Genomic DNA, 72089 nt, shown 5'->3' with positions numbered 1-72089 from the left:
CAGAGTCAGGAAGAGCAAAGGCAGCACCCCAGTTTAATGAGACGCCCCTTGATGTACTGCTGGGTGCAGTGAGGGCAAGGAAGGAGGTCGTATTCCCCAGTAATGGCAAGAAGAAACCTGGCAGGAGTGATGTACCACTGGCCCAGGAGAAGGATGATGGCAAAAGGGGACATGGAAGTGGGAACTCCATGCAAAGCATTTCCATGTCTCACCCGTTAATCCCCCCCCCCCATCCCCAACCAGCAGCTGACATGCTGCCTCCTCTCCCAATGGCTGAGTCTGCCACTGTACAGGTGCAGGTGGAGCAGTCTTTGGCGGGCTCTCAAGGCCTCCAACACCCAGAGATCTTCAGCTTTAAGCATGTCAGAAGTCAGAGCAGGGATCTAAGCAGCCTGTCTCCACCTCTGCTGAAGCCACGGGGGAGCGGGAGAGAAAAGAAAAAAAATGTTTGTAGTTCACCAAAGGTATGCACATGGGTGTTTATGTAAATGTTGTGTTGGTAAAATTCATTTATTTATTCACATAAAATTTATTAATTATCACCACTTTTACATGTTGCCCATTCTTGCCTGGTAAATGCCACTCGGGTTCTCAGTTGCTTGGTGATAAATGTGAAGACATGAATTGAGAGAGACCAATTGGTGCATGTGCATATCTCACAATTACATCATGCACCAATTGGTCTCTGTCACATGCACGTGGATGGTTGGTTACAGGACTTCAGTAAGGCTTTTGACAAAGTCCCACATGGGAGACTGGTCAAGAAGGTAAGAGCCCATGGGATCCAGGGCAATTTGGCACATTGGATCCAAAATTGGCTTAGTGACAGGAGGCAGAGGGTGATGGTCGAAGGTTGTTTTTGTGACTGGAAGCCTGTGTCCAGTGGTGTACCGCAGGGATCGGTGCTGGGTCCTTTGCTGTTTGTAGTGTACATTAATGATTTAGATATGAATGTAGGAGGTATGATCAGTAAGTTCGCAGATGACACGAAAATTGGTGGCGTGGTAAATAGCGAGGAGGGAAGCCTTAGGCTACAGGACGATATAGACGGGTTGGTTAGATGGACAGAACAGTGGCAAATGGAAATTAACCCTGGAAAATGTGAGGTGATGCATTTTGGGAGGACAAACAAGGCAAGGGAATACACAATGAATGGTCGGACCATGGGAAGGACAGAGGATCAGAGGGACTTTGGTGTGCATGTACATAGATCCCTGAAGGCAGCAGGACAGGTAGATAAGGTGGTTAAAAAGGCAAATGGGATACTTGCCTTTATTAGCCGAGGCATAGAATATAAGAGCTGGGAGGTTATGATGGAGTTGTACAAAACGCTAGTTAGGTCACAGCTGGAGTACTGTGTGCAGTTCTAGTTGCCACACTATAGGAAGGATGTGATTGCATTGGAGAGGGTGCAGAGGAGATTCACCAGGATGTTACCTGGGTTGGAGCGCTTCAGCTATGAAGAGAGACTGGACAGGCTGGGGTTGTTTTCCTTAGAGCAGAGAAGGATGAGGGGGTCCTGATTGAGGTGTACAAAATTATGAGGGGCATAGATAGGGTAGATAGAAAGGAACTATTCCCCTTAGTAGAGGGGTCAATAACAAGGGGGCATAGTTTCAAGGTAAGGGGCAGGAGGTTTAGAGGGATTTAAGGAAAAACATTTTCACCCAGAGGGTGGTTGGAATCTGGAACTCACTGCCTGAAAGGGTGGTAGAGGCAGGAACCCTCACAACATTCAAGAAGCATTTAGATGAGCACTTGAAATGCCAAAGCATACAAGGCTACGGACCAAGTGCTGGGAAATGGGATTAGAATAGACAGGGCTTGATGGCCGGCGCAGACACGGTGGGCCGAAGGGCCTCTTTCTGTGCTGTATAACTCTATAAGGCTGCTTTGTGTCAGTGTGGGGAGATGGCGGGGGATGTGATCGTTACTTTGGTCCAATGTGAGTGACTACCTGAACCTTCACGGTATTGGGACAACCCGAGCAACAATGTGATCAGCAGGTCTGGCATTGGGGGTCCCATCTTCATCTTCCTCCTCCTCTCCATTGGAATCCTCATCAGATGAAGAGTGCTGAGTGGCCTATTCCTCCTGCATCTCTAGTCCTCCCTGCTGCGTTGTGTTATGCAGAGCACAGCACACTATGATTATCCTGGAGACTCTCGCTGGCGAGTGCTGATGGGCGCCTCCAGACCTGTCCCGGCACCTGAAGCAGATCTTGCAGATGGGGTTCCTCAGAGGTGTTAACAGCCACATTTGAATGGGGGTATCCTTTGTCGCCGAGCAGCCACCCCTTACGACTGGTTCCAGGTACGAACAGGTCAGGATGTTGGGACTGCCATAGTATGAAAGCATCATGGCAGCTCCCAAGGAATCTGCCACAGATCTGCATGATCTATTTCTTGTGGTTGCAAACCAGCTGAACATTGATGGAATAAAATCCCTTGAATTGCCACATGTGTGCAGTCAATGGCCCCTAGAAGCCAGCCAGAGATGCACATCTGACTGCCCACTCATTATGGAATCACAGGGCAAGTTTACATAACTCCCAGCCCTAACAAACAATCCACCTGTCACCTGACATGCATTTATTTGCAGCTGACTGAGAGCCCCTTGCTATGTCTCCAGTAGCGCTCTGGAAGGAACCAGAGGCAAAAGAATTGAGGGCGGTGGTGACTTTCACAGCCACTGGTAATGCGTGGCCACCAGGCTGCAGATGTCTGTGACCTCCTGACATGGTAATCTCAGCCTTCGGATGCTCTGCTCTTCCAAGAGGTCAAGGAAGCTGAGCCTCTCTCTGTAGACCCTGTTAAGTGGGTGGTGCCTCCTGTGAACTCAACCCCTCTGTTGCTTCCCTCTCTATTGTCCACCTGTAGCCCCCTCCACAGCACTCCCTTGCTGATGAATGCTGATGCCAATTGTCTTCCTCATCTGAAGTCCAATCAAAAGCAGCCATGATGCCACCCATCATTATGTTCTGTGTGAACACCTCCAAACTGTACAAATAAGTCTCTCACAAGTATTCTCATCAAACCGTTTCCCAGAGGGAACTGAGAAAGCAGCTGTGAGCACTAAGTCTTTATTAATCGCGGGACTATTGACCTTGACCATCCCCCTGAAGTGCCGCTCAATCTCACCTCTGTTTCACTGACGAGTATTCAAATCACTGGCAAAACCTCGGGAGGGAAACCTCATTTAAATATTATAATGACGAACCCACCTCTCCAGAGCGGGTTACTCGGAAGCCCCGATATTCACTGCGGTTACACCGAAAATAGGTGTGTTCGTGGCACATTGGGGTCAGGATTTGGGAACTTGCCAGTTTAACCGCCACCCGACCCTTTCCCGCCCGTTGTGGGGGAGGCTAAAATTCTTCCCTTTATCTCTGTCAATGGCAGATCAAAACCAAACCCTGTGTTGTTCACTGCCATAGACATCATAGCATGCCACGTTCAGCAATTCATCCCACATTGTTGCATGTTGCTCCCTGGAGAATACATGCCCAACACATTTTTCTGCCACTTCTAAAAGATGGAAAGTAACATGCCATCAGACTAAAACTATTTGACCAAATTTACTTACAAGTGAAATAATATAAGAAACAAAAAATACACAGCAAGATAGGAAAAGTACAATAATCAAACATACATAATGTATAAACTGCTTTCAAACAAAGCAACTTGCATTTCTATAGCGCCTTTAACGTAGTAAAACATCCAAAGGTGCTTCACAGGAGCGTTATCAGGCAAAATCTAACACCGAGCCAAATCAAGCGATGTTAGGACAGCTTGGTCAGAGGTAGGTTTTAAAGAGTGTCTTGAAGGAGGAGAGAGAGGCGGAGAGGTTTAGGGAGGAAATTCCAGAGCTTAGAGCCTAGGCAGCTGAAGGCATGGCCACCAGTGGTGGAGCAAAGTCAATTGTGGATGTGTAAGAGGCCAGATTTGAAGGAACGCAGAGATATCGGAGGGGTTGTAGGACTGGGGGAGGTTACAGAGATAGGGAAGGGCGAGGCCATGGAGGGATTTGAAAACAAGGATGAGAATTAAAAGTTTGAGGCATTGCCGAACCGGAAGCCAATGTAAGTCAGCAAGCACAGTGGTGATGGGATTTGGTGTGAGTTAGGATACGGGCAGCAGAGTTTTGGATGAGCTCAAGTTTACAGAAGGTGTAAAGTGAAAGTCCAATCAGAAGAGCATTGGAAATGTCAAGTCTAGAGGTAACAAAGGCAAGGATGAGAGTTTCAACAGGAGCTGAGACGGGTGGTGCTGCAGAAGTGGAAGTAGACGGTCTTGGCGATGGAGAGGATATGGGTTCAGAAGCTCAGCTCAGTGTCAAAATAGGACGCAATGGTTGCGAATAGTCTGATTCAGCCTCAGGCAATGGCCAGGGAGAGGAAGGGAGTTGGTGGCTAGGAAACAGAGTTTGTGACAATGGCTTCAGTCTTCCTAATATTTAATTGGAGGAAATTTCTGCTCATTGGACAAGCAACGTGACATATCAGAGACAGTGGAGCAATGTTCCCTGTAATTCTTTTGGGTGCATGGTCGCTTTAAAGGACTGCGCAGCCCATTCAATTCTGCGCATGCGCAAAATTTAACATTGAAAAAGTCATCCCAGGCTGCGCAGGACCAGCAGAGAGCCTCACCGCCACGCAGCTTAGAGGGACCGTTGCAGTGGAGACGTCGAGAGAGGTGGTGGTGAGGCAGAGCTGGGTGTTGTCAGCGTACATGTGGAACCTGACATTTTGTTTTCAGATGCTGTCGCTGAGGGGGGCCAAGGATAGATAGAAACATAGAAGATAGGAGCAGTAGGCCATTCAGCCCCTTGAGCCTTCTCCACCATTCAATGCAATCATGGCTGATCATCCAAATTCAGTACCCTGTCCCTGCTTTCTCCCCATATCCCTTGATCCCCTTAGCCTTAAGAAATATATCCAATTCCTTCTTGAATATATTTAATGAATTGGCCTCAACTGTCTTCTGTGGCAGAGAATTCCACAGGTTCACCAATCTCTGGGTGAAGAAATTCCTCATCTATGTCCTAAATGGCTTACCCCTTTAGACTGTGACCCCTGGTTCTGGACTCCCCTGCCATCAGGAACATCCTTCCTGCATCTAGTCTGTCTAGTCCTGTTAGAATTTTATAAGTTTCAATGAGATCCCCTCATTCTTCTAAACTCTAGCGAATATAAGCCTAATCAACCCAATCTCTCTTCATACGTCATTCCTGCCATCCCAGGTATCAATCTGGTGAATCTTCGCTGCACTCCCTCCATAGCAAGAACATCCTTCCTCAGATAAGGTGACCAAAACTGCACACAATACTCAAGGTGTGGCCTCACCAAGGCCCTGTACAACTGCAGCAAGACATCCTTGTTCCTGTACTCGAACCCTCTCGCTACGAAGGCCAACATACCATTTGACTTCTTAACCGCCTGCTGCACCTGTATGCTTACCTTCAGCGACTGGTGCACAAGGACACCCAGGTCTCGTTGCAAGTCCCCTTCTCCCAATCTATTGCCGTTCAGATAATAATCTGCCTTCCTGTTTTTGCCACCAAAGTGGATAACCTCGCATTTATCCACATTATACTGCATCTGCCCAATCTGCTCAAATCATACTGGAATTTCTCGGCATCCTCCTCACAGCACACATGCCCACCCAGCTTTGTGTCGTCTGCAAACTTGGAAATCCTTGGGGGTCTCCAGAGGTAATGGTGCGGGAGCGGGTAGAAGAAAGAGAAGCCATTGCAAGTGATTCTCATGCTACTAATGGATAGATAGGGATGGAACCATGTGAGGGCAGTCCCACCCTGCTGGACAATGGAAGAGAGGCATTAAAGGAAGATGGTGTAGTCAACCATGTCAAAGGCTGTAGACAAATCGAGAAGGATGAGGAGGGATAGTTTACCACGGTCACAGTCACAAAAGATGTCATTTGTGACTTTCATAAGGGCTGCTTCAGTGCAGTGGCAGAAACCTGATTGGATGTGTTTAAACATGGAGTTGTGGGAAAGACGGGCATGGGTTTGAGAGGTGACAACACATTCAAGGACTTTGGAGAGGAAAGGGAGGTTGGAGATGGAGTAGTTTCCAAGGATAGAGGAAGCAAGTGTGGGTGAGGCAAGTGTGGATTTTTTGAGAAGGGGGTGATGAAGGGGAGGGGATCAGTACTAGAGAAGGCATGAGGGGAGATAGGAGAGAAACTCGAGAAAGATGAGAGTTCAGAGTTTGGGCTGGGGCAAACCTTAGGAGAAGTTTGGCTTGGTGGGCTGGGGAAGGGAGGGAAGCAACAGAGGCAGCTGAACGGATGGTCTCAACCTATTCTTTTTGAACTGATGGGTCTTGTTCCTGTTGGTTTCATGGACACTGGAGCATGGTGGCCACTCTCAAACCTTAGTCTAACTCTGTCTGAAGAAAATGACTAAAAGGCATGGAATTGGCAGAATTCATACCAGCTGAATTCTTGTTGAAACCAGGACCAACATAAATGTGGCGTCCAACAACCAAAAACATTAGGATAGAGCTTGCAATCAGCAAAGTTCACACAATAAAGATAATGCATATAGAAATGCAGTATAAGTGTATTACGTGTTCATACATGAACTTTTTGCGACCTGAAGTTTAATCCTACTGGATCCAGCCATACAGTAAATATGGCACATTCCTACTTACTGCACTTGTGTACGCTGTCAAATTTATTTACATCATGGGCCTCATTAGAAATAAACAAAGACAATGGGGAAACAGCAGGGGAGTGGGACTGATTGGACAGCTCTTTCAAAGAGCTGGCACAGGCACACTGGGCTGAATGGCCTCCTTCTATGCTGAAGATTCTGTGGCCTAGAAATTCTAGAGCGCCGAAAACCTGCCAGTGCCACCGTAGGCCTTAGTGAACGGCTGCCGGAATTAATAGCACTGGTAGCACCGGTATATTGGTGCTGCTTGCTAATTAAAATGAGCGCAGTGCTAAACTTGCTGTGTAAGGCTGGTTTTCGGGCGCTACTCTCAGCAGGAGGCCCAATGTAACGCGGCCGTGGTGTCCCTGGAGCAAGAACAGCGTTCTATTAAAGCTAGCCTGTCATTTTAAAAAACAGCGTCAGTCCCTTAAAGGGGCACTGCCTTCTAAAATGAAAAAAATAAACATCATTTAAAAATATGCAGTTTTTAGCCGAGAGCTCAACTGCCTTCTGAAAAAATAAACATTAAAAAGAATTCCCAAATAGCAGTCTTCAGCTCTTAAAAGCTGAATTGCCTTCCGCACCTAAAACAAAAGGGAAAAGTGCTTCAGCACTAACACAAATGGCTCAGCAAACCAGGGAAGGGGCACCCAGGGTCTCACACGCAGCACTCCAGCCTTGTGCAGGGGGTCAACAGTACAAGAGAGGTCCTCTACCACAGGGGGCCAGGAGGCCCTCCAGAAAGAAGGATGTGGGATCAGATCACTGAGGCTGTCACTGCCAGCAGTGTCGCCCCCACCACCTGGCTCCAGTGCCCAAAGAAGCTTCATGACCTCAGACCACTGGTCATGGTCAGTGAATCCATCTTCAAAAGCACCACCAGCCTCACATACATCCCATTGCACGACTCCCTCAATCACTCACCTACCAACAATCTGTACCAAACGCGGAGCACACCTCCCATTCCAAGCTTCACCTCACCCCCTTGGAGGAGACGGTGCTGGTCGTTCTTGGCAGGAACATGGCTGAGCCCTTAGCTAGCGGTGGGGCTGAAAGGATACAACTCCACCCTTGTGCTTTCCTCATTTCACACACCCAAGAAATGCAGCCTGCCCAGCCAGTGGGTGACCAAGAAGCAGGAGAGGAGTGAAAAGAAAAAATACCATCACTTGATTTGACACTCCCAGCCACCAGCTCAAGGTTGACCAGCAAGGCCATTTGCAGTGTACCCCACTGAAAGTCAGCATCCTTCCACCAGCCATGCTGCAACCACTGGAGTAGCACTGTGTGACATCAGTTAGATAGGCAAAGGCACACACAAGACAGTCACTAAGGGAATGCATAAGTGTGATGAGTTGATTTCTTGATGTCATATTGGATGGCTAGATGTGTAAAGTTGGATTGGAAAGTTTGCTTTGGGTGGCTTTTATTTCAGCATCGTGGCCAAGAGATGGTCGGTAACAGATGGAAGGTAAGGTGTGGGACAAATGTTGAAAGGGGAATTGGGGTTGTGGTCACTGGGACCGCAGGTGGATGATTCCATCCCAGATATCGTGGCCAGAAGGGGGCTGTCTGTGTAGTATCCTTCCTTCAGCTTTCTCCTCTTCTGCATCTTCCTTTTCCTTCTGCGAGCGGATGCTGGAATTCTGAAATAAAAGCAGAAAATGCTGGAAATACTCAGGTCAGGCAGCATCTCGACCTGAGGTGTGAACTGTTTCTCTCTCTATGGCTGCTGCCTGACCTGCTGAGTATTTCCAGCATTTTCTGTTATCTCAGAGGCCTGCCTTTACCATCCAAGGCCTTGCAAGCATCCAGCAGCACACCCAGCACACTTTAAAAACTTATAACATCTATTGCACCAAGTCACTACTTCAATAAAATATAAAACAATTCAGTCCAAAAGCTTAAATGCAAACTTACCTGAAAGATGTGTGTGTCCCTATAAGTAGCGCTGTCAGCATCTTTGTAAGTCTGTAGAGCGTTGCACGACAACTGACATCGGACTCTGCAGATTTGCATGTCTAGGGTCAGTGCTGCTAATGGCTGCCAACAGCAGTGCTATGGCCCTCACCAAAATGGCGGCTGCTGAGTCCTGTGCCAGAGGTGGGCGGAAGTGAGGTGCCCGCCATTTTGTTTCATGAAACAGGCCTTACTGGGTGGTGGTAAGCACCCGAATTTCTAATCTTATGTTCTATATATTCATATACACATACATAGGGCAGGAGTAAAGGGGAATTGGTAGCTGGACTCAGTATCATGGTTGCAGACTTCACAGGCACCTTCTCCAACAAGAATATAAAGAATCAGATACCCGAAAGTCGATCCCCATCCCACGATCAGCACCATTTAATCTACTGTACGAATGGAAACCAAGTCTGGTGAAATTGCCCTTGTGCAGTTTGTGGAAGCACATAACATGACTGAAATAGGTTGTCTGTCACAGCATTTGGATCCAGTTCGAACACAGTGGCAACTCAGCCTCACACCCGATGACTATTATGGGGTAGATTTTGACTTTGAACGACAGTGTAAAACAGGTGATAGCGAAGCGGCACCGTTTTAATACGGGCTGGCGATTCGCTAGCACCTGTTTTACACTATCACACAAAGTCAAGATCTACCCCGGGATACTGTGTCAGGCAATGTAGAGTAGAATGGCAATGACTGTGGTCCAGCAGAATCTCATATCAGAGCCCCCAAGAGAAAATACAAAGCAAGAACTTGTTTTTTTATAGTGTCTTATCACATCTCTCGGGAACATCCCAAAGTGCTTCGTGCACAATTGATGCTTCAAAGTGCAATCACACTTTTGCAAGTATTTTGCATGCAGCAAACCCCCATAACCAGCACTGAGATGAAAAAAAAAGTTTCTCTATTTTTGGTGGAGTTGATCGAGCAAAGAATAATGCCCAGGACCTCGGGAGAACTCCTTGCTCATCTTTGAACAGTGCTACGGGATGTTTTAATGTCCTTCGGAACCATTGGAGCAGGCAGACAGGGTTTGCCTCAAGGTCTCATCTGAAGGACAGCATCACTGAATGGAACACTTTCCATTTTTACTGCATTGAAGTATCAGCCTGGAATTAAATTTCAATCCACCTTTTGCCTCAGTGGCAGAACGTGACACTCAACTGAGCTAAGCTGACAACAGTCCAGGTCAATAGAGATCATAGACTTTACAGCACAGAAAGAGGCCATTCAGCCCAACTGGTCTATGCCAGTGTTTATGCTCCACACGAGCCTCATCTCACCCTACCTCATTTAACCCCATCAGTATATCCTTCTACTCCTTTGCCCCTCCTGTGGTTATGTAGCTTCCCTTTAAATGCATCTATGCTATTCGCCTCAACTACTCTCTGTGGTAGAGAGTTCCACATTCTCACCACTCTCTGGGTAAAGAAGTTTCTCCTGAGTTTCTTATTGGATTTATTAGAGACTATCTTATATTTGTGACCCCAAGTTTTGGACTCCCCCACAAGTATGACACCAAAAGAACAAAAGGGAAGGTCTGTGATAGGGTGGAAGGCAGGAGTAATTAAATGACAAAAGGTATGATTGTCGGGAATGGCATTATAGTGGTTATGTTACTGGACTAGTAATCCAGAGGCCTGGACTAATGATCCAGAGACATGAATTCAAATCCCACCACAGCAGCTGGGGAATTTAAATTCAGTTAATTAAATAAATCTGGAAAAAAAGCCATCATCAGGAATGGTGGCCATGATACTATCGGATTGTCGTAAAAACCCATCTGGTTCACTAATGACCTTTAGGGAAGGAAATCTGCCGTCCTTACCCGGTCTGGCCTACATGTGACTCCAGACCCACAGCAATGTGGTTGACTCTAAACTGCCCTCTGAAATGGCCTAGCAAGACACTCAGTTGTAAAAAACAGCTGTGAAAAACAATAAAACCGGACGGACCACCCGGCATCGACCTCGGCACCAGCTACGGACACAACAACGGCACACCCAGCCCAGTCGACCCTGCAAAGTCCTCCTCACCAACATCTGGGAACATGTGCCAAAATTGGGAGAGCTGTCTCACAGACTAGTCAAGCAACAGCCTGACATAGTCATACTCACAGAATCATACCTTTCAGCCAATGTCTCAGACTCCTCCATCACCATCCCTGGGTATGTCCTGTCCCACCAGTAGGACAGACCCAGCAGGGGTGGCGGCACAGTGGTATACAGTCAGGAAGGAGCGGCCCTGGGAGTCCTCAACATTGATTCCGGACCCTATGAAGTCTCATGGTTTCAGGTCAAGCAGGGGCAAGGAAACCTTCTGCTGATTACCACCTACCGCCCTCCCATAGCTGATGAATCAATACTCCTCCATGTTGAACTTGGAAGATGCACTGAGAGTAGCACCACTACTGACTGAGCTGGCCGAGTCCTGAAGGACATAGCTGCCAGTCTGGGCCTGTGACAGGTGGTGAGAGAACCATCACGAGGGGAAAAACCTACTTGACCTTGTCCTCGCCAATCTGTCACAGATGCATCTGACCATGACAGCATTGGTAGTAGTGACCTCCGTACAGTCATTGTGGAGACGAAGTCCCGTCTTCACACTGAGGACACCCTCCATCATGTTGTGTGGCACTACCACTGTGCTAAATGGGATAGATTCAGAACAGATCTAGCAGCTCAAAACTGGGCATCCATGAGGCACTGTGGGCCATCAGCAGCAGCAGAATTGTATTCCAACACAATTTGTAACCTCATGGCCTGGCATATCCCTCATTCTACCACTACCATCAAGCCAGGAGACCAACCCTGGTTCAATAAGGAGTGTAGAAGAGCATGCCAGGAGCAGCACCAGGCGTACCAAAAAAGCGGTGCCAACCTGGTGAAGCTGCAACACAGGACTAAATGCATGTTAAAAAGCGGAAGCAGCATGCTATAGACAGTGCTAAGCGATCCCACAATCAATGGATCAAATCAAAGCTCTGCAGTCCTGCCACATCCAATCGTGAATGGTGGTGGACCATTAAACAACTAATGGGAGGAGGAGGCTCCATGAATATCCCCATCCTCAATGATGGTGGAGCCCAGCACGTGAGTGCAAGACAAGGCTGAAGAGTTTGCAACCATCTTCAGCCAGAAGTGCGCCGAGTGGATGATCCATATCGGCTTCCTCCGAAGGTCCCCACCACCACAGAAGCCAGTCTTCAGCCAATTTGATTCACTCCACGTGATATCAAGAAACGGCAGAGCGCACTGGATATAGCAACGGCTGTGGGCCGACAACATTCTGGCTGTCGTGCTGAAGACTTGTGCTCCAGAACTGGCCACGCCTCTAGCCCAGCTGTTCCAGTACAGCTACAACACTGGCATCTATCCAACAATGTGGAAAACTGCCCAGGTATGACCTGTCCACAAAAAGCAGGACAAATCCAATCAGGCCAATTACCACCCCATCAGTCTACTCTCAATCATCAGCAAAGTGATGGAAGGTGTCATCGACAGTGCTGACAAGCAGCACTTACTCACCAATAACCTGCTCACTGATGCCCAGTTTGGGTTCCACCAGGACCACTCAGCTCCAGACCTCATTACAGCCTTGGTCCAAACATGAACAAAAGAGCTGAATTCCAGAGGTGAGGGGAGAGTGACTGCCCTTGAAATCAAGGCAGCATTTGACCGAGTGTGGCATCAAGGAGCCCTAGTAAAACTGAAGTCAATGGGAATTGGGGGGGAAACTCTCCACTGGCTGGAGTCATACCTAGCACAAAGGAAGATGGTTGTGGTGGTTGCAAGTCAATCGTCACAGCCCCAGGACATCACTGCAGGAGTTCCTCAGGCCAGTGTCCAAGGCCCAACCATCTTCAGCTGCTTCATCAATGATTTTAACTCTATGAAGTGGGGATGTTCGCTGATGACTGCAGTGTTCAGTGCCATTCGAAACTCCTCAGATAATGAAGCAGCCCACATGCAGCAAGACCTGGACAACATTCAGGCTTGGGCTGATAAGTGCCAGGCAATGACTATCTCCAACAAGCGAGCATCTAACCACCGCCCCTGGACATTCAACAGCATTACCATCGCTGAATCCCCCACCATCAATATCCTGGGGGTCACCATTGACCAGAAACTTAACTGGACCAGCCACGTAAATACTGTGGCAACAAGAACAGGTCAGAGCCTGAGTATTCTGCAGCAAGTGTTTCACCTCCTGACTCCCCAAAGCCTTTCCACCATCTACAAGTCAGGATTGTGATGGAATACTCTCCACTTGCCTGGATGAGTGCAGCTCCAACACTCAAGAAGCTCAACACCATCCAAGATAAAGCAGCCCGCTTGATTGGCAACCCATCCACCACCTTAAACATTCACTCCCTCCACCACTGGCGTACCGTGGCTACAGTGTGTACCATCTACAAGATGCACTGCTGCAACTCCCCAAGGCTTCTTCAGCGGCACCTCCCAAACCCGCGACCTCTACCACCTAGAAGGACAAGGGCAGCAGGCGCATGGGAACACCCCCACCTCCAAGTCACACACCTTCCTGACTTGGAAGTATATCGCCGTTCCTTCCATCGTCGCTGGGTCAAAATCCTGGAACTCCCTCCCTAACAGCACTGTGGGAGTGTGGTAAACCACTGTTAACCCTGTACATGTCTGTGTGGTAAACCACTGTTAACTCTGTACAAGTCCGGGCATGTCTCCACCCCTGAGCCCGGGTATAAAGGTGACTCACCACCCTTCCCCCGGGAGCTCTTAGGATGGATTCACTAGCAGAGGCATGCTCCAGTTCTTAGTCAATAAAAGCCTACTTCATATAAGTCCATCTCGTAGTCTTTGGTGTTGTTGATAGCGCATCAGGGAGTACCTTCACCACACGGACTGCAGCAGTTCAAGAAGGCAGCTCACCACCACCTTCTCAAGGGCAAGTAGGGATGGGCAAGAAATGCTGGCCTTGCCAGCGATGCCCACATCCCATGAACAAATAAAAATAAAGCAAAAGTAGATGGTAATGGGACAAGAAACAAAAGATGGGTCTAGAAGAGGTGCAAATGGGGATGGCACAATCATCAACAGCTGCCATCTGCAAAAAATTGGGGCAGAGGTTATGGTCTGAAATTGTTGAACTCGATGTTGAGTCCAGAAGGCTGTAAAGTGCCTAATCGAAAGATGAGGTGCTGTTCCTCGAGCTTACGTTGAGCTTCATTGGAACAGTGTAAGAGGCCGAGGACAAAGAGGTCAGAGTGAGAGTGGAGTGGAGAATTAAAGTGACAGGTGACCAGAAGCTCGGGGTCACCCTTACGGAGTGAACGGAGGTGTGCCATAAAGCGGTCACCCAATCTGTGTTTGGTCTCCCCAATGTAGAGGAGACCGCATCATGAGCAGCGAATACAGTATACTAAATTGTAAGAAATACAAGTAAATCGCTGTTTCAGCTGGAAGGGGTGTTTGGGGCCCTGGACAGTGGGAAGGGAGGAGGTAAAAGGGCAGGTGTTGCATCTCCTGCACTTGCACGGGAAGGTGCTGTGGGGGTGATAGAGGAGTGGACCAGAGTGTCGCAGAGGGAGCGGTCCCTTTGGAATGATGAAAGGGGAGGTGAGGGGAAGATGTGTTTGGTGGTGGGATCACGCTGGAGGTGGCAGAAGTGGCAGAGGATGATTCATTGAATTTGGAGGCTGTTGGGGTGAAAGGTGAGGACAAAGGGAACCCTATCGTGGTTCTGGGAGGGGAAGGGGTGAGAGCCTAAGTCGAGGGCCATGTCAGCCACGGTAGAGGAGAATCCTCGGTTGAAGAAAAAGGAAGACATATCGGAAGCACTAGTATGGAAGGTGGCATCGTCAGAACAGATGCGACAGAGATGGAGAAACTGGGAGAATGGAATGGAGTTCTTACAGGAAGTGGGGTGGGAGGAAGTGTAGTCCAGGTAGCTGTGGGTGTCAGTGGGCTTATAGTGGGTGTTTGTCAATAGCCTATTCCCAGCAATGGAGACAGAGAAGTCGAGGAAGTGAAGAGTCGGAGATGGATCATGTGAAGGTGAGGCAAGGATGGAAATTGGAAGCAAAGTAAATGAAGTTTTCCAGTTCAGGGCGAGAGCAGGAAACGGCACCGATAGTCATCAAAATACTGGAAAAAGTGAGGGAGGGGACCCAAGTAGGACTGGAACAAAGAATATTCCACAGATCTCACAAAAAGACAGACATAGCTAGGGCCCATGCGGGTACCCATAGCAACACCTTTTATTCAGAGGAAGTGAGAGGAGACAAAGGTGAAGTTGTTCAATGTGAGAACAAGTTTAGCCAGGCGGAGGAGGGTGGTGGTGGATGGGGACTGGTTGGTCCTCTGTTCAAGGAAGAAGCGGAGCATCCTCAGGCCGTCCTGGTGGGGGATGGAGGTGTAGAGGGATTGGGTGTCCATAGTGAAAAGGAGACAGTTGGGGCCAGGAAACTGAAAACTGTTAAAGTGGCGGAGGGTGTCGGAAGAGTCGCGGATGTAGGTGGGAAGAGACTGGACAAGGGGAGAAAAATAGTCGAGATATGAAGAGATAAGTTCTGTGGGGCAAGAACAGGCTGAAACGATGGGTCTACCAGGGCAGTCCTGTTTGTGGATCTTGGGAAGGAGGTAGAAGCGGGCTGTGCAGGGTTGGGGAACTATGAGGTTGGCGGCTGTGGAGGGATGATCTATAGAGGAGATGAGGTCAGTGACAATCTTGGAAACAGTGGCTTGATGTTCGGTAGTGGGGTCATGGTCAAGGCGGAGGTAGGAGGAGGAGTCAGAGAGTTGGCGTTCAGCCTCTGCAAGGTAGAGGTCGGTTCGTCAAACAACAACAGCGCCGCCCTTGTCAGCAGGTTTAATGACAATGTTAGGGTTGGATCTGAGAGAACGGAGTGCTGCAAGTTCAGAGGGAGGTAGGTTGGAGTGAGTGAGGGGAGCAGAGAAATGGAGACGGCCGATGTCACACCGGCAGTTAGCAATGAAAAGATCTAGAGTGGGTAAGAGGCCAGAGGGAGGGGTCCATGTAGAACGAGAATTCTGAAAGTGGGAGAAAGGGTCAGCTGTGCGGGGGAAGACTCCTGGCCAAAGAAGTGGGCACGGAGACAAAGACGATGGAAAAAGAGCTCAGCGTCGTGCCAAGCTCGAAATTCATTGAGGTGGAGACGTAAGGGGATGAAGCTCAGGCCTTTGCTGAGGACTGATCGTTCGGGGTCAGAAAGGGAAAGGTCAGAGGGGATAGTGAAAATACAGCAGGGATGAGATTGGAAGAAGGGAATGGGGTCAGAGGAAAGTGAAGGGGAAGCAGGTTCCAGAGAGGCGTTGCTGTCCACAAATTAGCAAGGCCATAAAAAAAGCAAAGGGTTTATTGCTAGAGGGATAGAACAGAAAAGTAGGGAAGTTATGCTAAACCTGTATCGAACCTTGGTTAGACCACACTTGGAGTATTGCGTACAGTTCTGGTCGCAATATTACAAAAAGGATATAGAGGCACTGGGGTGGGTGCAGAGAAGATTTACAAGGATGATACCAGAAATGCGAGGGTATACATATCAGGAAAGGGTGAATAGACTGGGTCTCTTTTCTCTTAAAAAAGGTTGAGGGGTGACCTAATAGAGGTCTTTAAAATTATGAAAGGTTTTGATAGAGTGGATAGAGAGAGAATGTTTCCACTTGTGGGGAAGAGCATAACTAGAGGCCATCAATATAAGATAGTCACCAAGAAATCCAATAGGGAATTCAGAAGAAACTACTTTACCCAGAGTGTGCTGAGAATGTGGAACTCGCTACCACAGGGAGTGGTTGAAGCGAATAGTATAGATACATTTAAGGGGAGGCTGGACAAGCATACGAGGGAGAAGGGAATAGAGGGTTATGCTGATAGATTTAGATGAGGAAAGATGGGAGGAGGCTCGAGTGGAGCATAAATGCCGGCATGGACTGGTTGGGCTGAATGGCCTGTGTCTGTGCCGTATATCTTGTGTAATCCTATGAGTTGTTGAAGCTCGTGATCCTCGACACCTGAAAGGAAGAAAAAAAGTTTTTTGTTAAAGCGCCGGATGAGTCAAAGGATGAAATGGAACTGCGGACCAGGACAGCTTTGAGATAGAGTGAGTCGGTGCTGTTGAAGAGAGGGGTCGAGTTTCCTGCAGCATACAGGTGCGGTCGGTGTTGAGTGCAAGCGAGAGTTTGGTAAGTGAGAGAAAAGTTATTTAAGTTTATTTAGAGAATTTAAGTGAAGGGAAAATTTAATTTTTTGAAGTTTAATTTATTAAAGTAAATTAAATTGTTGGGGAGTTTAAACCGGAAGTAGAATCCGGGTTTAAAAAGGGGCAGGTCGAGTGCGGCAGCGCGAGTGCGGTCGGCGTTGAGTGCAAGTGAGAGTTTGGTAAGTGAGAGTGTTCGGGCAAGTGGGAGGTGAGGGGGTGTTTTTGCCCTGTTTTTGTTCCCACTCTCAGGCTTAGCCAGCACTGCGGAAGCGGAGCAGCGAGACGAATCAACCTAACAGGCCCCACAGACAGCATTCAAAAGGGAGGTAGGTGATCAGCTGGTTGGTAGGTCCTCTTCCTTCTCTTTTATACCTTTATAAGTTGGTAAGTCCTATTAAATAGTGGTGTGATATTCATCATCTATGTCGGGGCAGAGGGTCTTCATAACTAGTAATAAGAAATTTAATTAATATAGAATGGGTGAGCAGGTGATGTGTTACTGCTGCGAAATGTGGGAGCTGGTGGACACCATTGATGCTCACGGTGATTACATTTGCAGTAAGTGTTTGATGCTAGAGGAACTTTGGCTCCGTGTTGATGTGCTTGTGACTGAGCTTCAGACACTGCGACACATCAGGGAGGGGGAGAAGTACCTGGACTCTATGTTTCAGGAGGTAGTCACACCTATGAAATTAATTAATTCAGATGTAGTCCGTGGTCAGGGACAGGACGGTGTGACTATGAGTGAGGCAGGTACGGGGATCCAGGAGGTAGTGTTGGAGGAGCCGCAGCCCTTGCTCTTGTCCAACAGGTTCGAGGCTCTTACTCCCTGTGGGGGCGGGAGCAGGGACTGCAGGGAGGATGAGCAACCTGGCCACAGCACCGTGGAACGGGGGGCCATTCAAGAGGGGGGAGTAAATAGAAATGTTGTAGTGGTAGGGGATAGTATCATTAGGGGGATAGATAGGGTTCTCTGCAGTCGAGAGTGGGAGTCCCGAAGGCTGTGTTGCCTGCCCGGTGCCAGGGTTAAGGACATCTCTTCTGGGCTGGAGAGAAACTTGGAGTGGGAGGGGGAGGATCCAGTTGTCGTGGTCCATGTTGGTACCAACGATGTAGATAGGACAAGGAAGAAGGTTCTGTTAAAGGAGTATGAGTAGCTAGGGGTCAAATTAAAAAACAGAACCTCAAGGGTAATAATCTCTGGATTATTACCTGAGCCACACGCGAATTTGGCTAGGGTAAATAAAATTAGAGAGTTAAATGCGTGGCTCAAAGACTGGTGTGGGAGAAATGGATTTTGCTTCTTGGGACACTGGCACCAGTACTGGGACAGGAGAGAGCTGTTCCGTTGGGACGGGCTTCACTTGGTCAGTGCTGGGACTAGAATCCTGGCGAATCATATAACTAGGGCTGTAGAGAGGGCTTTAAACTAATTAGTGGGGGGGGAGGTTTCTAGAGAGCAAATAATAAAAATGACAACGGAGAAGGTCATAGACCTAGGTAGCAGTGGGGGAATTAAAAACCAGAGCGTGTCAGGAAGGGACAGAATGTATGGAGTAAAAGGTAAAGTAGTAAAAGGGGAAAAAGCAGGAATTAAGTGTCACAAAACATATTTGAAAGTTCTTTATCTGATTGCACGTAGCATTCGTAACAAAATGGACGAGTTGACGGCACAAATAACTACATATGGGTATGATCTTGTGGCCATTACAGAAACATGGCTGCAGGGTGACCATGATTGTTAAATACCCTCGTATGTTTAATTCCCAATCAGGACGGACAGGCAGGAAGGAAGGGGAGGTGGGGTGGCTATGTTAATAAAGGAAGGAATCACTGCAATACAGAGAAATGATATTGGGTCAAAGGATCAGGATAGTGAAACAGTTTGGGTGGAGATAAGGAATAATAAGGGGAAAAAAACACTGGTGGGCGTAGTCTATAGGCCTCCTAACAGTTGCAACTCTGTTGGACGGAGTATTAATCAGGAAATAGTTGGGGCTTGTAATAAGGGAACAGCTATAATTATGGGGGATTTTAACTTTCATATTAACTGGACAAATCAAATTGGGCAGGGTAGCCTTGAGGAAGAGTTCATTGAGTGTATTAGGGATGGGTTTCTTGAGCAGTATGTAACTGAACCGACCAGGGGGCAAGCAACCTTAGATCTGGTCCTGTGTAATGAGACAGGATTAATTAAAAATGTCCTAGTAAAGGATCCCCTTGGAATGAGTGACCATAACATGGTTGAATTCCATATTCAATTAGAGGGTGAGAAGGTTGGATCTCAAACAAACGTACTGAGCTTGAATAAAGGAGACTATGAAGGTATGAGAGCGGAATTGATTAGAGTGGACTGGGAAAATAGATTAAAGGGTAAGACGGTACATGATCAGTGGTGTACATTCAAGGAGTTATTTTACAACTTTCAAGAAAAATATATTCCACTGAGGAAAAAAGGGTGTAAAAGAAAAGACAGCCATCCGTGGCTAAGTAAAGTAATAAAGGATAGTATCCGACTAAAAACAAGGGCATATAAGGTAGCCAAATCTAGTGGGAGGATAGAAGATTGGGAAGTCTTTAAAAGACAGCAAAAAATAACTAAAGGATTGATTAAGAAAGGGAAGATAGATTATGAAAGTAAATTAGCAAAAAATATAAAAACAGATAGCAAGAGTTTCTATAGTTATATAAAAAGAAAAAGGGTGGCTAAAGTAAATGTTGGTCCCTTAGAGGATGAGACCGGGAAATTAATGGTGGGAAACATGGAGATGGCAAAAACGCTGAACAAATATTTTGTATCAGTCTTTACAGTAGAGGACACTAAGAATATCCCAACACTGGACAAACAGGGGTCTCGGGGGGGGGGGGGGAGGAGCTAAATACGATTAAAATCACTAAGGAAGTGGTACTCGGTAAAATAATGGGACTTAAGGCGGATAAATCCCCTGGACCTGATGGCTTACATCCTAGGATCTTGAGGGAAGTGGCGGTAGGGATTGTGGATGCATTGGTAATAATTTTCCAAAACTCCCTGGACTCAGCAAAGGTCCCGGCAGATTGGAAAACTGCTAATGTAACACCCTTATTTAAAAAGGGTAGTAGACAGAAGGCTGGAAACTATAGACCAGTTAGCCTAACATCTGTGGTTGGTAAAATTTTAGAGTCCATTATTAAGGAGACAGTAACGGGACATTTGGATAAAAATAATTTAATAGGACAAAGTCAGCTAAGTGGGCAGAGATTTGGCAGATGGAATACAATACTGGAAAGTGAGAGGTTATGCATTTTGGCAGGAAAAATCATAGAGCAAGTTATTATCTTAATGGCAAGAAACTGGAAAGTACTGTAGTACAAAGGGATCTGGGGGTCCTGGTGCACGAAACACAAAAAGTTAGTATGCAGGTGCAGCAGGTGATCAAGAAGGCCAATGGAATGTTGGCTTTTATTGCTAGGGGGATGGAATATAAAAACAGGGAGGTATTGCTGCAGTTGTACAAGGTATTGGTGAGACTGCACCTGGAATACTGCATACAGTTTTGGTGTCCATACTTAAGAAAAGACATACTTGCTCTCGAGGCAGTACAAAGAAGGTTCACTCGGTTAATCCCGGGGATGAGGGGGTTGACATATGAGAGGTTGAGTAGATTGGGACTCTACTCATTGGAGTTCAGAAGAATGAGAGGCGATCTTATTGAAACATATAAGATTGTGAAGGGGCTTGATCGGGTGGATGCGGTGAGGATGTTCCCAATGATGGGTGAAACTAGAACTAGGGGGCATAATCTTAGAATAAGGGGCTGCTCTTTCAAAACTGAGATGAGGAGAAACTTCTTCACTCAGAGGGTGGTAGATCTGTGGAATTTGCTGCCCCAGAGAGCCGTGGCAGCTACATCATTAAATAAATTTAAAACAGAAATAGACAGTTTCCTAGAAGTAAAGGGAATTAGGGGTTACGGGGAGCGGGCAGGAAATCGGACATGAGTCTAGGTTCGGATCAGTCATGGCCCTGTGGGTGGCGGAGCGGGCCCAGGGGCTGTGTAGCCTGGTCCTGCTCCTACTTCTTGTGTTCTAATTCGGTGTTAGATTTCAGGAGATGGTTCTATTCACAGGGATTAGTGGAGACCTCGGGAACAGGCTGCCAGCTAGGAGTCCTTCAAGAGTAAATTGGGCCTGTTCCTGGCTGGGGTGGAGATCACCTCTTACAGTAGGTAAGTGTAGTGTCCGTGTGTAGATAAAGACACTGAAGACAGGAGTTGGTTCATAGGTATTTACTAAGCAAGTCTGGGGGGGGGGGGGGGGGGGGTTTCTAAAGGATATACACAATACACAGGCTTATATAGCCCAAGTGGCAATTACCGGCATTACGCACACCTGGGGCTCTTAAAGGCACATACACCACAATTCCTCCCCTTCTAGCTAACTAGTACATCATATTTTAAGTAATTATTAATTACATGTTATATGCAAAATAATCTACATTGCTGTATTAATTAATTATAAGTTAGTCTCTCAGGAGGCTTCCTGACTCAGTCCGGATAACGCCTCGGGGGTGTAGTAGTTTCTGGTGGTGTAGTAGGTTCTTCTGGCAAGGCTGATTCGGCTTGAAGGCCAGTGTCGGGTTCATCGGGCTCTAGTATCACCGGATCGGAGGTAGATATGGGTATCTCTACTTCATCGTTAGATGTATAGAGTGGTGGTGTAGGTTGTCCCTTTTCGGATGACTTGATGATTTGGTCAGCATGGCGCCTTATTATGCTGTCTCCGATGTCCACGGTATACATCAGTGGTCCTAATCGTGTGCAGATAGTTCCAGGCTGCCATTTCTCGGTACGGCAGTCCCGGGCCAAAACCGGTTGGCCTATCTGGAAGGCCCTAGTTGGCCTTTCATTCATGCCCTGAAACTGCCGGTTCTCCACGTCCCTTCGGATGTTGGGCTTGACCAAATCCAGCCGGCATCTTAGGTTTCTATTGTAGAACATCATGGCGGGAGTTTGGTTAGTAACCATATGCGTTGCATTCCTATATGCAAATAAGAAGTTATCCACCTTGTGCTGAAGTTTTATGTCTTCATTACCCATGGCCTTGATGGCCTTCTTGAAGGTCTGGACAAACCTTTCAGCCAATCCATTGGTGGCGGGATGGTATGGGGCGGACGTGTAGTGCTTTACCCCATTGTTCTTTAAGAACTTTCTGAATTCTTCGGACACAAATTGCGGTCCATTATCAGAACATATCTGCTCCGGCAGCCCATTCCTGGCAAATATGGTCCTTAATACTGTGATGGTTTTTTCCGTGGTGGTGGAGGACATCTTTATTACCTCCGGCCACTTGGAGTGTGCATCAACTGCGATTAAGAACATTGAGTCCATAAATGGACCAGCAAAGTCGATGTGCACCCTTTGCCAGGGAGATGAGGGCCACTCCCATGGATGTAGAGGGGCCTGTGGCGGAGCATTTTGGACCTTCTGGCATCCTAGGCAGCTCTTGGTCATGTCTTCGATGTCTCCATCGATACCTGGCCACCATACAAACGCCCTAGCTAGGTTCTTCATTTTCACTCCACCCAGATGCCCCTCGTGAAGCTCCTTTAGCACTTTATCCTGGAGTTTGGGTGGAATCACCACTCTGGATCCACACATCAAGGTTCCTCGGCACACTGACAGCTGTTCTCTTCTTTGCGAGAATGCTGGCAACAGTGGTTCGCCATGTGCTGGCCATCCCTTCACTGTTAAATCGTAGACCCGAGAGAGTAGGGTCATTTCTTGTCTCCCTTTCAATGGCAGAATTTGTCACTGGTAGACATTCCACTATGGTAGAGTGGAATATCTCTACTGGGTCTACTGTAGGTGCCTCTTCTATCGTTGGCAACGGTAGGCGTGATAAACTGTCAGCATTCCCATGCTGTTTTGACCCTTTGTATTCAATGTTGTATTGGTGTGCCCCTAGAAAAAGGGACCACCTCTGTAGTCTTTGTGCCGTCATAATGGGGACACCTTTTTTAGGGTTGAATATGGAGATGAGGGGTTGATGGTCAGTCAGCAAGGTAAATTTTTGTCCGTGTAGGTAATGGTTGAATTTCTTCACTCCCCATACCAGGCTGAGTGCTTCCCTGTCTATCTGGGCATAGTTACGCTCAGCTGAGTTCAATGAGCGTGACGCAAAAGCTATCGGCCGTTCCGAGCCATCAGGGAATCTATGGGACAATACCGCTCCTATGCCGTAAGGGGATGCATCGCACGCCAGTCTGATTGGTAGTGATGGGTTGTAATGAGCCAAAATTTTCTCGGATGTGATTAAGTCTTTACATTTATGGAAGGCACGTTTACAGTCTTCGTTCCATTTCCAAATCACTCCTGTCTGTAGAAGATCATTAAGAGGGTGTAGAATAGTTGCTAAGTTCGGTAAAAATTTATGATAGTAATTTATTAATCCCAGGAATGACCTTAATTATGAAACATTTTCAGGTGCTGGGGCTTTTATAACTGCTTCAATTTTTTCAGGTGACTTATGCAACCCTTCCTTATTAATTATGTGGCCACAATATGATATCTGATTTTGGAAAAATTCGCACTTGGGGCGATTTGCTCGTAGGCCCCGTTCTTTCAGCCTAGTGAGCACCTGCTCCAAATTGGCAAGGTGCTCGTTGTCGTTTTCTCCTGTTATAAGGATGTCGTCTAGGTAGCATTGAGTCCCCGGAATCCCTTGCAGGACTTGCTCCATAGCTCTTTGTCAGATAGCTGGAGCTGATGCTATTCCAAAAACCAGTCGATTGTACTGGTACAGGCCTTTGTGTGTGTTTATTGTGAGATACTTTTTAGAGGTCTCCTCAACCTCCATCTGTAGATATGCCTGTGCCAAGTCAATTTTTGTGAAACGTTTCCCTCCGGATAGTGAGGCGAAAATATCTTCTATCCTCGGAAGAGGATACTGTACCGTGTGAAGGACCGGGTTTACAGTCACCTTGAAGTCCCCACAGATGCGAATTTTTTTCTGTTCATCAGAGTTATTTTTCAATGTTTTTTTCATGACTGGAACGATGGGTGTTGCCCATTCGCTCCAATCTATTTTGGATAATACGCCTGCCTTTTCCAAATTCTTCAGCTCTGCCTCGACTGCCGGACGTATTGCGCATGGCACCGGTCTTGCCTTAAAAATTTTTGGAATTGCTGTATTTTCCACTTTTATTGAGGCGGTGATGCCTTTCAAGGTTCCTAGTTTCTCTTGAAACACTTCTTTGGCGTTGGCCAAGATGTCTTTTAATCGTTCAGGTATGATGTCATCATTGTTTTTTTCCTTACTGGTCACCGTCAGTGCCTGAATGGAGTGCCAGTCTAAACGTATCTTCCTTATCCATTCACGTCCCAACAACGGTGGACCACCATCTTGTAGAATGTATAAATACAACTTTTGTATTTCTTTGCCATTGTATACCACAGGCACCCTTATTTTTCCTTTGGGGTAGACTTTCTGCCCCGTATATGTTTTTAAGATAATGGATGTGTCTTTTAGAGGTATATGCGAAAATAGCCTCTCGTAATCTCGTCGATTTATTACGGTTAGAGCTGATCCTGTATCTAGCTCCATTTTAACTGGGGACCCTGCTATTGTGAGGGTAACCCAAATGGTTTGGTAATCCTCTTTGGCAAGTACATTATGTAATTTGAGACAGCTTAGTCTCTTGTTTCCGGAGTCGCTATCGCTATTCTGGTCTTCGGAGCTATTGTCCGTCATCATTTGTACCTTCCTGTACTTTTCTTTATTGATTTTTTGTTTTCTGTCAGTGGATTTATTTTGTCCAGATTGGCATACCCGTGCAATGTGTCCAATCTTACCACATTGCCTGCATGCTTTGCCCTTGAACCAGCAGTCCCTCTGGTTATGGGTGGATCTGCCGCAGCGATAACATCTTCCGAACTCCTGTGTCATTTTATGGGTGCCGAAGTCCTGTGTCTCTTGTTGTATCTCTGCAGCTCCTTTTGCTGCTGCTTCGTATGATACAGCCATACTGAAAGCTTTGTCCAATGTTAAATCTTTTTCAGAAAGCAGTTTTTTTTGTGTTCCTTCACTTAAGAGACCGCAAACAAATTTGTCTCGAAGATAATCCGATAGTCCTGCTCCGAATTGGCAGTACTTTGATAGCTTTCTTAATTCGGTTAGGTAATCAGCATTACTTTCATTCTTGTGTTGATTTCTCTTGAAGAACTTGAATCGTTCCGCTATCAGCAGCGGTGTTGGGTTTAAATGCTCCTGCAGGGTATCAACAATTTCTTTAAAAGTCTTGTCCTTTGGTTTGGCTGGAGTGATTAAATTTCGTAACAGCCCGTATGTCTTCGCGCCCATTAAGTTCAGAAGTACTGAAGCTTTTTTTTCATCTGTTATTCCATTTGCAGTGCAATAAACCTCTACTCTTTCCACGTATGTGGTCCAATCTTCTATTTCGCCCTCAAAAGCCTCAATATTACCAGATTTAGGCATTTCAGAAAAGATATGGCGCTTCCCGCGCTTTTTTTTTTCTCTCTGTAGCAACGATATGGCGCTTTCCGCGCTTTCCCGCCGCTGCTACCGATAACAACGCTGTTTTACTGTGGTTTCCGTTTATTCACTGTTGGAGACTCGTTCCCGACGGAGGTCTAAACGCTGACCTGCTTGCCGCGCCGGCCGTCTCTCGAGTGCACCCTCCCAGTCCGTTATTGCTTGCCTCCGATTTCGCTGCCTGTCTCAGCTGTAGAGCCCGCTGCTGGAGCTCCAGCCTGACGCCCAGGAAGGATTAGCGCAGTACCTGTCACCAGCTTGGCCAGCTGGTGAAACCACAGTTTCTCTTACTTCCTTGAGTCTTCTGGACGCTGGAGGAATCGATGTCCTTGAGGTGCTGCCGAATTGCAGGTAAGTCCGTTTCCACTTCGTCGCCACTGTAGTGTCCGTGTGTAGATAAAGACACTGAAGACAGGAGTTGGTTCATAGGTATTTACTAAGCAAGTCTGGGGGGGGGGGTTTCTAAAGGATATACACAATACACAGGCTTATATAGCCCAAGTGGCAATTACCGGCATTACGCACACCTGGGGCTCTTAAAGGCACATACACCATAATTGCTCTTAAAGGCACATACACCACAGTAAGTACTGCAGGAAAAACAGGGACAGAGTGATCTCCTGGACGAGTTTCGATCGCCTAGATGGGTCGGAGAGGAATTTCCCAGATTTTTTCTCCCAAATTGGCCATTGGGTTTTTTATCTGGTTTTTCGCCTCTCCCGGGAGATTATATGGGTTCGGGTGGGATGGAGAGTGAAAGTAGATTTGAGGTTAGGGTCAGATCAGCCATGATCTTATTGAATGGCGGAGCAGGTTCGAGGGACCGATTGGCCTACTCCTGCTCCTAGTTCTTATGTGAAGGAAAAATAGTCGCCAGAGTTTAAGGCCTCGATATTAACCCCTAACCCCTCACGACAGGCAGGAGGTGTTCGGGTGGGGTGGGTGAAGTTTTAAAATGGGGAGTGTGTCCCCAACCTGCCACGTATGCGCCTGCTGCCATTTTTATGGCGGTGGGTAGCATGGTGTGCAAGTTTCCCGCTGGCAGGATACTTCATTAACATATTTAAATCAGGCTCCCACAGTGCTCCCTCCCTCCGCGACCACCAAGCCCCAATCTCTCTTTTCCTCCTTCCCAATCGCCAGGGATCGTCCCCAGGGTTCCCCAGCTACAGCCTCCTGCCGCTGGTTTTCACGTTCGGTGGTCTGGCAAACGGTCAATTTGTCCGGTTGCCGGGTGGAAAACGGAAGAAAAAAATATCCGTTAAATTCAGCAGGACCTCCACCTCCTCAGCCTTGCCAGGTTTTCCCCATGCTACCGCGCACTCCCACACCCTCCCCGCAAATATTGGGGCCTTAAATATTTTCATGTTCTATTATGTTTTGAAAAGGCAATCTAAGCAATTGCTCAAATTATTACTGATGGTTGCTAATTAATGATCAGAATCAGTAAGTAGAACAACAGATGCACAAAGCCACAGAATAAATCTCTCGTCTGTCTTATTCTAAATGGGGGCAGGGCGGGGTTGGGAGCATGGAGAGAAAACAAACAAGCTTGCTCACATTTCGATGCATCAGCTTGGGGGCTTGGCAGACCAGGTCAATCCAAACAGGATACTGGCAGTGTTAAGATGCTGCGATGTGAACAGTGAGGTGCAATGATGTTGAAAAAGGATGATGCAATTAGAAAGGCACCATTGAAGTTTGGGGAAAGCTTAAGGTTATGAGAACGGTTATGTTTTCCTGGGTAGTTTACCCTCTCTCTTCTACTGGCAGAGTCCACCAACACACTAATTTTCGAAGTATAATTTAGGTATTTTAAAATTCTTTCTTTGAATGTAGGCAGTGCTGGCAAGACCGGCATTTATGCCCATCCCTAGCTGCCCTGAGAAGGTGGTGGGCCTTCTTCCACAACCACTGGTAGTGATTTTATACAACTGAGTGCCTTACTCGGCCACTTCAGAGGGCAGTTAAAAGTCAACCACACTGGTGTGGGACTGGAGTCACAGATAGGCCAGACTGGGTAAGGATGGCAGGTTTCCTTCCCTAAAGGACATTAGTTGGATTTTTACAATAATCCAACAGCTTCGTGGTCACTTTTCCTGATATCAGCTTTTAATTTCCAGAAATTTTAGTCAGGTTTTTAAAGAGAAAGTTGTGAAGCAGTGAGGCCTAGCAAAAGACTCAGAGAAGAACTCAATGCAGGAGTAGTTAGAAATTAAGTTTACTTAAGTTAAAGGTGACCCACTGATATGGGGAAGCATAGCATATTTATGCATTTATATCATTACACAAAGACAAGTGGTAGCAGTTGAACTAAGTGAATTTGATCATAACTATTGCTCTGTACATTCACTCGCTGTGAAATAAAGCAGCTTCATGGTTCGGGTCAAACCTCCTCTCACTGAATGTTTGTTGGGTCCACCTTTGGAGAAGTACATGTGAAAGAAATGAATGTCTAGTTCAAATCAGTAGGAGATATTATTACTGCATCCCTGGGTTACACCATCAAGCAACTCAACTCCTAAGATGCTTAATTTGCTTACAGGGGTGATTGTGATGATGTAGGTTCAGATCCAGGTCAACTTTCTGTAGCAGATTCGGTAATCAGATACCTGAATCATGCAGGTTCACAATACTCTGGGATAGGATACTGATAATGATGGTGACAAGCCAGCCTTATTCACTAATGGAACCTGGAGGGGGCCACTCACTGGGGACCAGGATTCTGCCTGCTTGGCTCTAGATAAACCCAGAAGCCAATATTCTTAAAAGGTAGCTAGACTAGCAGTGTGAAGCTGAAAAACTGCAGTTTTAGCTGGTTAAAGTCCTGCACACATTTGGGGTGGTGGGAGCGGGGCTGTCACTAAGACTTGGTTCTTCCAAACTGCACTTAAGCTCTCTGAACTTTGGCAAGCGTGGCCTGTCCCTCTGAAGAGAGTGTGTGCACTCTGCATCAAGGGAAACAGAAGTTCAGCATGTGTTGATTTCTCAGTAACTTAGTTTGGAGACTTGATAGGTTTCTGTAGATGTCAGGTACCCAGCTAACCATAAAAAAAGTCATTTGCACTTATTGGCTAGACTTATGCTATCCAATATACAAAAAATCAGGAGGTTTCACATGATGCTGCAAGCCACTGAACATGATACATGTCACAAGATCATCAATATCAGTTGTTTTATAGGCAAGGGCTTTTTGTGCAGATATAAAAACATATTTTAATATCATTATTACCCCTCAGTCCTAGCATTCTGTTGAACTCAGTAATTCCATTCTGATTTGTGCTATATTAGCTGTCATCAATGAAGACTATGCACAATTACACCACGTCTGATGGGAATTGCTGCAGAAGATTTTTCTGCATGTGATTGATGTCTGTACATATTATACTGTGGTAATCTTCAACTAATCACTTTTACCATCTCCTCTGCAGTACACAACTAACCATTTCTATTACAGTGATCAATGAATACTAAAGTTTCAAATTTCTATTGCATTAAAGTGTCGACACACTATTGACCTTTGTATATTATTGGTTTAAAGTAAAGCTAACTTAAACTGATCTAGGATGCACTGCCTGAAAAGGTGGTAGAAGCAGTTTCAATAGTAATTTTCCCAAAGGGAATTGGAATTATACTTAAAAGGGAAAAATCTGCAGGGCTATGGGGAAATAGCAGGGGGAGTGGGACTAATTGGATAGCTCTTTCAAAGAGCCGGCACAGGCAGGTGGGCCGAATGGCCAGCTTCTGTGTTGTCTGATTCTATGATTAGGTCCTTGCACCCAACTGCCAGAGAGCTCACTTACTTAAATCTCAGCAGTATAAATAAGGGAAGCTAGAGTGCAGTTTGTCACGGAGTGCAGATTGGAACAGAGTGTTCAGCTGCGAGTTTGGTGAGCGAGGGAGTTCGGGGAGGGAGGTGTTCCTTTCTTTTTCTATCTTTGCCAGCTTCCAGGAGAACAGGAGCTAAAAAGCTGCACAAGAGGGGACAGAGAACCAGCGGGAGTTCGGTTCTGTGACACCCCCCAACCGTATCTGGAGAAAAATAAAAGGTAAAGTCACAGGGAAAAGGGTAAGTGATTGGTTGGTGAGTATTTTGCTCACTTCCCTTATCTTTTAAAGCCCAGGAAATGCATTAGTAATTGTAAGGTTTCATTAGTACTAGTTTACTAGCAGTAATAAATCTTATTAGTAGGGTTTGTTAATTATTAATTAATAAAAATAAATTAATTAAGACTCAATAAAGATGGCAGGGCAGGTGATGTGTTGCGACTGCAGGATGTGGGAGCTCCTGGACGCCAGTGTGATCCAGGACGAACACGTCTGCGGCTTGAGGAGCTTCGGCTCAGAGTTGACGAGCTGTAGGCGCAGCTGCGGGCACTGCGATGCATCAGGGAGGGGGAAAGTTACCTGGACACTTTATTCCAGGAGGCAGTCACACCCCTTAGGGTAGGGTCTTCTGATTTGGTCAGTGGTCAGGGACAGGAGGATGCGACTGCAAGTGAGGCAGGTATGGGGACCCAGGAGGTGGAGGAGCCTCAGCCTTTGCAATTGTCCAACAGGTTTGAGGTTCTTGCGGCCTGTATGGATGAAAGAGGTGGCTGCAGGGTGGATGAGCAAACTGACCATGGCACCGAGGTACAGGAAGCCATTCAAGTGGGGGGAGTCAATAGGAATGTAGTGGTAATTGGGGACAGCATAGTCAGGGGGATAGATACAGTTCTCTGCGGCCAAGAGCGAGAGTCCAGACGGCTGTGTTGCCTGCCTGGTGCCAGGGTTCGGGACATCGGCTCTGGGCTGGAGAGGAACTTGCAGTGGGAGGGGGAGGAGCCATTGGTCATGGTCCAAGTAGGTACCAACGACATAGGTAGAACTAGGAAAGAGGTTCTGCTGAGGGAGTATGAGCAGCTAGGGGCTAAATTAAAAAGCAGAACCTCAAGGGTAATAATGTCTGCATTATTACCTGAGCCACGAGCAAATTGGCATAAGGTAAATAAAATTAGAGATGAATGCGTGGCTCAAAGACTGGTGTGGGAGAAATGGGTTTCAATTCCTGGGGCACTGGCAGCAGTACTGGGGAAAGTGGGATCTGTATCGTTGGGACGGTCTTCACCTGAACCATGCTGGGACCAGTGTTCTGGCGAGTCGTATAACTAGGGCGGTAGAGAGGGCTTTAAACTAAATATTGGGGGCATGGATCAAATTTGGGAAGATGTGGTAATTCAAAGATTAGAGACAAGGCAATAGAGAAAGGTATTAATATGGGAAATGATAAACAGACCGTGACAGGAAGGGATAAAGAGTACAAATCTAAGAGTAAATCAACAGATAAAGCTAGAGGTTACAAAAATAATAAAAAGGACAAAACTAAAGGCTCTGCATCTGAATGCACATAGCATTCGAAACAAAACAGATGAACTGATAGCGCAAATAGAAATAAATAAATATGATCTAATAGCCATTACAGAAACATGGCTGCAGGATGACACAGATTGGGACCTGAATATTGAAGGGTACATGACATTTAGGAAGGACAGGAAGGTGGGAAAAGGTGGAGGGGTGGCTCTGTTAATTAATGATGGTATTAGCACAATAGAGAGGGATGACCTAAGTTCAGGAAACCAGGATGTAGAAGCGGTTTGGGCAGAGATGAGAAGTCACTTGTGGGAGTGGTGTACAGGCCCCCTAACAGTAACCACATGGTAGGATGGAGTATAAAGGAAGAAATAATGGGAGCTTGTCAGAAGGGTACGGCAATAATCATGGGGGATTTTAATCTGCATATAGACTGGAAAAATCAGATGGGCAAAGGTAGCATAGATGAGGAGTTCATGGAATGTTTTCGGGATAGTTTCTTACAACAGCACGTTCTGGAGCCAACCAGAGAGCAGGCTATACAAGACCTGGTATTGTGCAACGAGATAGGATTAATTAATGACCTCTTGTGAAGGCGCCCCTAGGTAGCAGCGATCATAATATGACTGAATTTTACATTCAGTTTGAGAGAAGAGTGGGGCCAAGACTAGTATTTTAAACTTAAGTAAGGGCAATTATGAGGGCATAAAAGCAGAGCTAGCTAAAGTAAACTGGCAAATTAGGTTAAGGGATAGGTCAATAGAGTTGCAGTGGCAGACATTTAAGGGGATATTTCAAAATACACAGAATATATACATTCCAACAAGAAAAATTCCAAGGGGAGGACCCACCATCCGTGGTTAACTAAAAAAGTTAAAGATAGTATTAAACTTAAAGAAAAAGCATATAATTGTGCAAAGATGGGAGGCAAGTATGAAGATTGGACAGAATATAAAAAACAGCAAAGAATGACTAAAAGATTAATAAGGAGAGAAAAATTAGAGTACGAGAGAAAGCTAGCTAGAAATATAAAAACCGATAAGTTTCCATAGATATTTAAAAAAGAAAAGAGTTAACAAAGTGAGCGTTGGTCCTATAAAAAGGTGAGTCTGGGGAATTAATAACGGAAAATAAGGAGATGGCAGTTGAATTGAACAGGTATTTTGCATCGGTCTTCACTATAGAGGATACAAGTAACAGCCCAGAAATAGCTGTAAATCAGGAAATGGAAGGGAGGAACTCAAAAAAATTATAATCACCAGGGATGTGGTACTGAGCAAATTGTTGGAGCTGCGGGCTGACAAGTCCCCGGGTCCTGATGGACTTCATCCTAGAGTCTTAAAAGAAGTGGCTAGTGAGATAGTTGATGCGTTGGTTTTAATTTTCCAAAATTCCCTAGATTCGGGGAGGTTCCATTAGATTGGAAAATAGTGAATGTAACTCCTTTATTCAAAAAGGGAGACAGAAAGCAGGAATCTACAGGCCAGTTAGCTTAACATCTGTCATAGGGAAGATGTTAGAAGCTATTATTAAAGATGTTATAGCAGGGCATTTAGAAAAGTTCAAAGTAATCAGGCAGAGTCAACATGGTTTTGTGCAAGGGAAATCATGTTTAACCAATTTATTGGAGTTCTTTGAGGAAGTAACATGTGCTGTGGATAAAGGGGAACCGGTGAATGTACTGTACTTAGATTTCCAGAAGGCATTTGATAAAGTGCCACATCAAAGGTTATTGCGGAAAGTAAAAGCTCATGGTGTAGGGGGTAACATATTGGCATGGATAGAAGATTGGCTAGCTAACAGGAAACAGTAGGCATAAATTAGTCATTTTCTGATTGGCAAGATGTAATGAGTGGTGTGCCACAGGGATCAGTGCTGGGACCTCAACTTTTTACAATTTATATAAATGACTTGGATGAAGGGACCGAAGGTATGGTTGCTAAATTTGCTGATGACACAAAGATAGGTAGTAAAGTAAATTATGAAGAGGACGTAAGGAGGCTACAAAGGGATATAGATAAGTTAAGTGAGTGGGAAAAGATCTGGCAAATGGAGTATAATGTGGGAAAATGTGAAGTTGTCCATTCTGACAGGAAGAATAACAAAGAAGCATATTATCTAAATGGTGAGAGATTGCAGAGCTCTGAGATGCAGAGGGATCTGGGTGTCCTAGTGCATGAATCACAAAAGGTTAGTATGCAGGTACAGCAAGTAATTAGGAAAGCTAATAGAATGTTATTGTTTATTGCGAGGGGAATTGAATACAAAAGTAGGGAGGTTATGCTTCAGTTATACAGGGCATTGGTGAGACCACATCTGGAGTACTGTGTACAGTATTGGTCTCCTTATTTAAGGAAGGATGTAAATGCGTTGGAAGCAGTTCAGAGAAGGTTTACTAGACTGATACCTGGAATGGGCGGGTTGTCTTATGAGGAAAGGTTGGACAGGCTAGGCTTGTATCCACTGGAGTTTAGAAGACTAAGAGGTGACTTGATTGAAACATATGAGATCCTGAGGGGTCTGGACAGGGTGGATGTGGAGAGGATGTTTCCTCTTGTGGGAGAATCTAGAACTAGGGGTCACTGTTTAAAAATAAGGGGTCGCCCATTTAAGACAGAGATGAGGAGAAATTTTTCTCACAGAGGGTTGAGAGTCTTTGGAACTCTCTTCCTCAGAGGACGGTGGAAGCAGAGTCTTTGAATATTTTTAAGGCAGAGGTAGATAGATTCTTGGTAAGCAAGGGGGTGAAAAGTTATCGGGGGTAGCCGGGAATGTGGAGTAATCGGATCAGCCATAATCTTATTGAATGGCAGAGCAGGCTCGAAGGGCCGAGTGGCCTACTCCTGCTCCTAATTTGTATGTACACTGAATTCAAAAATCCTTGTTTATAAATCTTTCCATGGTCTCACCCCACCCTGCTAATGCAACCTCCTCCAGCCCCAGGTTCCAGCTCACGGTCTAAATGCAAGTTATTGTTGCTCTCTCAGTGGTAATGGAAAGAAGTGGTTCGACAGTGTGTAATTGCTGAGCAGACAGCTATTTGGTGAGACCAGCATGTCACTAATGTCACAATACAGGTATAGTAGGGCAGTGGTTAGGTTACTGGAATAATGATCCAGAGAACAAAGTTCAAATCTCACCATTTAAGTTTTGAAAATTTGAATTTGAATTTAGTTTAATAAAAAGTTGGTATCAGTAAAATCATGACGCTGTCGCATTGTCATAACAACCCAACTTGTTCACTGATGTCCTGGCCCATATGTGACTCTTAACTGCCCTCTGAAGTGGCCTAACAAAGACATTCGCTTGTATCAAACCACTTTGCAGCGGTTCAAGGCGGCTGCCCAGTACCATCTTCTCAAGGCAATTACAGACGAGCAATAAATGCCAGGCTTGCCAGCGACACCCACATCATGAGAATAAGTTAAACAAGCTGAGCTGAGATTGATGAGGGCGCTGTGTCAGGGATCCAGCATGATTGCAGAGGAACATCTTCTCCGAGCCAGGAGTGGAAAGAGGACTGGTGAAGGGGCTGGCGCAAAATATTTTGGTTGCAAGGTTGGAAGTGGTGGTTTGTATGTTGAGAAAAAAGGTGCCATCTAAAGAGTAACAGCATAATCAGAACTGTATAAATTATAGCTCTCTTCTAGTAGCTGTCACTGTTCTGCTTTCCCACTCTAAATTCTTTTTGTCACTATCATTTTCTTTATCGCTGGCACACACTTCTCACAGTGATATTGGTATCACTCTGTCTCACTTATGTCGTTGTTAAAATTTAATCTTTCTTCAAATCTCTCTTTCCCCCACTTTTATAGGTCTCCAATATCTCTGTGGCTGTCACACTTCTTCCTTTACTGATGTACTCAATATCTACCGCATATGTTCGTTTAAGGCTGAAAAACGAGATAATATATACCATGTTGGAGAAGAGTGTGCGATAGGCTGTTAGAGAGGGGCTGTAACATGGATGGCTAAGAGAGAAAGTGGTTGGGAGCACTGATAATGCCAGGAGGTGCTTGTTGAAGGGGTCTACAGCTAGGGAAAAGCAAAGGGTTGAGGTTAGAGGGTGGGTAGGTGAGGCTGCAGCCATTGGGGTGAGGGCTGAACCTGGGAGTAATTGAAGGGAGGGAGAATGAATGTCATGTGATCTGAAGGTGCTTAATGGATGGCTTAATTGTGGTCTGAGGCCTAGGAGAACTTTGTGGGTGGATGGGTTCTGGGAGCACCAATGGGGGGAGAGAGGAAGAGGAAAGGGGCTGAGATATGGGAGTAATTGAAGGGTGGGGTGCAAGGCATGGGAACACTGGAGAAGAGGGGCTGGTTCCTAGGAGTACAAGGGGTGAAAAGCAGTCAAAGGGGAATCTGGAAATCTGAGGAAAGTGGAGGTCTGGGTGAGAGAGGGTTGGGGGCACTGGAGCATGGAGCCGGACATATGGGGGGCTGAGATGTGCAATGAGCGGATGCGGCTGGGTGTGGGAGGAGTGAGGTGAGAAAGTACTGTGGGTGGCTATATTGGAAGGCGACTGGACTGTGGAAGCAATGAAGAGGAGACGGGGGGACTGAGGGGGGTCCAAGATTGTGAGTGGGAGATTCTAGGAGCACAGAGGAAGAGTTGCAGACTGTAAGCACTAAGAGGGTACAGGAGCATGTGAGGAGAAGGTAGATTTTGGGAAGCACCGAGGAGTGCCGACCAGGAGCACAATTAAGGGTGATCAGCCAGAATGCAGCAGTCTGAAGAGGTGGCAAGAAGCAGAAGTCATAGAGTTATACAGCACAAAAAGAGGCCCTTCAGCCCATCGCGTCCGCGCCGGCCATCAAGCCCGGTCTAATCTAATCCCATTTTCCAGCATTTGGTCCATAGCCTTGTATGCTATGGCATTTCAAGTGCTCAGTTAGACAATGGGCAAGATGTGCTGCAGAGGAAGCACAGTTGAAGAGGCTGTGAAGAGGTTTTTATTTGGGGAGCGAGACAGAGAGGAGTGAACACAATTAATGTGTGAGACACCACATATCATGCCAGGGACGGCAATGGTCACTCCAAATTTTATTGGACCAAAGTCCTGAAATTCTGGTGGAAAACATTTTGTTTGTATATTTTTAAGCCTGCCTTCACATGCAGCTTGCTCAAGTAGCATGTTCATCATTGACAATAAAGATCACAAAAATAAGGTCTAGTTTGGTTAATTCTCAAAATATTTTGGCCAAACCCCCCACAGCCTCCCGTTCTTCTCTTGCTAAGGATGCTGGTACTGACACATCAAAGAAATATCTTTCAACACCTTCATTTATTTTTCTTTCTATCGTCTTCTCTATCACCCACCTACTCTCGCCTCTTCCGTCTCCTACACTTCTGTCTCTCCTCCTTCCATTCTCGCTTTTACTCACCTCCCGCTCTCTCTTGCCTTCCTCCTTCACCTCACTCTTCGGAACGGATGTGCAACCTTTAATTGTATAGATCACAGATTATATTCATTTAAAACAGTGGAAGAGGATTTCTCTGCAACTACTTCATTGATATAAAAGCTAAACTTTATGTAATGGCCATAAACCAAAAAGAGAGGGGAGGGGTGGGGTTAGAAAAGATATAGTTGCTAGTGTGGAGGCACCCTAATAGTGGACAGAGTAAACTAAACACACTTTATACCTAGACAGGGTGTGGTTCATATCTAGTACGGTTGCTTGTCAATAATCCTCGATTATCTCCTTTCATCTGTAGACAGTGTCAGGTTTCATATGTTTGCTGATGGTGGCCAGTTCCACCTCCCCACCACTTCCTTTGCCTCCATAATTGCCTCTGTGCTGTCAGACGACCCAGCTTACATTAAGTTCTGGATAATCCAGAATTTCTAACTAAACATTTGGAATCCCAAAACCATTGTTTTCGGCTTCTACAAAACACTCTGCTCCCCTACCACGGACGCCAGCACCCCCCTCAGTTATGCAAACAGGCTTAACTTAACCTTATGTCCCTCTCGACCCAGAGGTGAGCTTTAAACTTCATATCCTATCAGCAGGACGGCTTAGGTCCACCTAAGTTGAGTCAACCGTGCCTGTTTCGACCCCTATCTCACCACCATTACTGCCGAATCCCTTATGCAAGCTTTAACCACATCTAGTCTCGATTCCTCCAACACTCTCCTGAACTCCAATTCATTAAAAACTCCACCATCCACATCCTGTCATGCACCAAGTCCCACTTGGCCATCCTTGCTGACCTACATTGTGGCCTTGTCCCTCAACACATTAAAGTGTAAATCCTTGTCCTCATTTACAAATCTCTTCACCCTATCTCTGCACCCTCCTCTAGACCTGCATCCTCTCCGATGTCCTCCTGGCCCCTGACTCCGGCCTCCTGTGCATTCTCCCTTCCCTCTGCTCCATCATCGGTGGCACAGTCTTCAACCTTCTCAGTCCGACTCTCTGGGACTACCTCTTAAGTCCCTCCAGTTTCTCTATTTCTCTCCCTCCATGCTCAGAATGCTTCTCAAAACTCATCTCTTTGGCCAAGCTTTCAGTCACTTTTCCTAATTCTCCCACAAAGGCTTGTCATCTGTGCCATTCTTCTGTGGAGCACGTGGGACATTTTTATCTTTAACGTTAAAAGCACGTATAAATGCAAGTAGTTGTTGTTTACACCTTCTCCGGGCCTGGTTGTGGTTTCACCCCTACTATAGGTCTACTAACACACTACTTTCGGCCGCCAGCTGTGGTATAACTCTCGCCTCTGCGTCAGAATGTTGTGGGTTCAAGTCCCACTCCAGAGACCGAAGCAAATAATCCAGGCTGACACTCCAGTGCAGTACTGAGGGAGTGCTGTGCAGTCAGAGCTGCCGTCTTACAGATGGTACATTAAACTGAGGCCCCATATACCCTCTCAGGTGGATTACCTGGTCATTATAACATTGCTGTTTGTGGGAGCTTGCTGTGCACATATTGGCTGCTGCGTTTCCTACATTACAACAGTGACTACATTTCAAAAGGTACTTTGTTGGCTGTAAAGCGCTTTGGGAAGTCTTGAGGTTGTGAAAGGCGCTATATAAATGCAACACTTTCTTTATTTTGACCTTTCACAATCTGTCAGGAGACAGGACTCGTCAGACTGATCCCGACCAACACCGTTATCCAGCTTAAGTGTCCTCATTTGATATGTCCTCTCCTCTTATTGCATTAATGGCTCCAGATTGATATACAGTTCCAATATGTTGATATCTGAAAGAAACAAAAGCATAGCGAGATGCTCATTAACAGTCTATGTATGTCCCCGATACATTATTTGAAAATTGTATTGAAGTACAACTTAATATTAACAAATAATTTAAAAAGTATGAAAGAATCAAGAGCAGACACGTAGAGACAGATGATGAAAGTTTAGCAAAATAGAAATAGAATTATTCTCTGATCGCTTTGAACGTTCATGAAATACCCATAGCACAGCAGAGTAGAAAAGTGCAAATTGAAAAGGGGAACCTCACGACAGACCGTACTGGGTGCCCCAGAATCGCAGGTTAGCTCCATCAGTCTTCTTCCTCAAGAGAGAAGCTGGAGTATCCCAGGACAAGGAGTGTGTGCATGCGGATTCATTCAGTTCCCTCAATCAGTTTAGGTTAGAAACTCATCCAAACGTTTTCCCCAAGTTTGAATATTGTTATTTAAAGACTTTTTGGTGTCCTTCAATCCATGGAGCCAACCTATTTCACATGGCATCCCTCACTTCCTCCTTGGAGAGATATTCAAAACCGTACTGTCCTTCCTTACAAAGAGTTCTGTATATTGTGATCTCTACCAAGTACAAGAGATCATGAAGCTCTAGTCGAGTGGCATGGACATCAAGCACTGGCCATTGTTCAGTACTGGTCTGATATCCAAAAGGAACACAATGCATTGATGCTAATTCTGCCAGTCCATTCCAGGAAAGGAGAAATGTGCCTCAACAGCAGAAATTAAGGGAATGTTTATTAACAGATTTCACTGGGCCATTGGAGGTGCTACCTTGGAGATAAACAGTAGTGTGGAATGCCTGGGCATTGTAGACTCAAGCAGGTAAAACCCTATAGACAACACATTCCCTCACGTAGGCGTAACTGGTGATACTAGCAGATCAATGCTTAACATATTCGTATAGCATTCTTCTGTCCACTATTTTAATGCAGGTATTAAATGCTCCCACGCAGCTACCAACAGAGCAGCGTGGCAGATGCCCGAGGCCTAGTTATTCATCTCGTTCCATTCCCCAGTCACAAGGGCATTTCAGAATATTTTTTAGGCGTTGGATTGGGCAACAACATTAATTAGATTTTAAACAAGACTACTGCCTAGCTAGCCCATTAATGTATCAATGGGTTGGAGATCAGTTTCAGATCCCTACTCAGCAATAACCTGCTAACTGACGCCCAGTTTGGGTTCCGCCAGGGCCACTCAGCTCCTGACCTCATTACAGCCTTGGTCCAAACATGGACAAAAGAGCTGAACTCAAGAGGTGAGGTGAGAGTGACTGCCCTTGACACCAAGGCAGCATTTGATCGAGTGTGGCATCAAGGAGCCCTAGCAAAACTGAAGTCAATGGGAATCAAGGGGAAACCTCTCCATTGGTTGGAATCATACCTAGCACAAAGGAAGTTGGCTGTGGTTGTTGGAGGTCATTCATCTCCATCACATGACATCACTGCAGGAGTTCCTCAGGGCAGTGTCCTAGGCCCAACCATCTTCAGCTGTTTCATCAATGACCTTCCCTCCATCATAAGGTCAGAAGTGGGGATGTTCGCTGATGATTGCACACTGTTCAGCACCATTCGAGACTCGTCAGATACTGATGCAGTCCGTGTCCATATGCAGCAAGACCTGGACAACATTCAGACTTGGGCTGACAAGTGGCAAGTAACATTCGCACCACACAAGTGCCAGGCAATGACCATCTCCAACAAGCGAGACTCTAACCATCTCCCCATGACATTCAATGGCATTACCATCGCTGAATCCCCCACTATCAACATCCTGGGGGTTACCATTGATCAGAAACTGAACTGGACCAGCCATATAAATACTGTGGCTACAAGAGCAGGCCAGAGGCTGGGAATTCTGCGGCGAGCGCCTCACCTCCTGACTCCCCAAAGCCTTTCCACCATCTACAAGGCACAAGTCAGGAGTGTGATGGAATACTCTCCACTTGCCTGGATGAGTGCAGCTCCAACAACACTCAAGAAGCTCGACACCATTCAGGATAAAGCAGCCCGCTTGATTGGCACTCCATCCACCACCTTCAACATTCACTCCCTCCACCACCGGCGCACTGTGGCTGCAGTGTGTACCATCTACAAGATGCACTGCAGCAACTCGCCAAAGCTCCTTCAACAGCACCTTCCAAACCCACGACCTCGACCACTTAGAAGGACAAGGGCAGCAGACGCATGGGAACATCACCACCTACAAGTTCCCCTCCAAGCCACACACCATCCTGACTTGGACCTGTATCGCCGTTCCTTCACTGTCGCTGGGCCAAAATCCTGGAACTCCCTTCCTAACAGCATTGTGGGTGTACCTACACCATATGGACTGCAGCGGTTCAAGGCGGCGGCTCATCACCATCTTCTCAAGGGCAATTAGGGATGGGCACTAAATGCAGGCCTAGCCAGCCAGCGACGCCCACATCCCATCAATGAATTAAAAAAAAAGATGTATAAGGTAGAGACAAAGACAGATGCAGAATGTGCTGATCTCCGCAGGCTCTTGAAAGCCAACTTCTGGATTAGTTTCTTTGCTAACAAAAGGCGTGTTTATACTACAACTTCATCATACATCGCTGTGAGGGGGTTTCAGAGTCACTTCTCCAATTCTGGCCTGTTGAGCATCTCCAATTTTCACCGTTCCACCATTGGAGGCGGTGCCTTCACCTGCCTAACCTCTGGAATTTCCTCCCTAAACTTCTCCACTTCTCTCTCCTTCCTTTAAGGTGCTGTTCAAAACCTTCCCGTTTGACCAAGTTTTTGGTCACCTGTCCTAATGTATCTTTTGTGTGGCTCGGTGTCATATTTTGTCTGGTAACGCTCCTGCAAAGCACCGTGGGATGTTTTTACTATGTTAAAGGCACTATGTAAGAGCAAGATGGTGTTGTTAAAGTCACAGTACAACTCTGAAGTTAGGGTCTGACCTGATTTTGAAGAGAAGCGATGAGAGGCCACCCTGGAGGAAGCAGTCCCTCACCCTTTGGGTTCAACAGTATGAGGAGTGTACCAGATGTCGAATCTAGTTTAAAAAGCACTCAGGGGGTCCACGTCTAAATTCACGTGCGAAGAAAGGTTACTTGGGGAGGTGTCTATGGGTTTCCCTCGAACCAAAATGTTCGGGCAGTTGCGACCAACATTTAGCAGAAGCAGAGTGGTCAATTTCCTATCCTTCGTGTTAAGGCCTGCTTAAAGTTCAAGTGAAGTGTCCCAGCAGCACCCTCCATTATCTTTGAAACGGTCTTCTCTGTGCTAAAAATGAAACCCATCACTTCTTCAAATGGTAAAGAAAGTTTCAAGTAGACTTCAAACTTGTTAAGATCATAAAAGTACAAAACATACATGTTATCTAGGTACAAAAAGCATGGTTATAGAAACCTCAGAGCAGTGTCACAAAGCCAGTCAAGTTCATTTTAATTTGGATGCATCATCTGGAGAATAATGCGTTAATGGTGTTAACAAGCTCAGAGAATTGGAGATAGTTCAAATTCCTTTAAAAAAAGTAGACATTTTCAACCAAAAAGAGATATATTTTTCCCTATTTGGTGTTGAGAGAATGAATTTCTTCACAAAAAAAGTGGAACTGAGACTGAACATATTTGCAAACAAATTTTACTTACATTGGGAACCCTATCCGAAGAGGACAAATATAGGTTTATTAATTAAAACCCGAATTGAGCACTCTAAAACGGGGAGTAACACAGGTGCATAGATAACAGGCTGACACACACAATGAACCTTAAACTGCCACCGTTGGAACGATCTGACTGCTTTTTGTTTGATTCTTTATTGGAAGCTGGATCTGACCTTACAAGCAACGCTTTTTAAAAAATTATTTTGCATGTTTTTCCAAGTCCCGCTCCCTGCCTTTATTGAGACTCTCAGCCGGCTCCCTTGTTTTCTCTGTGCTGCTCTTCACTAGGCAGTTCCAATGCTGTAGGAAGTAGAGTGAAAAGAAAATTGTCGAAGAGGCAAACAAGAAGAATGAGGTAAGAAATACAAGAAAAGGGGAAAGAGAGACTAAAGTGAAGAGACGAAAGCAAGGAAAAGAATGAGAAACAGAAGTGAAGGAGGAGAGAGTCAGATTTTGCAGAGTTATCACTACCAGTATTCTTAGCCCAATGGGACTGAGAGGCGGAGCTTTTTGGTGGAACACAACCTGAAAAAATCTTGAAGCCACTAATTCAGATTGTGTTGTTTAAATTTATTGTCAAGAATGACAACTTAAGCCAGGTTTGAGAGATGGAGTCTGAGCAGGACAAACTTCCAGTGTCCCTGTCATTAGGGTTGGAGGCCGTACCTATACTGCCAGCACCCATAAAGAAGAACTAGCATTTATACGGCACCTTTCACGACCACAGGACATCCCAAATCGCTTTACAGCCAATGAAGTGCTTTTGAAGAAGTATAGTCAGTGTTGTAACGTAGGAAACACGGCAGTCAATTTGCACACAGCAAGCTCCCACAAACAGCAATGTGTTAATGACCAGATAATCTGCTTTTTATAATGATGTTGGTTGAGGGATAAGTATTGGCCAGGACACTGGGGTGAACTCCCCTGCTCGTCTTCGAAATAGTGCCGTGGGATCTTTTATGTCCACCTGAGAAGGCAGACAGGTCCTCGGTTTAACGTCTCATACGAAGGTCAGCACCTCTGACAGTGCAGCGCTCCCTCACTAGGAGCATCAGCCTAGATTTTGTGCTCAGGCCTCTGGAGTGGGATTTGAACCCACAGCCTTGTGACTCAGAGGGGGGAGTGCTACCCACTGAGCCACGGCTGACACTGACTGTAGCACTGAACTGGACTTTGTACGTTTTAGTCTTCATCTCCCGAGAGCTCCCAGACCCTCAAGAACATTACAACATAAGAAATAAGAGCAGGAGTCGGCCATTCAGCCCTTCGAGCCTGCTCCGCCATTCAATAAGATCATGGCTGATCTTCTACCTCAACTCCACTTTCCTCCACTATCCCCATATCCCTTGATTCCCTTAATATCCAAGGATCTGTCGATCTCTGTCTTGAACATACTCAATGACTGAGCCTCCACAGCCCTCTGGGGTAGAGAATTCCGAAGATTCACCACCCTCTGAGTGAAGAAATTTCTCCTCAACACAGTCCTAAATGGCCGACCCCTTATTCTGAGACTGTGACCCCTGGTTCTAGACTCCCCAGCCAGGGGACACATCCTCCCTGCATCTACCCTGTCAAGCCCTGTAAGAATTTTACATGTTTCAATGAGATCATGTCTCATTCTTCTAAACACTAGAGAATATAGGTCTGGTCTACTCAATCTCTCATAGGACAATCCCCTCATTCCTGGAATCAGTCAGTAAACCTACACTGCACTCCCTCTAAGGCAAGTTTATCCTTCCTTAGGTAAGGAGACCAAAACTGTACACAATACTCCAGGTGTGGTTTCACCAAGGACCTATGTATTGCAGTAAGACTTCTTTACTCGTCTACTCAAATCCTCTTGTAATAAAGGCTAACATTCCATTTGCTTTCCTAATTACTTGCTGTACCTGCATGTTAGCTTTCTGTGATTCGTGTACAAGGACACCCAGGTCCCTCTGAACCGCCAACATTTCCCAATCTCTCACCATTTAAAAAAAATTCCACTTTTCTATTTTTCCTACTAAAGTGGATAACTTCACATTTCTCCACATTATATTCCATCTGTTTGCCCAATCACTTAACCTGTCTAAATCCTTTTGCAGCCTCCTTGCGTCCTCCTCACAGCTTTCTTTCCCACCTAACTTGGTATAGTCATCAAACTTGGACAGTCTGCTTTAAACCACAAACAAGGGTCCCCGTCTTCCTGTGCAGCTTAGTGCACCTTAGGTACTGTTGGGAAACAAAAGTAGTAAAATCCTGTAGAAAAATGTCCAGTTGTGGTGCTATTTTGTTCAACAATCAATACACCTAGGTTAAGATCTTTCAACGATCTTATACTCAAGCATTTGTGGAAAGTTAGTAACATAACTGTCTCTCCACAAATCAAATATTGATCTAATGAGGGGGGGGGGGTGGTGAAGAAAACAAACTTGCTGTGCCGTAGCGGAGCTCCCATTTCTGAGCCTCGTCTCCTACCATTCCTGGCTGCTCGTTTCTTTGATGATTCATTTCTGCAGCCTCAACAAATCCCACAAACAAGGACACAATCCTTGGTATGAGCAATAAAGAATACACGTCAAGAGGTGGTTGGGCAACAGCAAATAAACCAAGTTGCATAGACCACGGAATACAAGGGCATACGGTGCTAGCCACTTAATTACTTCAATCTGCATCCTGTAATGTATTCGAATTGTTCATCATAGCTGACTTTAAATTAGTTAATACCAATGCCTCCCCGATTGCACTGAACCCCGGCTAAATTTCTCTTTGCTGCATGCAGTAGCAACTTACATAGCACATTTAACACTGTAAAGCACCATGCACTAACAAAGGATTGTGTGGAGGTGACCAGAGCTTTGGCCGAAGAGGTTGTTTATTTTTTTTTAAGGAGGTTTTTGAAAGTGGGGAGAGGGGTAGCAAAGCAGAGCAGTTTAGGAGGAGAGTTCTAGAGTAGAGGCCAAGATGACTTAAGGGTGCAGGCGAACACATGGGGCCAAAGGAGATTGCAGAAATAATCTAGGGCAAGGCCGAGAGGGATTTGTAAATAAGGATGAGGATTTTAAAATTCAATACATTGGGGAGGGCAGTGGAGGATGGGGAAGACAGGGTTGATGGCGGGAATTATTTAGCGCGGGATAGATTGTGGGCAGCACAATTTTGAATGAACTTGTATGGCGTGGCGCTATGGCCAGCAAGGAGAGAGGTGTAGGGCGAAGTAAGGATGGAGGCAAAGTCAGGGCGAGGTGGAATCAGGCAGTCATGGTGATGAAAAGGATGGAACTTGAAAGTCAACTCGAGTGCGGAGTTTCTCCTTGGACCGAAGCAGAATTCCTTCAGTCTTGTTCATGTTAGGTCGAAGAACGTTCTGGCTCATCCACAACTTGATGTCTCACACATAGTCCATTAGCACATTGGTAGTCTTGGAGTCGAGGGTGGAAAGGTGTGGAAACTGATTTCACGCCTTAGATGATGGCATTGAAGTCCAGCATGTAAACGAGGAAGGAGGCCAAAGCTGGAACATTGGAAGACTCACAAGGTGACCATACGGGTGAGAAGAAGAGGACATGTGCACTCCATCGGGAAAGCCAAGTGCAGAACCAAGTGAGAAAGATGTCAGAGAGATGGATCACGTAGGAGAGATGGTGGAGAATGAAGTGGTCGACCACAGCGAGATAGTGCACCCTGGTCACAATCACAGAGAATGTCATTGGTGACCTTCATCACGGCAGTTTTAGTGTCGTGGATAGGCCAGAAAAAAGATAGAATCATACAGCTAAGGGGGGGGGGGGGGGGCATTTGGCCGATCGGGTGTGCCGCTTCTTTGAAAGTGTTACCAATTAGTGTCACCCCCCTGCTCTTTCGGAATAGTCCTGCAAATGTTTCCTTTTCAAATATGTATCCGATGCCCTTCTGAAAGTTACCACTGAAACTGCTTCCGCAGAAGAATACTGCGATTATTTCAATCGGATTGTGAAGCAACATGATTTGTCGCCAGCACAGCTATACAATGCCAATGAAACTGGCTTATTTTGGAGGTTTTTGCCAGAATCAACACTTGCTGGGGCTAGTGAGGCTAATGCTTCAGGTTACAAGAAAAATAAAGATCGTGTAACCGTGCTAACATGTGCGAACGCTACTGGATCACACCGGGTTAAACTTCTCGGCATTGGGAAGTATAAAAATCCCCGTGCATTTAAGAATGTGAGGCACTTACCTGTTGAGTACAAAGCTCAAAGAAATGCTTGGATGAATAAGGAAATCTTTTCAAATTGGTTCCATCATATTTTTGTTCCATCTGTAAGGGAACATTTCCGTAGAATAGGGAAACCTGAAGATAGCAAATGCATTTTATTGCTTGATAATTGTAGAGCCCATCCGTATGAATCCGAGTTGGTTTCTGGAAATATTTTCACCATTTATTTGCCACCAAATGTAACTTCTCTCATACAACCCATGGACCAGGGCGTTATCCAAAATCTCAAGTGTCGTTACAAGAAAGACTTCCTACGTAAACTGATAAGCTAAGATGACAATACAGGTATTCACGCATTTCAGAAGGAATACAATCTTAAAGATGCCATCTTTAATGTTGCATGTTCCTGGAAATTGGTGAAAGGTCACACTTTGAGACAAGCCTGGTGCAAATTGTGGCCTTCTGTAATGTTTGCTGAAGGTTCTTCTTCAGAGGAGGAATTTCATGGGTTCAATCTTCGTCCGCGGAGGACTGCAGTAATGGAAATGACTGGCATGGTGAAAAATGTAGGCCCAGCAAACCCTCTACGTCACCTCAGTGAACGTGATATTGAGCAGTGGGTTGATGCAGATAGCAAATGCACAACAGCAACTTCTCTAAGTGATGATGAAATAATGGAGAATGTTTTGAATCCAAAGGAAGAAAAGGAAAATGTGATGGAAACTGAAGAGGATGAGATTTCTGAAGAGAATAAGATTTCTTGGGCTAAAGCTGCAGAAGATTATGTTTCATTACTTAAATTTGCTGAAAGCCATTCTTGCTATTCTGCCCAAGAAGTTATGCACCTCCATATTCTGCATTCCACCTTTCTACAAAGAAGGCAAGAGTCCACTAAGCAAGCAGACATCCGGGACATGTTTAAGAAAGCTTCCAAAAGAGTTGGAGCAGTGGAAGTGCCTGAAGAATCTGTTGAAGTGCATGATCATGATGGCCTAGCTGGCATGGATATTCCTGATGAACCAGTTAGCTTGGAATAGGTGTACAGTCAACCACCGTACAGTACTTTATACTGTATGCACAGTCGTTTATAAGTTTTGTTTTACTGTTAAGTAATTAAAGAGTTATGGATTACCATCAACTGGCAGTACTGTACTTAATCAAGCATCTTTCACCATCCATTTAACACAACATTCTGTAGGTGAGTACACAATTACTGTATATTGCACATTTCTTGATTTTTAAATTTTTCTTTGTTAAAAATAGCCTGGGTAGATAACCCGCTCAGTCATCTGGAATTTTTGATAGACCGGCAACACGCCGGTCCCGTCGGTGCCAGATACCACAAAGTTTCCTGTAAATCTCCACTTAACCTTCTCTGCTTGAAGTAGAATAACCCCAGCTTCTCTCGTCTATCCAGACAGCTGAAAACTCTGATCCCAGGTACCCTCTCCAAGCCCTTGACTGACTTCCTTCCTAAAGTGTGGTACCCAGAAAGATTCAAAAACAAAAAAGATTCAAACAGGAATGATGGGAAACATGAGAACATGAGTTTTTTTGATGAGGTAACAGACGGTGGATGAGGATAGTGCATTTGAGAAAGTACCACACATTAGGCTCGTTAGCAAAATGGACGCCCATGGGATAAAAGGGGCAGTAGCAGCATGGATACAAAACTGGCTAAGGGATAGAAAACAGAGAGTTGTGGTGAATGGCTGTTTTTCAGACTGGAAGGAGGTATACAGGGGCGTTCCCCAAGGTTCAGTACTAGGACCACTACTGTTTTTGAAAGACATTAATGGCTTGGACTTGGGGGTACAAGGCACAATTTTGAAATTGAGATGACACGAAACTTGGAAGTGAAGGAAACGGTGAGGAGGATGGTAATAGACTTCAAGAGGAGAGACAGACTGGTGGAATGGGCGGACACGTGGCAGATGAAATTCAATGCAGAAACGTGTGAGGTGATAGATTTTGGTTGGAAGAATGAGGAGAGACAATGCAGACTAAATGGTACAATTCTAAAGTGGGTGCAAGAAGAGAGAGACCTGGGGGTGTTTGGGCACAAATCTTTGAAGGTGGCAGGACAGGTTAACAAAGCAGTTAATAAAGCACACAGGATCCCGGGCTTTATTAACAGAGTACAAAAGCCAGGAAGTTATGCTAAGCTTATATAAAACATTAGTTCAGCCCCAGCTGGAGTATTGTCCCCCATTCTGGGCACCGCACTTTAGGAAGGACGTGAAGGCTTTGGAGAGGGTACAGAAGAGGTTAACTACAATGGTTCCAGGGATGAAGGAATAACGTGGAGAGACTGGAGAAGCTGGGGATGTTCTCCTTAAAGCAAAGGCGGCCAAGAGGAGATTTGATAGGTGTTTAACATCATGAAGGGTTCAGATTTAGTAAATAAAGAGAAACTGTTTCCAGTGGTTGACGGGTCGATAACCAGAGGGCACAGGTTTAAGGTGATTGGCAAAAGAACCAGAGGCGACATGAGGGGAAAACTTTTTTTTAACGCAATGAGTGGTCAGGATTTGGAATGTACTGCCTGATAGGGTGATGGATTCAGATTCAATAGTAGCCTTCAAAAGGGGAAGGAGGAAAAAAAATGCAGGGATATAGGGGGAGTGGGATGAACTGGATGGCTCTTCAAAAGAGCCAGCACAGACTCGATGGGCCGAATTGCCTCCTTCTGTGCTGTACTAGTCTACGATTCTATGATATGAACAGAGCTGGTTAATAACATATTCAAAGACTGTGGAAGTTAGATATAGGGCAGTAAATTGGAGAGGACAACTGGTCAGAGGGTAGGCTTTTTGAGGAGGGGTCAACGGCAGCAGTTTTAATGGACATGGGAGCAAAGAGAGTGTGAACAGTGCTTCAAGGAGAGGTAATTGAATTTATGCACATGGGGTAGGTCTCACAACCAAAGATGATCCTGATACACAGGTGATCTCCAGCACAGGCGCTGTACAATTCAAAACTAGAACTTTTAATCCACCCAAGTTTAGTTCCATTAATGGCAGAGGAATTCAAAGAAAGTGTTCAAAAAGCAAACTTTAAACTTTTATTTAGGCTATTTTCCTTTTAATGTGTATTTTAGCTTGTTTAAAATACAAATTTCAAACTGTAAATCAGCAAAAGAGAAGTAAAATGTGAGCAATCTCTTCAGTAACACTGCATTTATCATTCCTTAAATTTTTCATTCAGAAAATGTAATATTTCGTTTTCCTCTCAACTTTGACAAAGGATTCAAAGTGTAACAAAAAGAAACTTTGGCTGGGGAAATAATACTCGTGAATCTTCCACTACATTGCTCACCTGCAGTCCATAAGACTTGGAGCATGGTTTATCATCTTCAGCTCCTGTCTTTAATGGTCAAATCCAAGAAATTGCAACAACCCACCCTGCTGCGACTCTTTTGATTGGGTAGTTAAACAAATCAACTGTAACTGAATAAAACTGAACAAATCCCACCCTGGCCCTGGAGATGGAGCACACAGTGTCCGCCGGCATGCTCGGGGCCTTCCGAGACAGGTGGGCGCCGCGGGGAATGGAGTGCATCATCACCCAGGCCGGGGTGATTTTAATTTAATTTGTTAAGTTTTAAATATTAATCTAGAGTTTTTTTTAAAGCTTTTTTACAGTCCAATTATTTGGTCGGGAGAGCGGGAGGCTCCGCTCGGCGATGCAGACGGAGAAGAGTATCAACCAGAGCCTGCCGGATCTGCACAAACCCTCCACTGGGAGCGCCAACCCTCATCTGTGTGAATTCCTGGAGACCTGCTATCTGGATGAACAAGTGAAGACGACCAAGAAACTTGTAGAGACTGGGACCCCTGCCTTGTAGGCATGAGGGCTTGTGACTTTGTACGAAGAGCTGAGACTTGAGCTCTGTGAATGTGATTTACTGTAAAATGTTCAAATATTAAAATTTAAAAAAACACAAATCTCACCCTGCTGCGTCGCATTGGCGGGATTCCCTGTCGTCATCGGTCTCGGGAATCATATGACTCGGGGGTGGGGCTGGGCCCCGCCCCTCCCCCCGCGAGCCGCCCAGCCAATCCCGTCCGGCCCCGGCCCATCACGTGGGTCCGAAAGCTCCGCGCGCGGGAGAGTTCGTTTCCCCACAGTTACGACTGAAAGCAAAAAAAAAACCCCGCCATTGACGCTTGGCTGTGACAATAAACTTCGAGTCACAAATAATCAGTTAACCACTTTCTCTTTTTGTTTTACAAAAAGGAGGCTGCGCCACAATCTCTCGCCACGCCCCCGCGCAGAGAGCAGATTTTAAACGGCACTTTGTAACCGTCGCCTGACGCAGCGCGGGGATGTGGTCACGTGAGCCGCAGCGCACGGGGTTTCCGAGGCCGCCGTGCTGGGCCGGCTCAGGTCATTGTCGCCGCCAAACGCGGTGGCGTTTACAATTGGACACTTGCCAGTCATGACGGTGAGTAAGATGATTCAGCAGCTCCCTTATATTCTCGCTCCGGATCGACGGGTCTGCTCAAACCGTCCGCTTCTTCGACATCCCTCCCCCTCCGGCTCGGTAATTTCCGCCGCCCGCCCCGCGAAGCTGCTCGGCAATCTCCGGAAATCGCAACGAGGCACTCCGGCAATTTCCGGAAATCCACTCCGCCCTCCTGGCGCTTGTTGCGCGCGCTTGTTGCAGACTGAAGGAGCTCCAGTTGCAGTTGCTGCCACACTTGGGGGTGGGGATGAGAAAAGTGTAACTCATTTCCACCAGTAAAACCTACGGTTATTCTCTCCTCCCTCCCCCTCATGCAGGCTGGGTGTCCCTCCTCCAATCAGCTGGTTACTTTCACCTATTAACCCGCCGTTGCAGTTTAGTAGCGCTGCAGAAGGTATTTGCAGTGAGGCTCAGTAATATTGCAGCTGGTGTGACCGATGCAAAGGGTCTGTCCTGATGCAAAGGGTCTGTCCTGTTGCAAAAACTGGAAACATACACAGCGGCTCAGTCCGCATCTGCAGAGAGAAAAGGCAAGTGAATTCTTGCAATAGAAGTCTTCAACACTGAAAGATTAATCGAGCATTTTAGTTGAATGGGAGAGGAGGAGGAGGAGGGGAGGCAAATTATTCCAGTCACAAATTGACCAAAGAGTAAACATTTAATTTTCTTCCCAATTTTCCCCTAATTCTGCGAATGGGAAGAAACATAGAAGATAGGAGCAGGAGTAGGCCATTCAGCCCTTCGAGCCTGCTCCACCATTTAATGAGATCATGGCTGATCATCCAAATTCAGTACCCTGTCCCTGCCTTCTCCCCATATCCCTTGATCCCTTTAGCCTCAAGAAATATATCCAACTCCTTCTTGAATATATTTAATGAACTGGCCTCCACTGCCCTCTGTGGCAGAGAATTCCACAGGTTCACCACTCTCTGGGTGAAGAAATTCCTCCTCATTTCAGTCCTAAATGGCTTACCCCTTATCCTTAGACTATGATCCCTGGTTCTGACTCCCCGGCCATCAGAAACATCCTTTCTGCATCTAGTCTGCCCAGACCTGACAGAATTTTATAGGTTTCGATGAGATCCCCTCTCAATCTTCTAAACTCCAGTGAGTATAAGCCCAATTGACACAATCTCTCCTCGTACGTCATTCCTGCCATCCCAGGTATCAGCCTGGTGAATCTTCGCTGCACTCCCTCCATGGCAAGAACGTCCTTCCTCAGGTAAGGTGACCAAAACTGCACACAATACTCAAGGTGCGGTCTCGCCAAGGCCCTGTACAACTGCAGCAAGACATCCTTGTTCTTGTACTCTAACCCTCTTGCTAGGAAGTCCAACATACCATTTGCCTTCTTAACCGCCTGCTGCACCTGCATGCTTACCTTCAGCGACTGGTGCACAAGAACACCCAGGTCTCTCTGCACTTCCCCTTCTCCCAATCTATTGCCATTCAAATAATAATCTGCCATCCTGTTTTTGCCACCAAAGTGGATAACCTCACATTTATCCACATTATAGTGCACTTGCCATGTTTCTGCCCAATCACCCAACCTGTCCAAATCGTACTGGAGTTTCATGACATCCTCCTCACAGCATACCCTCCCACCCAGCTTTGTGTCATCTGCAAATTTGGAGATATTACATCCAATTCCCTCGTCCAGATCATTAATATATATTGTGAACAGCTGGGGTCCTAGGACCGATCCTTGCGGTACCCCACTAGTCACTGCCTGCCACTCGGAAAACGACCCGTTTATTCCAACTCTTTGCTTTCTGTCCGCCAACCAGTTCTCTATCCAAGTCAATACCTTGCCCCCAATCCCATGTGCCTTAATTTTGCACGCTAACCTCTTATGTGGGACCTTATCGAAAGCCTTCTGAAAGTCCAAATACACCACATCCACTGGTTCTCCCTTATCTATTTTACCAGTTACATCCTCAAAAAATTCCAGTAGATTAGTCAAGCATGATTTACCTTTTGTAAATCCATGTTGACTTTGTCCGATCCTGTCACTGCTTTCCAAGTGCTCTGCTATTACGTCTTTTATAATGGACTCTAGCATTTTCCCCACTACCGATGTCAGGCTTACCGGTCTATAATTCCCTGCTTTTTCTCTGCCACCTTTTTTGAATAGTGGGGTAACATTAGCTACCCTCCAGTCCATGGGTACTGTTCCGAGTCTATCGAGTTCTGGAAGATGACCAGCAATGCATCTACTATTTCCAGGGCCACTTCCTTAAGTACCCTGGGATGTAGATTATCAGGCCCTGGGGATTTATCGGCCTTCAGTCCCATCAATTTTCCTAACACCATTTCCCTACAAATACTGATTTCTTTCAGTTCCACCCTTTCATCAGACCCTATGTTCTGCGGTATTTCTGGGAGGTTATTTGTGTCCTCCTTTGTGAAGACAGAACCAAAATATGTATTTAGTTGGTCTGCCATTTCTTTGCTCCCCATTATAAATTCCCCCGATTCTGACTGCAAGGGACCTACGCTTGACTTCACCAATCTTTTTCTCTTTACATATCTATAAAAGCTTTTACAGTCAGTTTTTATGTTCCCTGCAAGCTTACTCTCATTCTATTTTCCCTTTTCTTAATTAATCCCTTTGTCCTCCTTTGTTGAATCCTAAACTGCTCCCAATCCTCAGGATTATTGCTTTTTCTGGCCAATTTGTATGTGCTCTCCTTGGACTTTATGCTATCCCTAATTTCCCTGGTTAGCCACGGTTGAGTCACCTTTTTTGTTTTATTTTTATGCCAAACTGGGATGAACAACTTCTGTAGTTCATCCATTCGGTCTTTGAATGTTTGCCATTGCCTATCCACCGTCAACCCTTTGAGTGCCATTCCCCAATCAATCCTACCCAACTCGCTCCTCAGACCATCGTAGTTTCCTTTTATTTAAGTTGAGGACCCTAGTTTCTGAGTCAACTACTTCATTCTCCATCTTAATCAAGAATTCGATCATATTATGATCGCTCCGACCCAAGGGGCCTCGTACAACAAGAAAAATGAGTACACATCTGAAATGTTGATTTATCTACAGATGTTCCTTACCTGTTGAGTGTTTCCATCATTCTCGCTCTTTTTTGTTCCAAAGAGGAAGTTAATTGGTTGAGTGTCATACGGCCTGATTAAAAATAAATGCAGGGAATTGTTGGACGATACAGCATCAGCAAATCATGTGGGTATATGCATTTTCCTTTTATAATGTTTGCTTTTTAAGAAAAGAAAAACTGACTGGGGTTGGGTGAAATAAAAACAGAAAAGGAGGCAATTGTGTCACCATTGTCATTTCTCTCATTCAATAGTTTCCTGGCCCGCACCTAATCACAGCTTGTTCTTTTTCCCCCCGCTCCCTTTTCTTGGCTCTGTTCCTCTTTATAAGCCCTGTTCTGACGAAAGGCCAACAACCTGAAACGTTAACTCCGTTTCTCTCTCCACAGATGCTGCCTGACAGTGTTTCCAGCATTTTCTGTTTCTATTTCCGATTTCCAGCATCTACGTGATCTTGGGGGTTCGGTAGAAGCTATCTTTTTCTTTTGCTGGCCCTTAAACTGATACTGGAGTCAGGTTGTCTCCAGGAAAGCAAACCACATTGCCTCATCTAGTGATGAATCAGATGAGGAGGCTGTGCTCAAGAGAAGACAGGTAGGCAATGAGGGTTGCCAACCCTCCAGGATTGTCCTCGCATCTCCAGGAATGAAAGATTAATCTCCCAGACACTGCTGCAAGCAAAACCCGGGAGAAAAAATATAGAGGCATTAAAAAGAACTGTTTCATACATTTTCTTTGAATACTTTTGTTTATTAGTTACAAAATTATTGGAGAAGGTGGGGGGGTTGTTTGACTGGGCGGGGCAGTTGGAGGTGAGAGGTCATGTGTTAAAACCTCCAGGAATACGTCCAACCAGAGTTGGCACCCCTAGATTTGATATCTACAGCATGTAGCAATTCCTTAATGCCAACAAAGGGTTATACAATGCTAGATTGTTGCCATTTGTTGGCCAGATGGTTATGAAGGGGGACAAATTTAGGAAAATCAAAATTAATTAAAGGGAAAGTTTAAAAAAAAATCTTTACACAGATGATGGCTAAAATATGACTTTCTCTGTCATAAACCATTATTGAATCAGTCAATCAATAAGTACTTTCAAAAGGAAGTAGATAGTTGCTTGCATAGAATTTGCTGCGCAGAAATAGGCCATTCGGCTCAACTAGTCTATGCCGGTGTTTATGCTCCACCAATGTTCCCTGTAACCTGCGCTTTGTTCTGCGCAGCCCCTTTCTTTCAATGGGCGGTCCCTTTAAATTTCTGTGCATGCGCAGTACATCCAGTGTGAAAGCCCGTGAGCGGCCTGTGTGGGACCTTGCAGATTACTGCGCGGCCGCACACGTGCCGTTTAGAGAGAACATTGTGCTCCACACGAGCCTCCTCCCACCATACTTCATTTCATACAGGTTTTTCCCACCGTCTGCCAATAGGGCTTCAATGTACCATCAAGAGGCTTTCTGAAACACTGCAGTAACTAACAGTGATGATAAAGGCAATATTCTCTCTACGATTCCCACCTTCCTCCAGATTTTTCATTCATTTTGACCACTGTGCTTGTGCTTTGTTTAAAAAGAAAAGAAAGTCTTGCATTTCTACAGCACCTTTCACAACCTCAGGATATCCCAAAGTGCTTTACACCCAATTTAGTGCTTAAAGAGGAATCTTAAAGAATACAGGAAGCAAGTAGGAGAATGGGATTAGATTAGGGTGGTTTAATCAGGGAAGAGGGTGTGGAATATTAGATGAAATAAACAGTGAGAGGAAGTATTAAGGGGTTTAGCATCTTTGAAAGTGGATAAACCCCCAGGCCCGGATGAACTGTATCCCAGACTGTTAAGAGAAGCAAGAGAGGAAATAGAGGCTCTGACCATCATTTCCTAATCCTCTCTGGCTACAGGAATGGTGCTGGAAGACTGCTAATGTCATACCATTGTTTAAAAAAGGAGAAAGGGATAGATTGAGTAATTACAGGCCAGTCAGCCTAACCTCAGTGGTGGGAAAATTATTGGAAAAAATTCTGAGGGACAGGATAAATCTTCATTTTAGAAAGACGTGGGTGAATCAAGGACAGTTAGCATGGATTTGTTAAGGGGAGGAGGTCGTGTCTGACTAACTTGGTTGAATTTTTTGAGGAAGTAACAAGGCGGGTCGATGAGGGTTGTGCGTTTGATGTACTCTATATGGATTTTAGCAAGGCTTTCGATAAGGTCCCACATGGCAGACTGGTCCTGAAAGTAAAAGCCCATGGGATCCAAGGCAAAGTGGCAAGTTGGATCCAAAATTGGCGTAGAAGTAGGAAACAAAGGGTTATGGTTGATGGGTGTTTTTGTGACGGGAAGGCTGTTTCCAGTGGGGTTCTGCAGGGGTCAGTACTTGGTCCCTTGCCTTTTGTGATGCATATCAATGATTTAGACTTGAATGTAGGGGGGATGATTAAGAAGTTTGCAGATGATACAAAAATTGGCCGTGCAGTGGATAATGAAGAAGAAAGCTGCAGACTGCAGGAAGATATCAATGGACTGGTCAGGTGGGCAGAACAGTGGCAAATGGAATTCAATCCGGAAAAGTGCAAGGTAATGCATTTGGGGAGGGCTAACAAGGCAAGGAAATACACATTAAATGGTGGGACACTGAGAAATGTAGAGGAACAGAGGGACCTTGGAGTGCATGACCACAGATCCCTGAAGGTAGCAGGACAAGTAGATAAGGTGGTTAAGAAGGCATATGCGATACTTGTCTTTATTAGCCGTGGCTTCGAATATAAGAGCAGGGGAGTTATGCTTGAACTGTATAAAACACTAGTTAGGCCGCAGCTAGAGTACTGCATGCAGTTCTGGTCACCACATTACAGGATAGATGTGATTGCGCCAGAGTGGATACAGAGGAGATTTACGAGGATGTTGCCTGGGCTGGGGAATTTTAGCTATGAGGAAAGATTGGCTAGGCTGGGGTTGTTTTCTTTGGAACAGATAGGCTAAGGGGAGACTTAATTGAGGTGTATAAAATTACGAGGGGCCTAGATAGAGTGGATAGGAAGGAACTGTTTCCCTTGGCAGAGGGGTCAGCAACCAGGAGGCATAGATTTAAAGTAAATGGTAGGAGGTTTAGAGGGGATTTGAGGGGAATTTTTTCACCCAGAGTGTGGTGGGGGTCTGGAACTCACTGCCTGAAAGGGTGGTAGAGGCAGAAACCCTAACCACATTTAAAAAGAACTTCGATATGCACTTGAGGTGCCGTGGCCTACAAGGCTACGGACCAAGAGCTGGCAGGTGGGATAAGGCTGGATAGCTCTTTGTCGACCGGCACGGACACGATGGGCTAAATGGCCTTCAGTGCCGTAACTTTCTATGATTTTCTATGATTCTATACGGAGAAAAGCACCAGGTCAGTTTCGATGGATTGAATGGCCTATTTCTGTGCTATAACATTTAATGATTCTGTGAAGTCACCAGACACAGTCCAGAAAGTTCAGAGAACCGCTTGGTTTGGGACACGAGACTTGTGCTCAAGTGAGGGGTCAAGGTAAAGATTTAGAAATCCTCACTACACCCAGTTGGCGAGGGTTAAAAATGGCTTGGCAATAAACTGAGCTCCAAAGAAATATACATTTATGATCTTACTCACCCTGAAGTCCAGTAGTTATGATTATTAAAGGATGTTTCCTACATTGCTACAGTGACTACACCTCAAAAGCAATTCATTGACTGTAAAACCTTTGGGACGCCCTAAGGTCGTGAAAGGCGCTATATAAATGCAAATCCATTCCTTCATTCTGTTTCATGATAATGTTGAGGGGAAATAAGAGCTTGTCGTTGAATAATAAAAGCATTCAAAAATGTATTGAGGCTTGAAAATCAGCCCGAATGGATTTGACTTGCATTTGATTTTATATTAAAATTATGAATAGCCTTTTAAGAGAGAAAAGCAGATCACAGAAAACAATCTTTCAAAAGGCCTAAGTTTATTATTAGTATATTTTTATAGATGAACATTGTACAACTGTTGTGATATACAAAGATCATTAGGCATATAAAAAAAATCAAAAGGTGAATGGGGAGTAAAATAGTTCATTCAAACAGTAAATAGAGATTAAAGGGTGAAGGATCTTTTTAACCAAGCTTTTGGTCATCCCTCCTAATAATGTAGCTCCTTTAGCTAGGCATCCACTTTTTCTTTCTCCTCCTGTGAAGCACCGTTTGGGATGTTTTTCTACATTGAAGGTGCTCTATAAATGCAAGTAGTTCTTGTAGCAAGGGGTATAAAGCAGCTCTGCAAAGGCAGTGTAAAAGCATCAGAAGAACAAAATGGGTTGAGTTGATGGACCAGCTGGTCTCTTCCTGTCAGCAATTTTCGTGTGTTTGTAAAATGAAGTGGAAGGCGGTTGAAAGAAATATGCACAAACATAGGCAGAACGGCTAAAGTCATAGAAACATAGAAGATAGGAGCAGGAGTAGGCCATTCGGCCCCTCGTGCCTGTTCCGTCATTTAATGAGATCATGGCTGATCATCCAAATTCAGTACCCTGTCTCTGCTTTCTCCCCATATCCCTTGATCCCTTTAGCCTTAAGAAATATATCTAACTCCTTCTTGAATATACTTAATGAATTGGCCTCAACAGCCTTCTGTGGTAGAGAATTCCACAGGTTCACCACTCTCTGGATGAAGAAATTCCTCCTTATCTCTGTCCTAAATGGCTTACCCCTTATCCTTAGACTGTGACCCCTGGTTCTGGACTCCCCCGCCATTGGGAACATCCTTCCTGCATCTAGTCTGTCTAGTCCTGTTAGAATTTTATAAGTTTCAATGAGACCACCTCTCATTTTTCTAAACTTTAGCGAATACAAGCCCAATCGACCCAATCTATCTTCATACGTCATTCCTGCCATCCCAGGTATCAGCCTGATGAATCTTCGCTGCACTCCCTCCATGGCAAGAACATCCTTCCTCAGATAAAGTGACCAAAACTGCACACAATACTCAAGGTGTGGTCTCACTAAGGCCCTGTACAACTGCAGCAAGACATCCTTGCTCCTGTACTCAAACCCTCTCGCTACGAAGGCCAACATACAATTTGCCTTCTTAACCGCCTGCTGCACCTGCATGCTTACCTTCAGCGACTGGTGCACAAGGACACCCAGGTCTCGTTGCACTTCCCAATGACCTAATCAGTGGGCTGTAGTGTGTTAAGGAGAAAGGTGCGATGCAAGGGTAGAATTTCAGAGATGGGCGTGGCCAGCTTGGGAATGGTGCACAGTCTAGCATTCACCTGACATGCTGTGCATTCCCATTCCCACCTGTACTTTAGGTTCGACACTCGTTTAAGTATTCCATGCAAGCTCTCCTCATGCCGTGGGCTAACTTTGGGAGTTGTACGCAGGGAGTTGGGATTTCCAGGGTTGAGTTCTTCTGTTTCCCTAATATTACTGTTTTTAACACGCTGGATTAAGAAACTAAAGTAACAACCAGAGAACTGGAACAGATGGGAGATCTTTATTTCAAACAGAAGTAACAGGCTTTAACATTTTGTAGCTTTTATTATGTTACTGCTGCCGGACATTAAAATGGCAAGTTGCATTGACTCACTGGGATGTATTTGGGGCATATGGGAGAAAAAAATGCTGTTCTTATTTATCCTAAGAATAAATGAGATGGGAATAACTCTACAGTTTAATAAAGAGGAAAGTGCACAATTTTATCTACTCAAGACTTACAAATATGAGAGAACTGATCAGGAAAGATTGAACCGGCTGGGGCTCTTTTCTCTAGAGAAGAGAAGGCTAAGGGATGACGTGATAGAGGTCTTTAAGATTATGAAGAGGTTCGATAGGATAGACGTAGAGAAGATGTTTCCACTTGTGGGCGAGTCCAAAAACAAGATCCATAAATGTAAGATTGCCACTAATAAATCCAATAAGGAATTCAGGATAAACTTATTTTCCCAGAGAGTGGTTAGAATGCAAAACTCGCTACCACATGGTGAAGGTTGAGGCAAATAGCATAGTGTGGCGATATGCCACCATTGGACATAATCCGCTCACGGCGACACGGACAGTTTACGCAGGTGCACTGCCGGCAGCAGCTGCCCCCAGCCGTGGGCCCTTTCCTCCGGCAGCTTGTTTCCCGTAGGGACAGGCTGCCGGGAGCACTTCCTGTCTGGGGAGTATTTAAGTGGTTGCGCGGGCTTTTTAAGCACTTGTTTTGCCATGATGTAAATTAAAGCAGTTGTGTTCCATCAACTCTGGTCTCGATTCCCACGTTTGCCGCGGTATCTCAACACTGGTGACCCCGACGCTCAGGACGAATCCTAAGCTAGCATGGCGGATACAAACGCAGTCACGGTTAAACTACCGGACTTTTGGGAGAACCTGGCCGAGGCCTGGTTCGTTCAAGCCGAGTCCAGATTCCGGTTGAGAAGCATTACAGTCGACGCCACGAAGTACGACTACCTCGTCGCCTCTCTCACCTGCGCCACAGTCCCTAAGCTTTGGGCAGCGCTGCAGGTTCCACCAGAGGAAGGCAAGTACGAATATCTGAAGGCCGCGCTCTTTAAAAAATTTCAGGCGTCCTCCTACCAGCGCAACTGCCAACTCCTCGACCTTCCAGGCCTTGGTGACGCTTCACCATCAGACCTGCTTTCCCACATGCTGTCCCTCTCGGATGACAAAAAACCCGGCGCCCTTTTTCGCACGCTTTTCATTCGGCAGCTCCCCGCCAGCATCCGCCCGCTCATTGTGGAGTCTGGCTCCATGGACTTGAATGAGATAGCCGAAAAGGCCGACCGGCTGCTCTCCGCGCAGACCGCCCGCGACGTCGCGCCCGACCTCACGGCAACGACCACGCGATCCTCCCGGCTCACTAGGCCCGACCGCCCTTCCACTCCGGGTCACTGCTACTACCACACCCGTTTTGGCAGTAGGGCCCAATGCTGCACGCCACCGTGCACTTTTAAACCCCTCCCCACACCGGCCCCCATGATGGCCGCGGGGCAAAAGGGGCCCCTACTGTATGTCATCGATGACAGCACCAACCGCCAATTCCTGTGCGACACAGGAGCCCAGCACAGCATCAGCCCCGCCTCCGTCCTCGAAATCCAACGCGGTGCACGGGGTGTTACGCTGGCTGCAGCCAATGGCTCTGACATCCGCACATACGGCACCCGCATGGTCACGCTCGACCTCGCAGGCCGCCGCTACCGCTGGGAGTTCCTCACAGCCAAGGTCCTCTGCCCACTCATCGGCGCCGACTTCCTACGCGCCCACGGCCTCCTTGTCGACATTCCGAGGCACCGCCTCGTCGACATCAACACTATGGCCCCCATCCCTGGCGCAGTCACCCCGGCCCGTTCGGCCGGCCTGACGACCTACTGCCTCGCCAGAGCCACGGACGACTACTCGGCACTACTAGCCGAGTTTCCCGCCCTCACTAACCCGACCTTTTCGGCCAAAGCCGCCAAACACGGTGTGGAGCACTATATCCCCACCACCGCCCCCCCCGGTCGCTGCCCACGCCCGCAGACTCAACCCGGCCAAGCTGGAAATCGCGCGGGCCGAGTTCACCACCATGGAGCAACTCGGCATCATCCGCCGCTCCAGCAGCCCTTGGGCTTCGCCCCTCCACATCGCCCCCAAGCCCGGCGGAGGCTGGCACTCCTGCGGGGACTATCGCCGCCTCAACGATGCCACCACCCCCGACCGATACCCAGTGCCGCACATCCAGGACTTCTCGGCCCGATTGGCCGGACGAACCGTCTTCTCCAAGGTCGACCTGGTGCGCGGTTACCACCAAGTCCCCGTACACCCCGCGGACATCCCCAAAACGGCCGTCATCACCCCATTCGGCCTGTTCGGGTTCCTGAGGATGCCCTTCGGCCTCAAGAATGCAGCCCAGGCTTTTCAGCGCCTTATGGACTCAGTCCTCCGGAAACCTGAACTTCCTATTCGTCTATCTGGACGACATTCTCGTGGCCAGCTCCTCCAAACCGGAACATCTCGAACACCTTCGCATCCTGTTCGGGCGCTTAGCCCAACACGGGCTCATCCTCAGCCCGGCGAAGTGCCAATTCGGCCTAGCCGAGATCGATTTTCTCGGTCACCACATCACTCCTGTTGGGGCCATGCCCCTGCCCAACAAGGTGCAGGCCGTCCAGCAATTCCCCCGCCCTAAAACCATCAAGGGCCTCCAGGCGTTCCTCGGGATGGTGAACTTTTACAACAGGTTCATCCCCAGAGCTGCAACCCTCATGAAGCCCCTATACGATTCCCTCCGAGGTAAATCCGGCAAGATGGCCGTAGCCTGGACCGCTGACACGTCAGCCGCCTTCGACGCCACCAAAAACGCGCTCACCGACGCCACCCTGCTCGCGCACCCGAGGGCTGATGCCCGGGTCGCGCTCACCACCGACGCCTCCGACCATGCGGTCGGAGCCGTGTTCGAGCAGTGGGTCAATGGCACGTGGCAGTCACTTGCCTTCTACAGCCGCCAACTGCGCCCCCCGGAGGTCAAATACTCTACTTTCGACCGCGAGCTCCTCGCGCTCCACCTGTCGGTCCGCCATTTCAGGTTCCTCCTGGAGGGCCGCCCCTTTACCGCGTACGTGGACCACAAGCCGCTCACATACGCGATGGCCAAGAACACCGACCCCTGGTCCGCTAGGCAGCAACGCCAGCTCGCGGCCGTGTCCGAGTTTACCACGGACATCCAGCACGTCTCCGGTAGAGACAACGTTGTCGCCGACTGCCTTTCTCGTCCTGCCATCTGCGCGAATCACCTAGCGGTCGACTACGCGCAACAACAGCGGCCCAGCTCATGGACCCAGACCTCCTCTCGGCAGCTACCAGCCTGCCAGGGCTACGCCTAGCCAAGGTCGCGCACGGGCCCGAAGCCACGGCAGTCACTTGCGACGTCTCACTCGGCCAACCCAGGCCGGTCGTCCCTGCAACCTGGCGCTGCCGCATCTTCGACGCGCTCCACAGGCTCTCCCATCCGGGTTCCCGCGCATCCGTTAAACTCCTCTCCCAGCGCTTCGTCTGGCGCAGCCTCAGCAAAGATGTTCGGACTTGGGCCAACTCCTGCCTTGCCTGCCAACGGGCTAAGGTGCAGCTGCACACAAAAGCACCCCTGGGAGACTTCGAGGTACCCAGCCGCCGCTTCGACCACGTCGACATCGTCGGTCCTCTGCCGCCATCGCAAGGCCAAACTTATCTTCTCACGATGGTCGACCGCTACACATGCTGGCCTGAGGCAGTGCCGCTGACCTCCACCACCACAGCCAACATCGCCAGGGCGTTCGTTAACACCTGGATCGCGAGGTTCGGCGTACCGGCCGACATAACCTCCGACAGAGGCGCCCAGTTCACCTCCGAACTCTGGACGGCCACAGCACGTAACCTCGGGGTGACGCTCCACCGAACCACGGCGTACCACCCGCAGGCCAATGGGCTGTGTGAACGCTTCCACAGGTCACTCAAAGCCTCACTTCGCGCCAGCCTGCAGGACAGTACCTGGATTGACTGCCTACCGTGGGTGCTACTAGGCCTACGTACCGCGGTCAAGGAAGACCTCCAGTCCTCAGCAGCGGAGTTAGTCTACGGACAACTGCTGCGCGTACCAGGCGAATTCCTTCCAGAGGCTACCACGCCTTGGTCGGCCGAACAGCAGCGGCTCAACTCTTTCTCTTCCGCTCAACAGTTCGCCCCACTTCCGGTCAACCGACACGGCGAACTCGCACCTTACGTCCCGCCAAACTTACAGCAGGCACGCTTCGTCTTCGTGCGACACGACGCACACCGCGGACCCCTGCGACCCCCGTACGACAGACCGTACGAGGTACTACAAACCGGGGACAAGGTCTTCATGCTGCGACTCGGCGACAGGGTCGAAACGGTCTCCATCGACTGACTCAAACCAGCACACACAGAACCAGGGGAACAGGTCCCCGTGGCCCGACCTCCAACTAGAGGCCGTCCCGCCAGCAAGCTAGCACAGCCGGCGGCGAACCGCCCGGCCCCACCAACTAGACCGGCGGCCACTCAGAGCCGCTCCGGCAGAACCATTAGACCACCGTCACGACTCGTCTACTCCTCCTAAGCGGATTCTGGGGGGAGCTCTGTGGCGACATGCCACCATTGGACATAATCCGCTCACGGCGGCACGGACAGTTTACGCAGGCGCACTGCCGGCAGCAGCCGCCCCCAGCCGTGGGCCCTTTCCTCCGGCAGCTTGTTTCCCGTAGGGACAGGCTGCCGGGAGCACTTCCTGTCTGGGGAGTATTTAAGTGGCTGCGCGGGCTTTTTAAGCACTTGTTTTGCCATGATGTAAATTAAAGCAGTTGTGTTCCATCAACTCTGGTCTCGATTCCCACGTTTGCCGCGGTATCTCAACAATAGATACATTTAAGGGGAAGCTAGGTAAGCATATGAGGGAGAAAGGAATAGAAGGTTATGCGTATGGAGTTGGATGAAGAGCGGTGGGAGGAGGCTCTTGTGCAGCATTAACACCAGCATAGACCAGTTGGGCCGAATGGTCTGTTTCTGTGTTGTAAATACTATGCAAAGAGTGATAAATCACAAGGTTGTGGCCACAGTAAGCTTAAAACATTTTGCACTGAGTGTTCAGTATCTCATTACTTTTAATCACTTGTTTGCATTTTGCCTTGAAAAGCAGGATCTGTTTTAAGTCTGAAATTTGTACGACTGTGACATTTCCTTAAAAAGCAACTTCTAGTAGGTTAAGAAGGTGAGCAAGCTGTAGCAAAAAGTCATATTTAAGGTTTCCTTTCATGACCTACAAATAAAATCATTGGAGTAGATCTTGACTTTGTGCGATAGTGTTAAGCAGATGATAGCGAGTCGGCAGCCTGTTTTACATCTCTCAATTTTTATTTCCATTAACTTCAACGCGAGAGATGTAAATGGGCTGCCAACTTGCTATCACTCGTTTTATAGTATCGCACAAAGTGAAGAAATTAAAGGAACCTGTTAATTCAAATCAATGAATTGTCTGAACTATGCTCCCATTCTGTAGGAACTGAAGGGTGGATGTTTAAGGATTCACACTGTTTTCCAACCAATGTAGGGTTCCTAAAAGCATACCGCATGTTTGAGGATGGTGCTGGCGCATATATTGAGGCACTGGGGGTTTCCTGGTTTCCTGGTTGGCACTCGCGTACTCTTCCCCAGAGATAGCTAACCAGCATTTGGTCTCTGAAATGCCCAGACAACTGGCTGGAAATACGAAAGATAGCAGCAGAGCTGAGGAATAATGTCTAAGTAATGTTACCCAGTAGAGTCCTGTCGCAAGTGCCTGTCCCAAGTATGCATGACAGAAAATATATCCTCAGAACTTGCTGTTCTTGTCTTACTTCTCCAAAGCTGTCATGCAACTTTCCAGCCCTTTGACTGTTTAGCATGCATGGCCGTGGCTCGGTGGTAGCACTCTTGCCTCTGAGTCAATCCCTCAACCAACATCACTAAAACATTATCTGGTCATTATCTCAATGCTGTTTGTGGGAACTTGCTGTGCACACATTGTCTGCTGCGTTTCCTACATTATAACAGTGACTACACTTCAAAAATACTTCATTGGCTGCAAAGTGCTTTGTAGTGTCCTGAGTTTGTGAAAGGTGCTATATAAATGCATGTCTTTTTTTATGGCCATATAGCAACAGACCACACATGCAGGTTGCAAGTTACATTTAGATTTGTTGTCATAACTGGAATCTTAATGGTGCCTCACACGGTAGATCCTGCCTATGCACTCTAACTGCTGTATTTTCAGTTAGTATCAATGTGGGCATCCTGCATGACGGTATCAGTGACCCTCCACTGCACTTTGTATGATGCTGCTATTGCTATTCAGTGGAAAACAACAACACCTTGCCTTTATATAGCACTTTTTTAATGTAGTAAAATGTCCCAAGGTGCTTCACAAAGAGGCGGAGAGGTTTAGGTAGGGAATTCCAGAGCTTGGGGCCTAGGCAACAGAAGGCATGGCCACCAATGGTTGAGCGATTGAAATGGGGGATACACAAGAGGCTAGAATTGGAGGAGTGCAGCGATCTCGGAGGGTTGTAGGACTGGAGAAGATTAGAGATAGAGAGGGGCGAGGCCATGGAGGGATTTGAAAACTAAGATGAGAATTTATAAATTGAGGCGGTACTGGACTGGGAGCCAATGTAGGTCAGTGAGCACAGGGGTGATGGGTGAACGGGACTTGGTGCGAGCTAGGGTATGGGCAGCAGAGTTTTGGATGAGCTCAAATTTATGGAGGTGGAAGATGGCAGGCCGGTCAGGAGTGTGTTAGAATAGTCAAGTCTAGAGGTAATCTTCAGTCTTGCCAAAATTTAGTTGGAGGAAATTTCTGCTCATCCAGTACTGGATGTCGGACAAGCAGTCTGACAATGGAGGAGTCGAGTTAGGTTGTGATGAGGTAGAGCTGGGTGTCGTCAGCGTACATGTGGAAACTGACGCTATGTTTTCGGATGTTATCGCCGAGGGGAAATTGGAAGGGGTCTAAGGATAGATCCTGGGGGACTCCAGAGGTAACTATGGGAGCAGAAAGAGAAACTATTGCAGGTGATTCTCTGGCTACGACTTGATAGATAAGAATGGAACCAGGCGAGTGCAATCCCACCCAGCTGGACGACGGATGAGAGGGGTTGGACGAGGATGCTGTGGTAAATCATGTCAAAGGCTGCAGACAGGTCGAGAAGGATGAGGAGGAAATATTTACCATGGTCACAGTCACAAAGGATATCATTTATGACTCTGAAGAGGGCCGTTTCAGTACTGTGGCAGGGGCGGAAACATGATTGGCAGGATTCAAACAGGGAGTTCCGGGAAAGATGGGCATGGATTTGGGAGGTGACAGCACGTTCAAGGACTTTGGATAGGAAAGGAAGGTTGAAGATGGGGTGGTCGTTTGCAAGCCCAGATGGGTCCAGGGAGGTGTTTTTGAGGAGGGGGTGATGGCAGATTTGAAGGGGAGGAGGACAGTACCCGAGGAGAGAGAACCATTAACAATATCCGCTAACATAGGGAAGTTGGGTGGTCAGCAGTTTGGTGGGAATAGGGAAAGGAGATGAAAGAGCTGTCCCTGCCAAACAACACATCAATCACTTATGTCACAGCCATGAGCAGTAAATTGGGCCACACTGCAGATAATCCCAATACTTGCCTGGGCGGAGGTAGAGGCACAACTTGTGAGTGGGTTGGTAACCTTGAATGACACCAGCAGTACCTGCCTTGTGGTGAAGATTGACTGCAAGTGTTTTCACGGCAGAGCTTAGCAACTGCTTCCCTGCTGATGTGGAGGCAAGTTACCCTAGACCATTACTAGGTATAATAGCAAAATACTGCGGATGCTGGAAATCTGAAATAACAACAGAAAATGCTGGAAATACTCAGCAGGCCAGGCAGCATCCGTGGAGAGCGAGACAGGGTTAAGGTTTCAGGTCTGGGACCCTTCATCAGAACTGGAAAAAGCTGGAAATGTAACAGATTTTAAGCAGGTGCAGAGACAGGGGGGGGGGGAGAGGTTTAGGAGGGGAGGAAGTTACTAGGTAGTTGCGTAAGGTCCATATACGGTTGGTGAATTATGGTGGATGAGAAGAATCCATGCTGGCTGATCTTCCTGGCATTCCTTCTTTGATTGTCTGCAAGAAATAAAACCTGTGGGACATTGAAAGCAAGCCTCATATTTAATGAAAAGCTGCCAGTGTAAGCACTGACTCTCCCTCTCGGAGCTCTATTCCACACGTGAGAATATTGCTTGTCTTTAATGTCCACTTTGAACAGCTGAATATCTGCCCTAAACTCTGAAAATGAGCCGGATTTCAACAGCCTAATCCAACTCTGTTAAGCATTCATAATGAAGTTCTATCCGCTGGCAGGGAGCACAGGCTGGGAAATTAGGAGATGCTTATTCAGAGTGGGGACCCAGTGACTTCCCATTGGAATGATGTACTAATCACTGCTGGCAAGATTAACAGTGGTAGGACCATTCCTACACATTGGCCGTCTAGGAGGCCAATGGTCAAATGGCTAGTGTGGGAAGTGAGCCAAAGGGAAACATGCAATCGGAAAGGAGATGTTGGGCTGCATTGATACTGGCAGAGTGTAGGAGCCCGCAGCACAACTTGGGCGTTCTGGCACCGTGTCTGAGACTGGTACCTATAGTACAACTTTAGCAGCCCAAAAGAAAGCAGGACTAGATTAATCTAGCAGAAACCAACCCCCATATAATTCGCAATTCATTAAAGTTGTGCCTAATAAGTATGAGCCGAAGTTGTAAATTACCAGTCGTTGAATCGCCACTACAACAGCTTGCAAATTTATAGCGCTCCTCACGTGCAGGAAGATGCGTCTATAAAGCACTTTGCATGAGATGGGAAAACGAAGGGTTGGCAGAGGGCCAAGCACACAATCAAACAGAAGGGTTTGAAGAGGTTTCTGAAGACCAGGAGGGAGACTGCAACCTGCGAGGAGCTCGGAAGGGAATTCTAGATGCCAGACGTATAAAGGCTGTAAATGGGATGAGGAATAAGAAGTAGCCCGATGTGTTAGAGCAGCCAAGGGAAGTGTGCAGGGAAACAAGGATGGAGAAGATCACTAAGAAAGGGAGGGGGGTGGTGGTGGGAGCCATGGAGGGATTTAAAAGTGAAGACATTAATTTTAGTCATTCTCGAGCAGGCAAGCTGGTGGAGCTCAGAAGCGCTTCCACCACCCATTCAGGCAATGCGTTCCAGAGCATAACCATTCACTGTGTTTATAAAAAATAATGGTCGTCTCATCTCCCCTTTTTTGTACCAAAGATCTTTGTGTCCTCTGGTTACCAACCCTCCTGCCAGTGGAAACAGTTTCTCTTTCAAAACCTTTAAAATTTTGAACACCTCTATTAAATCTCCCCTTAACCGTATCTGCTCTAAGGAGAACAATCCCAGATAATCCAGTCTCTTCACATAACTGAAGTCCCCATCCCTGGTATCATTCCAGTAAATCTCCTCTGCACCCTCTCTAAGGCCTTGACATCCTTCCTAAAGCGTGGCACCGAGAATTGGACAAAATACTCCAGCTGAGGCCCAATCAGTGTTTTATAAAGGGTCATCGCAATATATTTCAAAATGCTTTGGAAACTCCTGTCAACAATCTCGATGAGAGAATTTATTATAAAAGTGCTCACATTTGCCTGCAATACCTGATATGACTGTAGGTGGTACTGTGACAGCCCTGTACAATGTTATAGAAAAAGATTAATGAAGTCAAATGTCGGTCCCTTACAGTCAGAAATGGGAGAATTTATAATGGGGAACAAGGAAATGGCAGAGCAATTAAACAAATGCTTTGGTTCTGTCTTCACGGAAGAGGACACAAATAACTTCCCAGAAATGCTAAGGAACCAAGGGTCTAGTGAGGAGGAGGAATTAAAGGAAATTAGTATTAGTAAAAAAAATAGTGCTGGAGAAATTAATGGGACTGAAAGCTGATAAATCCCCAGGGCCTGATGACCTGCATCCCAGAGTCCTAAAAGAGGTAGCCATGGAAATAGTGGATGCATTGGTTGTCATCTTCCAAAATTCTATAGATTATGGAACAGTTCCTGCAGATTGGAGGGTGGCAAATGTAACCTTTTTTTAAAAAAGGAGGGAGAAAGAAAACCGGGAACTACAGACCGGTTAGCCTAACATCAGTAGTGGGGAAAATGCTAGAGTCTATTATAAAGGATGTGATAACAGAACGCTTAGAAAATATCAATGGGCTTAGACAAAGTCAACATGGATTTATGAAAGGGAAATCGTGTTTGACAAACCTACTGGAGTTTTTTGAGGATGTAACTGGTAGAATAGATAAGGGAGAACCAGTGGATGTGGTGTATTTGGATTTTCAGAAGGTCTTTGATAAAGTCTCACAAGAGGTTAGTATGCAAAATTAAAGCACATGGGATTGGGGGTAATATACTGGCATGGATTGAAAATTGGTTAACAGACAGGAAACAGAGTAGGAATAAATGGGTCTTTTTCGGGGTGGCAGGCCGTGACTAGTGGGGTACCACAGGTATCAGTGCTTGGGCCCCAGCTATTCACAATATATATCAATGATTTGGATGAGGGAACCAAATGTAATATTTCCAAGTTTGCTGACGACACAAAACTAGGTGGGATTGAGAGTTGTGAGGAGGATGCAAAGAGGCTTCAAGGCGATTTAGACACGTTGAGTGAGTGGGCAAATACATGGCAGATGCAGTATAACGTGGATAAATGTGAAGTTATCCACTTCGGTAGGAAAAACAAAGACAGTATTATTTAAATGGTGATAGATTGGGAAATGTTGATGTACAAAGGGACCTGGGTGTCCTTGTACACCAATCACTGAAAGCAAACTTGCAGGTGCAGCAAGCAGTTAGGAAGGCAAATGGTATGTTAGCCTTCATTGCAAGAGGATTTGAGTACAGGAGCAAGGATGTCTTATTACAGTTGTACAGGGCCTTGGTGAGACCACACCTGGAGTACTGTATGCAGTTTTGGTCTCCTTACATAAGAAAGGATATACTTGCCATAGAGGGAGTGCAGCAAAGGTTCACCAGACTGATTCCTGGGATGGCAGGACTGTCGTATGAGAGAAGATTGGGTCGACTAGGCCTGTATTCACTGGAGTTTAGAAGAATGAGAGGGGATCTCATTGAATTCTGACAGGGCTAGACAGACTGGATGCAGGGCGGATGTTTCCCCTGGCTGGGGGGTCTAGAATGAGGGGTCACAGTCTCAGGATACTCCTCCTATTTTTCTATGTTCTATGTTTCTATTACTCCTAATCCCATGAGCCCTAATTTTGTTTAAAAACCTCTTGTGTGGCACCTTATCGAATGCCTTCTGAAAATCCAAATACATCACATCCACTGGACTGTTGGACTGCTGCCAACAATAACAGCCAGCCACGAGGGACCTTCACAAGTGATACGTGCACAGAGTAATTGGCCTTGTGTCAAACACGTCAAAAGCCAACAATTGAATTTGAACAGACTAAACACCTCATTGATCCCATCTTCTGGAGAAAATAGTTTGCACAAAGGAAAAAAGCTCCTTTACCCAAACATCGAGCATTACTCCTGCTTCTCACCTTTATTGATATTGAGAATCTATTCAGCTGGATCAAGGTACAATGCTATCCATTGTGAGAATTGGCAGCATCCCACAGAAAGCGGTGTGTGCAATAAAAGTATTCATTTCTCGGGCTCTGTCTGTAGTGGTGATATTATCAGAAAATAAAGTAAGGAGATGGAATACTGAATTGGAAGGCATCACAAGATGCTCTGGAGATCGTATTCTCTTCCGTTAAGGTCACAAAATCGTAGAGAAGAGAGTTTCATCCCATTGGTTTATAAAGATGAATGGACAATGGTGTTAGGAAATTGGGTGTTGCAATTGGTTATCAGAAAGTGGAAACCTTCGCTCTGCTGTTTGGGCTGGATTGGAACACAGGAACCAGAGGTAATAGGACAATTCATCAGAAAGAGGAGACTTTCATCCCTGCTCTCTGGTCTACATTCAGATTCAATCTCTAGAAGCCAAAGGATGTTATCCTGATCCATTGGGGGTAACTTGGGTGATGGGGTAAAACGGGATGTTGGATCGGCCGTTCATTATACACCCATCCAATCGTCCTTTTCATTGACTTCATTGAAATGAAAAGCTTAACGGAGAGTATCCTCAGCAGCCGGATGTTTCCCCTAGCTGGGGGCTCTAGAACGAGGGGTCACAGTCTCAGGATACTGGGTAGGACTGAGATGAGAAATTTCTTCACTCAGAGGGTGGTGAACCTGTGGAATTTACTACCACAGAAGGCTGTGGAGGCCAAGTCACTGAATATATTTAAGAAGGAGATAGATAGATTTCTAGACGCAAAAGGCCTAGAGGGGTATGGGGAGAGAGCAGGAATATGGTATTGAGATAGAGGATCAGCCATGATCATATTGAATGGTGGAGCAGGCTCGAAGGGCCTAATGGCCTACTCCTGCTCCTATTTTTCTCTATGTTGTATATTGCTGTTGAGAGGTAGCATGCATTTCCACACCGACACCACTGGGTGGCTTTGCAGCATTGAGTTAGATGTAACCACTGTGATTGAGGAGGAGCATGATTTCTTAATTGTTTGAGGTATAATAATTGTTGATAATTGCAATTAGGTGGTTTTTGCTTAACTCACTATCCCTTTACAACTTTATGGCACTTGCCACCGATTCCATGTGGCTTCCGGCACTATCCCTGCATTCTGGCCAGTAGACGTGGCATATGATCAATTAAAATTCCAATGCCAATCCTTTAATGGAATAAAATCCCCAAACCTGCTGGTGCACTGAAAGAAAGATCTTGTGGGGTAATTTTGACTTTCGGCAATAGTGTAAAACAGGCGATATCGATACATCTGCTTTTCATTTCCAATGACGTCAGGACCAGAAAAGACTTCAATCCACCTGGCCAGCCCCCTCAATTGCCCTTCCTTACCCACCTCCCTGGACAGTCCATTCCACATGTACCTGTGTAAAGTGGTTAAATCTAAACTGCCTGTATACCTTCCCTCTTTTTAAGGTTGAGCCTGTGTCCCCGATTCGAGAGTTTGTGGCAATCTTGAATATATTATATAGAACATGCCCAGTGCATTAACTTTCAATGAACAATGCCAAGAGAAATCTACTGATAATGCTCTAAAAACAGTGACAAATTTCTGTCACACTTACAGTTGACAGCTAATATTCAAGTTTGTCCCACTTCAATTTAAATTTCTTTTACCTTATTACTAATATGCAAATTTTCTA

The 72089-nt window shown here is 46.4% G+C and overlaps 2 long non-coding RNA genes across 2 annotated transcripts; one reads left to right on the top strand and one right to left on the bottom strand.

Moving 5' to 3' along the window:
* Positions 1 to 24660: 24660 nt before the first annotated feature.
* On the bottom strand, positions 24661 to 50506 carry LOC147109601 (uncharacterized). Its single transcript, XR_015080315.1, has 3 exons — positions 50192 to 50506; positions 49709 to 49891; positions 24661 to 37939 (listed from the first exon to the last, which is right to left on the bottom strand). It is a non-coding gene; the product is annotated as an uncharacterized LOC147109601 (long non-coding RNA).
* On the top strand, positions 49194 to 54012 carry LOC147109600 (uncharacterized). Its single transcript, XR_015080314.1, has 3 exons — positions 49194 to 49289; positions 49389 to 50202; positions 53675 to 54012. It is a non-coding gene; the product is annotated as an uncharacterized LOC147109600 (long non-coding RNA).
* The last annotated feature ends 18077 nt before the right edge of the window (positions 54013 to 72089 follow it).

Source organism: Somniosus microcephalus, chromosome 12 (assembly GCF_052327205.1).
Source record: "Somniosus microcephalus isolate GS21.2 chromosome 12, FLI_Smic_1.0, whole genome shotgun sequence".
Lineage (NCBI taxonomy): Eukaryota > Metazoa > Chordata > Chondrichthyes > Squaliformes > Somniosidae > Somniosus > Somniosus microcephalus.
This window is presented reverse-complemented; position numbering and strand designations above follow the sequence as displayed.